The sequence below is a fragment of the Humulus lupulus genome, chromosome 5 (assembly GCF_963169125.1).
Source record: "Humulus lupulus chromosome 5, drHumLupu1.1, whole genome shotgun sequence".
NCBI lineage: Eukaryota > Viridiplantae > Streptophyta > Magnoliopsida > Rosales > Cannabaceae > Humulus > Humulus lupulus.
The window spans coordinates 228,510,894-228,582,982 of NC_084797.1; the positions used below are offsets into that span (position 1 = coordinate 228,510,894).

At 40.8% G+C, this 72,089-nt stretch overlaps 1 protein-coding gene and 1 non-coding gene across 2 annotated transcripts; one reads left to right on the forward strand and one right to left on the reverse strand.

Moving 5' to 3' along the window:
* Window positions 1–12,524: 12,524 nt before the first annotated feature.
* LOC133780031 (uncharacterized) lies at window positions 12,525–16,589 on the reverse strand. The gene is made up of 5 exons (XM_062219915.1): window positions 16,250–16,589; window positions 15,797–16,114; window positions 13,435–15,454; window positions 13,127–13,341; window positions 12,525–13,033 (listed from the first exon to the last, which is right to left on the reverse strand). The coding sequence occupies exons 1-5, from the start codon at window positions 16,587–16,589 to the stop codon at window positions 12,525–12,527; spliced, it is 3,402 nt and encodes a 1,133-aa protein (XP_062075899.1).
* Window positions 16,590–16,913: 324 nt separating this feature from the next.
* Window positions 16,914–17,020, forward strand: LOC133780708 (small nucleolar RNA R71). The gene has a single exon (XR_009869528.1). It is a non-coding gene; the product is annotated as a small nucleolar RNA R71 (small nucleolar RNA).
* Window positions 17,021–72,089: the final 55,069 nt, after the last annotated feature.

Here is a 72,089-nt window from a genome sequence, read left to right on the forward strand (position 1 = left end):
CATGGCTGCGCGGTCATGCGGGCCGCGGCACACCCCTCCTAGGGCCGCGGCGCTCCCCGCTGAACCCAGAATTCTTCATCAATTTCCTCCCTCTTCTTCAAGCCAATCCTCACCAAAACTCACCTATCTAACCCAGGTATTAAACACATATATTCCACCTCAATAATAACTCAGTAACAGCATCAAAATCCATCAAAGTCTACTACAAAAATCCAACTAGAATACCCAAGAACATATCAAACTTAACTAGCTTGCAACTCTTACAAACCAGTAGCAAACTAAAGCATAATCCTATGATTAAAACTTACCCTCTTGCTGAACTCAATTCTTGAAGTTGATCTTCAATTCCCCAAGCTTCAAGCTCCCAAGTTTCCTCAGCCCAAATCCTTGCTTAAACTAACTTGCACCAAATTCCTTTGAGTTGTTTCTTAGAGAGTGAAAGAGAGAGAGATGAGAATGGTAAGTGATGCTATCCTTAACTGAAAAACAGAGACATAAGTCGGTTCCCAAAGCTTCTACATATTTCCCGTTTTTGTTTTATTTGACTTAAGTCTAAAGGGTTACCTCAAAGCTCGGGGTACCAAAACGTCCCCGAGGGCAAAATGGTAAATTTCCCCAATATTCCTGCCTAGACATTCTATCCTCAAATATATCTCCAAATATTTATTTTCATGCTCCAATAATCCCATAACACACCTAATACCCAAATTACCCCTCGACTCGCCCCGAGTCGGAATCTCAACCCCGTTGTGACCCTCTGGCTAACCGCTCCCCAGGACTGTCTCGGATCGTGTTGCACAGACATTTCACATATATATATAACATATATCACATTCATGCCCCTAATATCCAGACGGGGCCCACATGCGCATTTAACTCACTAAACATGCATCACTATCTTATATTCACATTAAAGCGTAATAAATCACTTATCGCCCTCCAGGCACACTAATCAAGGCCTTAAGCCCGATTAGCAAATTCGGGTCGTTACAACTATCCCCTCCTTACAGGAATTTCGTCCCTGAAATTTTCTGAACAACTTGGGATACCGCTCCCTCATTTCTGTCTCAAGTTCCCATGTTGCCTCCTCCAACTTGCTGTCCCTCCACAGCACTCTTGCTCCGCAAGACTTTGTACTATCCCCTTCTTAATATAATTCCATCCTTGAAATTTACTTAAACACATCAGGCTGTATACCTCATACCTCTGATGACAATTCCCAAGGTCCAATGCCTTTACCCTTAATCATAAATAATACCCATGCGCGAGTACAATCTTGTTCCACAAGGTCTTGTCTGATAACCATACTTTTTTTAACTTTTACTTATACATTAAATCTACAGAACTCCAGTGTCTGCTTGATTCTCATCAGTCCCTTCGTTGACTATTCTCAATGTCAAAATACTTATGAATCATCATCCTTACCAGGATAAGATCAACTTATAGGCCCACGGCCAAAATCCTTAGTACAACTTTAGGACTCTTATCGAAACGTCAATCATAACTTCCCTTTTCTTTCCTCATTATCATATTCTTCCTCGCTGCTTGTAACGCCCCAAACTCCAGGGACCGTTACGGTGTGCCTTGTAAACAGTGTTAAACTCGCTAATCAAGTCATTTGGCCAAAATCGTGAACTAAGTATGATTAGCGGCTTGAGGATTAAAAACTTTGGTTAAGATGTAACGTTTCACTATAACGTTTACTATATACACTGGGATCCCGAAAATAAAGTTTCAGAGTTTATTACAGAAAATATTTACAGCAGGCCGTTCTAAGCGGCAAAACAGGGTTCAACCCTAGTTCCACTTTAAACCTCGGCCGTGGCGGACGAGTAGCTGCATATGTACACATCATCACCTAAGCTCTCCAACTCAAGGATGGTCCAGCTTCCTCTTGCCTTTACCTGCACCACGTAGCACCCGTGAGCCGAAGCCCAGCAAGAAAACCCAATAAAGTATGCTATAATGTCAACAACGATCATAATAACCATTCAGGACTATCAGTCCAAGCAAATAGGTGACAATAGCCAAAAGTCACAATAATGAGCATCGCTCCTTCCAGCCATGTGACGATAGGGTCACCAGGGCTTAACTGGTAAGTGATCCTTTCATAAGGTTGGTTAGGACAGGTGCATGGTGAATGGTCACCAACATAACCTTCCTCCCGACTCTAGATTCGTGCAATGGACAGCGTCCCTTGGCCATGTGACAAGAGTCACCGGGGTCATATACCTTGGCCACAAACATCTGGTCATAGACCAGGCAAGCGCTTATAGTTCTCATTGACCTTCCGGTCGGTCCAGCATTAATACCCCATATGAGTCATTCAATGCCAACCTCGATTAGATCTAATCTTTATTTGGCCCGGCGTTCACAACGCACTGCCACCTCTGACCCTTGGGTCGGTAAAGCACGACCAGTGCTCAGCCCGTGGTGAACTTAACTAATAAGTCACAGCTTCACAGACGGATCTGACACTATTGTTGATTCTGACTAATAAGCCAGCGCCATACACAAGTAAGCCATGCCACCAAACACATATCACATGTCCAATATCCATAAACAAGGTATTTAGCATGCTTACTAATAGATACCAGTACAAATAAGACCATGCGCAACCACAGAGGCTCAAGCTCTGAACAATATCATACCCAGTATATAAAGCATGTCCTAATCACATGTTTCTTATGCATCATGTGCAACATACTTAACAATCCAACATGCATCAATAGCAGCCGTGCATGTCACGTTTATCAGTCAACCAACATGCATCAAGAATAGCCATGCATGTCATACTCAATAATCAACCATCATGCATCAATGATAGCCATGCATGTCACATATACACAGGGTGCAGTTTTCTTACCTCCGGTTCGAGTGAGAGTTAGAGTAAGAACGACCCCTGAGAACGATCGATCCTCAATCCTTTGACGGTCACCTAGTCATAACCAAAACAATCTCCAATTAATGAAAATCACCAAAGATAGGGTCTTAACCTAAACCCCACTCTCGGGACCTCGAAACATGCCCACATAGTGAGTAGATTTGATCCCGGGCCTTAAAGATTGAAACCCCAAGTCAAAAACCCTTAAAAACACCCAAAACAGGGTTCTTAAGGAACAGGGTAGCGCTACAGCGCTGCCCTTCTAGCGCCCCAGCGCTCAAGACAGAAACACAACCGCCCTACTGAAACCCTGTGTAGCGCTATAGCGCCCTCTGATGGGCGCTGTAGCGCTACCCCCAGACAGCACCACCCCAGAAACTTCCTTCTTCGACTTCCTCAATTCTAACTCGATTCCAATGCTTCCAAATCCCATTTTTGGTGCCAAATGAACCGAAAAACCATCCCCACATGTCCTAAGGACCACAACCCCAAGAACCCTAGCCAAAAATCCAACCAATTCCCAAGTTTCCAACTCAAAAACCAGCAGAAACTTAACATAGAAAACAGAGCAAAACCAAGAGTTCTAGTGGCTAGAAACTCACCTCAATCTTGGCAACACACCCTCTTCAATGGTGGAGCACAACCCTAGCTTGGCTAAGCTTGGTTCCTTGGCTTAATTCCTCAAACTGAGCTTGAAAATCCAAAGAGAAAAGAGGAAGAGAATCCATCGGGAGAGAAGGAAGAGAAGCTCTGTTTTTTTTTCCCCTGAATTTCCACAGCTTTCTAACACTTAAAAGCTGATATATATCTCTTAGGGTAAAAAGACCTAAATACCCTTAGGTCTAAAATAAAACCTTAGCAACCACCAAGGGCAAAACCGTCCTTTCGCACCTATTTCATTAATCACAATTAACATCCTCCAATTCTCGCTATTCCCAATATTCTCAAACACCAATAAGCCATATCCCATTACCCTTTAATTCCCGGTAATGCTCTAATCATTAAATTCACCCCGAGACTCACCCCGAGCCCCGAACTTATACCTGTTATGACCAGACCGAACTCTCGCATCTCATGATCGTCTCACGTCGACTAGCTCGACCCAATCCACCTTATAATGTGGCTATATTAATTAATCACAATCATGCACCCAAGATATACAGTTACGCCCACAGCGGCCAAATTACCAGAATACCCTCACAATAATAAGTTCTCCCATATGCATGCATTCACCATCATATAATAATATAAGTCACGTAAACATGCATATAATCATTAAATACTATAATAAATCAATTATGGCCCTCCCGGCCTCCTAATCAAGGTCCTAAACCTTATTAGGAAATTTGGGACATTACACTGCTTAACTTGGAGGAATATACAACTCCCATTCTGGAACCCCGTACTCCAAAGTTAACAGTTACATGTTCCTATAAGCTTTCGGATAGGCAGACATCCTCTGCCCTAAGAATTCCAACATCCTCTTTGCTTTTCCTCTGAATTATTACTGAACCACAGTGTCCACTAACGCTTAATTCCTTGCTTTTACCTTACCAAGTCTTATGCCTTGTCACCTTAGCTGCACTCCAACATCCAATACCATGACTATCTCATCAAAGAGTACACTTCCCTTGATACTCTGGAAGTTGCACGTTCAACGCTTAAACCCTTAACATAGTTGTTAAGCCTTCAGACTGCTATTCTTTTTTGCAACCAGTCAGTAACTCCAGATTACTACTCTGTTTTTCTTCGATCTCAGGTTCCTCTCCATAAACTAGAAACTATAGGGTCTCAATTCAACATTACCAATGCCCTATTTCATTACTAGTTTATACAAACCAAAGTATGCTATCTTGTTCAGCTGAGTTATAATTTTTCCCCTGATCCATCACCTTATCTACAGGCTAATATGATCCATTCTTATGATCCATCATCGCATTATTTTGCTGTTCAATATTCGAGTATCTCAGGTTCTGCCGTCAGCTAAAGCCTCCCAGTACCACAAACCCTAGGAGGTGAAACAACACCCACTTATAATTCCCATCTCCACATCTAATTCTCTTTGGCTCATTTATCTGGTGCTTGTACCTTATCTTGTATAACACTCGTAGGGTTCTTCCCTGTTTCCACAAAACCCAAGCTTTGGATTCCATTATCCAAAGGAAACATATGTGTTCATCACCACACGCTAACACTATACCAGTTTCAATCGTTAACCTGTCCATTCTATTGTAACATGTGGCGCTCTCTTAACTGACGCACACACCTCCAAGTAAGAGATCCACTTCGCATTAAATCTCCTCGTCACACAGTCGAAGACTTACAACATCAACCTTCCATCTGTTGCGTTCCACTACATTCCAGTCTTAAGATTATCTTTCTTACTAACAACTCAACACTCGAATACCTTATACTATGTGTTGCGATAATTTTGCTATGCAAGTGCACACAGTCCCAGACTCGTAATAAAATGGTAAAACCAAGTATCGTCCTCAAGGACTGAGTTATCAATTACCAGTCAATTAATTTCTTGTTCTATTTGATGAATTGAAATTTCTTGATTTTTGTATAATACGGCAAAAGAACCAATAAAGTGCAAAAATAATAATCGACAATTAAATAGAATAATAACTAATAGTAAAACTTTTAATTTAATCACTGAGAAACAATTAGGATATTCAATCTCATCAACTATCCTTCCTATTATTCCCTAATGCAAAGTATGAGTTCTTCTTATTTTTTTACCTAATTCAATTGACAAGTTGAAACAACAGCCTATAATTATACTATGAATTATAAACTCAACCTAGGTGACAATTTCCTATATTTCTATGGTAAATTGAACCACAAAGGTAGCATTAGATTCCACAACTTAATAACAGTTACACAATTAATTCAGATACTTTCGTTCTAAATCAAAATTATGTCCAATATAACCAAAGCATAATTAAATCTCACTTCTCAGATTTTGACTTAAAAACATATGAATGTGACTAAAGATGGCCAATCAATAATCACTCTATAAGAACAGATTATATGGAATTGAAGAAGATTGAAGAAGAGGAAATTAAAATTGCATTAGGTCATAACAGAAATTCAAGAGATTCAATTGAACATCCTAAACAGAAAATTAGCTTATAGTCATAGTGCTAATCACAACAGAAATTAAAGATAACATCAGGAAGAAAAACATGTAAAAATACTCTAAGCTTGAGCCTTCAAAACCAGAACTCCTCCTTCGTCCGTACCCCCCTATTCCTCTCCTTTTCGAAATCTTAAAACCTAAGATTTCAAAAATTAAAGAAGCGGGCCGCGGCTCTACATGCACTATGCCGCGGCCCGTATCACAGATTCTGGGCAGGAGGTCCTTTTCATGCCGCGGCTCTCTGAAGCCATGCCGCGGCCCGCATCGACGAATTCTGGGCAGAGTACCCATCTATGTCGCGGCTCTATCTAGCCATGCCGCGGCCCGAAGACTTCCTGAAAAACAATGCTTCTGTTTCCCACCTAGCCGCAGCTCCCTTTTGCTCATGCCGTGGCTCTTAAGGGAAAACTCATTTCTTCAAGTTTTCATCCCAAAATTTCACCAACACTTCCAAATTGTGTTGAGAACCATTCTTGATCAAAATATGATGGAAAACTCGGTTATTTCTTCCCTTTCTTTGACATTTTCTTCCACATGCTCAATTCTTCTTGATATTCACAAAAACAACCAAACAAAGCATAAATCCGCGCTAAAACAAGGAAAAACAAAATAAAAGACTACTAAAAACATCACCAAAACATAATAAAAACTAGACTCATCACTATGCATAACTGTCAACTTAACATTCCAAGTATATCAACCATGTTCCATTCTTTCATCTCCCGCGAGGTTCGACCCATCATCGCGCCAATCTAAGCCTGGGTGTGCCCAACCTGTGGCGCATCCCCGAGGTTTCATACTCTCACCATAGATCAGATCCTTTATGCCATCACTCTATTCTTAACCACATCACACACATGCGTTTGGCATCACCAGATACCAATCCACTCTTGCCTTGTCTTCTGGATTATGATTTGACACCATTCATTCTATCTAACCCCAAGTTTTACTGTTCTTCCCATCTCTGATGTAGTTGTCTGCGGAGATACCTAAGCAATAAATAACGCGCTTGCCAGCCTTGTTATGCTTTCTGTTCTTCAGACGCTCTTCATTAACTTCTTCGTGACTTCAGATCAAACCTCCTCATACTTGTCCTTTCTTCTTGTAGCTCTCCTCTGAGTACTCCCAATGACCCAAACTGACACTTCGTAGAATCTTGCCTATGAGGTAGTCCATATATACCGCTCGTGAACTTGAAGGAGACTTGCTCATACCATTCCGATATTCTCTACTTAAGAACTTACCTGTGCCGCTGTAGCTTGAACCATTTTAGACCCTTTGTTACCAACCCCTCACACCTTACTTAGTACAAAATAAGAACTCCTGAAATGTCTCTTTCTTTGATTTTCTGCTGGTAATAACCAGGTCGTAGATCAACTCCTGGAGACATTGTCCCACCTTGTACCCAACATCCAACCTTTCATTCCTAACCGTTGACACCAACAATCCTCGCAATATAATACTCTGACTAACCCAAAATCACATTTCTTTAATTGCTTTAGGTAGTTCTTTCTGTCTGCCAGTGCCATCTTCCACAACATTTATGATACCAAATCTACCTGTAGCCCGACTCTATAATAACCCCAATCTTTCCTTATACCTATACAAGTTTCCCACTGATTAGCTCAGCTTCCATTCAGTCCAATTAAAGTACTCGAAATGATACCCCTTAAAATCCATGGTTTTCTCTTAGCAGACCCACTTCCACTCCGCCTCATGCTGCGGCTTTCTTAAGATGAACTTTACTACTCCCACTATGAACTTCTTAATTACTTGCATCCTAATTCATCTGCTAGAAATTCCTTATTCCTCCTCAATAAATGCTCTTACCCTCAGCTTCTCACATAGCACCCTTGAGGCAAACTCTCTAGGTACAACTCTCTCTCTCAGAACATTCTCAACACTGAGTTCCTCTAGCTCGTAACATTATTAAAACATAAAATATCCAATTAAGTACTCATCTTCGAGGAATCAGCCTCAAACTTCAAGTGCAGCGAGGCATTCTAATTTTTCGTTTCCTTACCACGAAAAATCCATCTTGACATACCGAATCATTTCCCTTAGAGATCGTGCCCTCACCCGACATCCTCTCAGGTGGCATCCTCTCCCTCAGGTGCAAACTAATAACCTCCCTGGTTCCTGTCACTATCTTACACCTATCTTTTCAATCATAAATCAGGTGCCTAGCACTGTCTGGGGTTCCTCTTACCTCAAAAACTGAGAATTTGCCCTTACTGAATTCTACCAATAGAGACACTGTCTTTCACATCCCTTGCCCAATAGCACTTATGCTCTTCACCTCATTCCACAGATCTCAAATAACATGGCTCTCTTTGCCACTCAAGTACCATCGAAGATCTAATACACTGAAGCGGCCCTAACACCCTGGACCATTCCATAATTTAATCCTTACATGGGTCATTATTTCCAACCACCACCACTTGCATAAATCTCCAAAGTGAGGTTTCCAACTCTTAACACTCACTAGCACAGGTTGTCATTGCCTTATCATTCCAAGTCGAGCTCATAGATTTATTAATCTCCTCGTCCTTATCGCTTATTTTCTCAAATCCTCATTTGAGTTCTTTCCAACTCATCATGCCAATATCTCAACCTGAACACCACTTCCTAGTGTCCTCCCGTCACAAATACTTAGCACAATCCTTTAGTTATGACCTTTCACCTCCATATAACCAAGAATGAAGTTAGCTTTGTCCGTTCACTAAACAATTCCCCGGCAACCCAAACTTTCCTCTCCAACCAGAGGTTAGCACTTCTTAAGCCTTCCAGTTACTATTCTTTATCTGTCTGTATCCTTATACTGTACTATTACCATTTACTCAAATTCTAGCGGACATCTACGGACTTTCAGGGTAGATGGAGTTTCCAACCCCAATTATCATCTGCAACTTTCCCATATTACGATACCAGGTCTACTTAACCGTCCCGAATGCAAACAATCTGAGCTCATCCACCACTGCTAACTAAACTTCTCTACCTTGAGGTTCACACTTCTGAATCAAACCACATCTAGGTCCAAAAATCACAATATTCATACACACATAAAGCATATTAAGCCAAATCCACAATAGCAAACATTTAATTACCCAATTATACCACAACTAAGTATACTCATACTTCACTATGCCCCTTACAGGCCAATAAACAAATATTACATATGGATTCTCAATTTAGGTAGTTAACCAAACACACTCAGTATGCAAACCATTATTCCAACATTCATCCACATGCATTAGCAACACTATCCAGCATACCCTAATCTCATCATGCAACAAGAAATAGTCAAGGGCCAGGCCCTATTAGTACCTCATGCATATGTTAATTCATTCATCATGCTCTATACAAGATAAACAGGCAAACAGGGCATTCAAATACATATTCAGACATATTAACCAATCTTACCAACCAACCCTGAGTTAAGCCTGTCACTGACTGCGTGTGTACATGTTCGGTTAATCTCCAGAACCAATAACCTTGGCTCGCTCTGATACCAAGTTGTAACGCCCTACTTCCTTAGAGCCGTTACTAAGTGAGTTTAAAAACGTGCTTTCATCTCGCTAATCGAGGTCTTAGATCAAACAGTGTAATTAAGCTATAAATAGAGGAAAAACCTTAGAAATATTAATTTCCATAGAAGATCATAGAAGGGTTTACACTTGGGATCCCAAAATACAGTTTAGGAATGTTTTCAACATATTAATTAAACCAAGTCGACTAGACGAAAAAACCAGAGTTTATCTACAAGCATCTCCCAAAATCCTCTGGCCGTGGTGGCTAGGCTGGCCGAACATGTACACGCGGCCTCACGCCTGCTGTACTCATGGTTGGTGGATCACTTCTGTACCCTTTTACCTGCACCATAGAGCATCTATGAGTCGAAGCCCAGCAAGAGAACCCACAAGCAGATAACATATGCAACACATATATCAAACATATAGACGTGCCACCAATGGCTAAACATGTACGGCCTAGCCGTCCCAAGCATTTACCAAGCCCTGGATTCGCGGACCATGCCATGAGGATATCACAGGTATCCTTCTGGGGACTCGCCCTGGCAAATCGCACTCCACGTGCTCAGCGCTGCTCCCGGCCCCTTTGTCGTTCTCGGCCTTGCACTCAATGTGCCCAACGCCGTTCCCGGACCTTCGCCGTTCTCGGTCTACACCGTTCCCGGCCCAAGCTGACCATTCACATCATAATTCACAAAGTATAACAAGCATACATAGAATTCTAGCATAATCAGATAAAGGGCTACGCCCCGCAGTTCTAACATATTGGGCTCAGCCCTGCATATTAATCCATTCAATCACACTGGGCTCAGCCCTGCATACTAGCTCATTCAAACACATTGGGCTCAGCCCTGCACACAAGCTCTATGGGAACAAGGGTTCTCTTACCTGAGTTTCGAGCTTTCCGAGCACCGATGTCCTGAGCACAGTCCACTAACGTGAGCCTCGTCGAAATCCTAGTCACAACACATAACAATATTCGACCATCAAATTCCAACCCAAAAAATAACTCCAAACCGTAACTCTAACCTCTGGGATCTTGAATTCTATCAATCCGAATGATAAAATCCATCCTGAGCCTTACCCTTTAAGTTCCCAAGTCAAAAATATCATTAAAATCCTCACTGACACTAAGGGCCGCAGCCCCTCCCACTAGAGCTGCGGCTAGCCTCAAAACAGAGGCTAGCTCTCCACTGACCACCACGCGGGCCACGGCGCGCTCAAATTCCCTCAGCCTCCCATGGTTGCGCGTGCATGTGGGCCGTGGCACACCCCTCCTAGGGCCGCGATGCTCCCCGCTGAACCCATAATTATTCTTCAATTTACTCCCTCTTCTTCAAGCCAATCCTCACCAAAACTCACCTATCTAACCCAGGTATTAAACACATATATTCCAACTCAATAATAACTCAGTAACAACATCAAAATCCATCAAAGTCTACTACAAAAATCCAACTAGAATACCCAAGAACTTATCAAACTTAACTAGCTTGCAACTCTTACAAACCAGTAGCAAACTAAAGCATAATCCTATGATTAAAACTTACCCTCTTGCTGAAATCAATCCTTGAAGTTGATCTTCAATTCCCCAAGCTTCAAGCTCCCAAGTTTCCTTAGCCCAAATCCTTGCTTAAACTAACTTGCACCAAATTCCTTTGAGTTGTTTCTTAGAGAGTGAAAGAGAGAGAGAGATGAGAATGGTAAGTGATGCTATCCTTAACTAAAAAACAGAGACTTAAGTCGGTTCCCAAAGCTTCTACATATTTGCCCTTTTTGTTTTATTTGACTTAAGTCTAAAGGGTTACCTCAAAGCTCGGGGTACCAAAACGTCCCCGAGGGCAAAATGGTAAATTTCCCCAATATTCCCGCCTAGACATTCTATCCTCAAATATATCTCCAAATATTTATTTTCATGCTACAATAATCCCATAACACCCCTAATACCCAAATTACCCCTCGACTCGCCCCGAGTCGGAGTCTCAACCCCATTGTGACCCTCTGGCCAACCGCTCCCCAGGACTGTCTCGGATCGTGCTGCACAGACATTTCACATATATATAACATATATCACATTCATGCCCCTAATATCCAGACGGGGCCCACATGCGCATTTAACTCACTAAACATGCATCACTATCTTATATTCACATTAAAGCGTAATAAATCACTTATTTCCCTCCAGGCACACTAATCAAGGCCTTAAGCCCGATTAGCAAATTCGGGTCGTTACAGCGCGCTCCTTCAAGCGCTGCGGCGCATCCCAAATTTTTTTCTGGGTACATTTTCAGGTGCCGCGGCACTTCCCATCTGCGCCGCGACACTTGCTGCATCCCGAGCCGCCTTCTCTATTTTTCTTCAAGGGTCGCGGCTCTTGTTCCATGCGCCACAACCCTCTCTTCAGACTTCAAGATTTTCATCATTTTTATTTTTTAATAGTTTTCACGATTTCCACGGTTATATTACATTCAAAAATACTAAAAGAAATAAAAACTAAAAAAAAAATATGTCCAACCATAACTAAAAAAAATAAAAACTAAAAATTGTTCATACTTTTTACAAATTAACTGAAATGAAAATTAAAAATAAACATAGGAATGCCTCCTAAGAGCGCTGTCGTTAACGTCATTTAGCCGGACGCTGCTTTAGTTTCAGATCAAATCAGTTCCAACTCGACCACGGACTTGCATGTCTCCACCGGACCCTCCAAGTAATGCTTCAATCTCTGACCGTTCACCTTAAAATCTCCCGTCTTCTCACTATGAACTTGCACTGCTCCATAAGGAAGTGAGACAACTACCGTGTACGGTCCTGACCATCGCGACTTCAATTTACAAAGAAAAAGTTTAACCCTGGAATTAAAGAGAAATACTTTATCCCCTGGTTGAAAATCCTTCCTTAATATTCTCTTATCATGAAAAGCCTTCGACTTCTCCTTATATATCTTCGCATTCTCATAAGCTTTATTTCAAAATTCCTCAAGCTCATTTAACTCCATAAGCCTATTCTGCCTCGCCATGAAGAGATCAACATTTAACTTTTTCACAGCCCAATAAGCTCTATGCTCCAGTTCCACCGGTAGATGACAAGCCTTACCAAACACCAATCGATATGGTGACATACCAATCAGAGTTTTAAATGCCGTGCGATAAGCCCAAAGTGAATCATCGAGCTTTTTCAACCAATCCTTCCTTGAAGTATTTACTGTCTTTTCCAAAATACCTTTTATTTCCCTATTTGATACTTTAGCTTGGCCATTTGCAATTGGGTGATAGAATAACGCCTTTCGATGACGAACACCATAGCGAGTACAAAGAGCAGCGAACCACTTATTGCAAAAATGACTTCCCCGATCACTAATAATAGCTCTTGGAGTACCAAATCGAGTAAAGATATTTTTATGAAGGAATTTAATAACTTCCTTCCCATCACAAGTAGGAGTGGCTGCGACTTCTACCCATTTAGAAACATAATCCGCTGTAAGCAAAATATATTTGTTATTATACGATGATGGGAAAGGTCCCATAAAATCTATCCCCCATACGTCAAATAGCTCAACTTCCAAAATACTAGTCATCGACATTTGATCTCTTCTTGATATATTCCTAGTTCGTTGACAACGATCACAACTTTTGACAAAATCATTAGCATCCTTAAATAATGTAGGCCAGTAAAACCCACTTTGTAAAACCTTCGCTGCTGTTCTTGTTCCGCAAAAATGATTGCCACAATGCAAACTATGACAGTGAGTTAAGATTGACAACATCTCCTCTTCGGGCACACATCTTCAAATAACTTGATCTGGGAAATGCTTATACAAAATAGGCTCCTCCCAAAAATAATGATTCACCTCCAAATAAAATTTCTTTAATTGTTGCCTTGTCATCTCAGGAGGTATAACCTTAGCAGCCAAATAATTAACGTAATCTGCAAACCATGGAACCTCGCAAACATTCACTTCAAACAACTGCTCATCCGGAAAAGCATCATTAATCTGAACATCTTTATTAAGAGAATTTTCCTCAACCTCTAAACGAGACAAATGATCAGCCACCAAATTCTCAGTACCTTTCTTATCCTTAATTTCCACATCAAATTCTTGTAATAACAAAATCCACCGAATAAGACGAGGCTTGGAGTCTTTCTTAGTCATAAGATACTTTATTGCTGAATGATCCGTATAGACAACCACCTTATTTCTAATCAAATATGGACGGAACTTTTCGAAAGCATAAACTATGGCTAGAATTTCTTTTTCTATTGTTGCATAATTTAGTTGAGCATCATTCAAAGTTCGACTAGCATAGTATACAGTTCGAAATACCTTATCCACTCGCTGCCCAAGAACTGCTCCAACCACATAATCACTAGTGTCGCACATAAGCTCAAACGGAAGGTCCCAATTAGGTGTACACACTATCGGCGCTGAAATGAGCTTCTCCTTGAGAGTCTTGAAAGCAATCAAACACTCGTCATTAAAATCAAAAGGAACCCCGTTCATTAACAAGGTAGACAGCGACTTTGAGATCTTAGAGAAGTCTTTAATAAATCTCCGATAAAACCCTGCATGGCCCAAGAAACTCCTCACTCCCTTAACTGCAATTGGAGGTGGCAAATTCTCTATAGTAGAAATCTTGGCCCAATCCACTTCAATTCCTTTCTTAGAAATTTTGTGCCCCAATACAATTCCTTCATTAACCATAAAGTGGCACTTTTCCCAATTAAGCACCAAATGCGACTCCTCACACCTTCTCAACACCATCTCCAAATTAGTCAAACACGTGTCAAAAGAGGACCCATACACCGAAAAATCATCCATAAAGATTTCAATCCACTTTTCAACCATGTCAGAGAATATTGCCATCATACACCATTGACACATGGCTGGTGCATTACATAACCCGAATGGAATCCTTCGAAAAGTAAAAGTCCCATAAGGACATGTAAACGTTGTCTTTTCTTGATCCTCCGGTGCAATTACGATCTGGTGATAGCTTGAGTACCCGTCTAAAAAACAATAGTAGTTATGCCCCGCCAACCTATCCAACATATGATCAATAAAAGGCAAAGGAAAATGATCTTTCCTCGTTGCCTTATTCAACTTATGATAATCAATACATATTCTCCAACCCGTCACAGTCCTAGTTGGAATCAGTTCATTGCTTTCATTCTTCACCACCGTCATACCCCCCTTTTTCGGTACTACTTGCATTGGACTTACCCAAGCACTATCAGAAATAGGGTAAATCACTCCAACATCCAACCACTTCAAAATCTCTTTCCTCACCACTTCCTTCATTGTTGGATTAAGTCTTCTTTGAGCATCAATAGTCGGTTTCGCCTTATCTTCCATAAGAATTCTTTGCATAACTGTTGATGGGCTAATTCCTCTTATATCAGCCAGAGTCCATCCTATAGTAGTTTTATGAGCTCGTAACACCCTCAAAAACTTCTCCTCCTCTACTTCCGAAAGAAATGATGAAACTATAACTGGAAGAGTCTCTTTTTCCCCAAGATAAGCATAACGGAGATGGTCTGGTAAAACTTTCAATTCTAACACAGGTGGCTTCAAAATCGATGGTAATGGTCTGTCTAGTCCTGTACCCAATTCTTCAAATTTCTTATGCTTCCATGGCTCAGCTGATTTTATCCACTTTAAATAACCCATCACTACTTCATTTTCCTCACCATCTACATCATCAACTGTAAGACTCAACTCAAGAGGATCCTCACTTAATTTTTTTCTTTCTACTACTTCTTCGACCACATCAACTGAGAAACAACTATCACTTGCTTTAGGATAAGTCATAGCCTTAAACACGTTAAATACTACTTCCTCCCCTTGAACTCTCAGCTTCAACTCTCCCTTTTGCACATCTATCAATGCTTGCCCAGTTGCTAAAAATGGTCTCCCCAAAATAAGAGGAACATTCTCATCCTCCTCCATATCAAGAACTATAAAATCTGCTGGAAATATGAATTTATCCACCTTTACGAATACATCTTCTATAATACCACGTGGATGCTTTACAGATCTATCAGCCAGTTGTAATGTTACTGTGGTTGGCCTAGCTTCACCCAAACCAAGCCTACGGAATATCGACAAAGGCATTAAATTAATACTCGCCCCCAAATCACAAAGTGCATGCTTACATTCAAACTCCCCAATAGTGCATGGAATGGTAAAACTCCCAGGATCTCATAACTTTTGAGGAAGCTTTCTTTGCAAAATCGCACTACATTCTTCTGTTAACGCCACTGTTTCATAATCGCCCATCTTTCTCTTATTAGAGATAATCTCCTTCATAAACTTTACATAGCTAGGAATATGTTCTAATGCTTCTGCGAATGGTATATTTATATGTAGCTTCTTGAACACCTCTAAAAACTTTGCAAACTGCTTATCCAAATTATGCTTGCGAAGTCTTTGTGGATATGGAACTCTAACATGATGCTCAATATTTACAGGTGGGGTCTCCTCTTCTTCCTTAAGGTCTTCAGTAACCTTTTTATCATCCAACTTCTTCTCTTCTTCTTCTGACTGACTCTTCTTTAGCCCTTCATATCTTGTTCCACTCCTCAAAGTAATAGCTTGGCACTGTTCTTTAGGATTAACTTCTGTAGTGCTAGGCAAATTTCCTTGAGCTCTATTAGTCATTAATGTAGCCAATTGCCCTATTTGAGTCTCCAAACTTCTTATGGATGCCCTAGTTTCAGTCATGAATTGGTTAAGTACATCAGGTTGGGTTTCAGCTGGTTTCATTGACATTTGAGGAGGTGGTCTATTTTGTGGTTGATAATAGCCAGGTGGAGGATTTTGGTGTGCATATTGCTGTGGATAAGGTGGCCTATTTATGGTAGGTTGATTTGGTGGCTGAGGTGGAGGATAAGGTTGGAGAGTGTTTTGATTGTTAGACCAGGAAAAATTTGGATGGTTCTTCCAAGCTGGGGTGTAGGTCATGGAATGGGGATTATTAGGTTGCCTTTGGTAATTTCCTATTGCTTGGACTTCTTCCATGGGCATGTTATTCATGTCTATAGCAGGGCATTGGTTTGGTTGATGGGTTGTACCACACACTTCACAAAGGTTTTGAACTTGCAGAGCTTGAGATGGGGGTGTAGTCTTTTGTAATTGCTTCGTCAAGATATAGCATCCAATTCCATCATTCCAGCCACTTTCTTTGATTGCCCCCTTTCAGTTGGCCATTGATAATTATTCATAGCCATCTCCTCTAATAGCTCATATGCCTCATTAGAACTTTTACTCATAAAGGCACCTCCCGCTGTGGCATCTATAATTGTTCTAGTCGTCCCATTCAACCCATTATAAAAATTTTGTACCAACATCCACTTTTCTATTCCATGGTGTGGACACTTCCTTAACAACTCCTTAAAGCACTCCCAAGAATCATACAGTGACTCTCCATCCAACTGATAAAAATTATTAATCTCACCCCTTAACTTTGCAGCCTTTGCTGGAGGAAAGAACTTGGCAAGGAATTTCTGAGCTAACTCCTCCCATGTAGTGATAGAATTCGCTTGTAAGGATATCAACAAACTTTTCGCCCTATCCCTCAGTGAAAATGGGAATAGCCTCAGTCTTATAGCATCATCACTCACCCCATTCATCTTGAACGTTGCACATAACTCCAGAAAATTAGCTATGTGTAAATTAGGGTCCTCCATCGGCATACCTCCAAACTGAAAAGTTGTTTGAACCATCTGAAGGATGGCTGGCTTAATCTCAAAGTTGTTGGAAGCAATGGTTGGAGGTCTAATGCATGAATGCACTCTTGTAACAGTAGGAAGTACATAATCTCTTAATGTTTGCGCCCCTTGCTCCCTTGGAATTTATGCAGCCCCTTGACCATTATTAGCACCATTTCCCAAATTGTCAGCCATGGTGAATTCCAATTTCCTTTTTATTTTCCGGTTCTGTCTGTACATTCTTTCAATTTCCCAATCTATTGGTATAATCTGTTTTTGTCTATTGCTTTGCATATACCAACAAGTCCTGAAACACAAAAGAACCTTGATCCGAATAAATGTAAAAAAAATAAAAATAAAAAAACAAATCAAAATTAGAACAAAAATTAACTTATTGATATTAATAAAAACAGTCCCCGACAACGGTGCCAAAAACTTGATCTCCAAAAATTAACACGCAAGTATACGCGGTCCAATCAAGTAATATATGATAAGTAAAGTGTCGATCCCATGAAGACTGCTATTAATTACCAATAATTAACCTCTAATTCTAATTGATTTAAATAATAATTTCAGATTTATAAATAAAATAATTATTACTAAAAATTAAGAAAACTATTAAGCACTTAAAGAAATGCAGAGATGCAATTTGATTTAATTCAATGGATGTAAAAGCTAGGGCTTTAGTTTCATCAACCATCCATTTATGATTTCTAACCAATTCTCAATATTTCTTAATTCTATTGTGGTAGCAGATTACAATTATATATTATAGTCTTGTTAGGATCTATAATTATCTACAATATATTATTTCCTACGTCTCTGTGGTAAATCAATATATTGCAGGCTTTAAACACATAATCCCTAAACTACACAATTCATAGAAGTACTTTCGTCTAATATAAAATTATGATTATTTACCTATAGAATAATTATCCTTCTCTTTTCAGAGTATAGGTTAAAATCATATAAACATGTAAATGATGATCAAGCATTCACAAACATTAAGCATAAGATAAATAATCCACAGCAGAAGAAAGAAATTCAGGAAAATTTCAGTAAGAAATCAAAAGTTTCAAGAAGAATCCACTAATACCCTAATAACAAGATTACTTCAATGCAAACATAATAGAATCAATCAAATTAAATATAAACATAAACTCCAGAAAAAAGAATACAGAAGAAATTAAGAAATCAAACTCTAGGTCTTCAATGTTCTCCTCAGTCTCTAATAACTTCTCCACACCTCTAATAATGAATGAATCTCCTAATTAACTCTTAAAAACGTATTTAAAACGAAACCCTAAAATATCTAACAATTTTTCCCTTCTGCAGGCCACGTATAGACACACGCTCCGCGGCCCTAGCATTCAAGCGCCGCACCGCGCCGCGCCTCTTTGGGTTTGCGCAGCCTGCTCTCTGCTTTCAGCGAGCACTGCGGCCCTTCAAAACTCTAGAAAATGGCCCTCTCTGCTTATTCCTTGCGCCGCAGCTCTTCATTCAAGCGCCGCAGCCCCTCGAATTTTCCCAAAAACTTGTTCCCAAACTTCGAAACAAACAATTATCTTCACAAATGAATCTTCAACTTTCTTCTTGTCAACTTTTAGCATAAATTTCCCAATTTAACCTGATTTTCCAGCCATTTCCCAAACTTCACGTTTGCTTCTCCTATTTCCTGCAAACATACCAAAACAAGCATAATACCGCATAACACTCTACCAAAATGACTCAAACTTACCCTAAATACATGTTAAAAACTATGCTAAAAACAGACTCATCAATATCTGGATGTTTGAATGTGCATGATTATAATTATGTTGGTGACTGTTGATGAGGCATGTTGAGTGCTCTCTATACGGACATTGATTGCATTATAAATGTCTGACAACATGGCTTACTTGTGAATGACACTAACTTATTTGTGAGAATCGACAATGGTGTTTAGTATTGGTCGTGAAGCCTTGACTTATCAATCATGATCGGCAATAGTACTGAGCGCTGGTCATATGGAATTGACTTATGAGTCAAGAGCGGCATTAGCGTTCTGACCGCAGGCCGAAATATTAGATCTAATCAACATGAGCATGAAATGATTAACCAACCTATTGGTCGAAGAAAAACTAAAGCGCTTGGCTAACCTAAGGCTAGTTACTCAGAGCCTGGGCTAAAAGGCTCAGGTGATTGACATGTCACATGGCTTAGGGCGTAGGACCCCAGAGAGACTTATTAGTCATCTATTCAAGGCGCAGTTCCCCAGAGAGGCTTATTAGTCATCTATTCAGGGCGTCGTTCCCCAGAGAGAATTATTAGTCATCTATTCAGGGCACAGTTCCCCAGAGTGACTTATTAGTCATCTATTCAGGGTGCAGTTCCCCAAAGAGACTTATTAGTAATCTATTATGGGCGCAGTACCCCAGAGAGACTTATTTGTCATCTATTCAGGGCGTAGTTCCCCAGAGAGACTTATTAGTCATTTATTCAGGGAGCAGTTCCCCAGAGAGACTTATTAGTCTTCTATTCAGGGTGCAGTACCCCAGAGAGACTTATTAGTCATCTATGCAGAGCGCAGTTCCCCAGAGAGACTTTTTAGTCATCTATGCAGGGTGCAGGACTCCATAAACATTTATTTGTACTTTCCTACATGCTTGAATAGTGTTATTACTTCTATGCATTCTTATTATGATTTGATGACATAATATTAACTGCTTATGAACATGTGTTTAAGTTTTCTTGCTGATCTTCGGCTCACAGGTGCTATGTGGTGCAAGTAGAGATAAATGAAAGCTAGACTATAACGCCCTACTACCCAGGGACCGTTACATTTTTCATTTTAAACGATGATAAACTTGCTAACCGAGCCATTTGACCATAATCGTATAACTAAATGTGATTAATAGTTTAGGGTTAAAATTTTTGGTCAAAGATACAACGTTTCATTAAAACGTTTACTATATACATTGAGATCTCGAAAATATATTTTAAAGGTTAATTACAATAAGATATTTACAACCAGTCGACCTAAGTGGTAAATTAGGGTTTAACCCTAGTTCCTCTTCAAACCCTCGGCCGTGGTGGTCGAGCAGCCGCATATGTACACATCGTCACCTAAGCTCTCCAACTCAAGGATGATCCAGCTTTCTTTTGCCTTTACTTGCACCACATAGCACCTGTGAGCCGAAGCTCAGCAAAATAAACTCAATATGCTCATGAACATGTAATAACATGTTACTAAATCATAATAGGCATGCCTAGCAGTAATAACCCTACTCATGCATGCAAGCAAGTCCAAATAAATGATTACGGGGTCCTGCGTCTGAATAGATGACTAATGAGTTAATCTCTGGGGATCTGCTTATTGAATAGATGACTAATGAGTCAATCTTCGTGTGGGTGACTAATGAGTCACACCCTGTATAGGTGACTAATGAGTCACACTATGTATAGATGACTAATGAGTCTATCTCTGTATAGATGACTGATAAGTCTATCTTTGAGGTAGATGACTAATAAGTCTTTCTGTATAGATGAATAATAAGTCTACCTTTATGTAGATGACTGTGTATAGATGACTAATAAGTCTACCTTTATGTAGATGACTGATAAGTCTATATCTGTATAGATGACTAATAAGTCTATCTCTGTGTAGATGACTGATAAGTCTATCTCTGAATAATTGTCTAATAAGTCACTCTCTGAGAAAGGTGACTAATGAGTCACACTCTGAATAGGTGACTAATGAGTCACACTATGGATAAGTGAATAATGAGTCACTTTCTAAATAGATGACTGATAAGTCTACCTTTGTATAGATGACTGATAAGTCTATCTCTTAATAGTTGACTAATAAGTCTCTCTCTAAATAGATGACTGATAAGTCTATCTCTGTATAGATGAATAATAAGTCTATCTCTGGGATCCCACGCCCTCCTAGCCATGAGATGGTATAGTCACTTGAGCTTATAGCCCTGACTCTATGTAACTAGCCTTTAGACTAGACAAGTGCTTTTAGTTTTCATCGATCTTAAGGTCGGTCAAGCATTTCATGCTTATGATGATAATGCTTATAATCAATTAGATCTAATCTTTTCGGCTTGCGTTAAACATGCTAATACCGTTCTTGACTCATAAGCCAATACCATATGACCAGTGCTCAGTACTATTGTCGAACTTGACTAAAAAGTCACAACTTCACAGTCAATACTGACACCATTGCCGATTCTGACTAATAAGTCAGTACCACTCACAAGTAAGCTAGATTGCTAAGCATATAATATGTAATCAAGGTCCACATATAGAGCACTCAACATGCCTCATTAACAACCATGCATGTCACATACTGGGTGCAATTTTCTTACATCTGGTTCGAGCGTGAAAAATAAAAGAATGACCATTTGAGAACAATCAATCCTTTGGTCCCTTAGCGGTCACCTAGTCATAAAAAATATGAAATCCCATTAATAAAATAAATCAGTAAAATGTTTATAATCTAAACCTCGCTCTCGGAACCACTCCCGTGCTCTCGGGACTTTCTATTCACCCAAATGGGGTAGTGGAACCATCCTCTGAGCCCCCAAAGTCCTCCCAAACCCTAAAAATGGGACTTGCTGAAAGTGACATGGCGTTGGGGCACTCCTGGGTAGCGTTGGGGCATTGCCCCAAGTCAGAGAGCACCCTTGATCTCCTTTACCTAGCACTGGGGCTCCAGAAGTGGCGCTAGGGCGCCACTAACAGACCAGAAAAATTATGGTCTTTCTCCCTTGCGTTTTCCCTTGAATACTAAGCTTCAAAACCAACCTAAACACCATCTAAACTTATAGTTTAATCCCAAAACTTCATCTATACCTCAACCTCATCAAAACCCAACCAAACTTTCTCAAAACCTCATTGATTTCCCACAGCTAGCATCAAACTATAAACTCGGTAAAAGCTGAACAAAAACAGAGGAAACTAAGGATCAAAGCTTGGAGAATCATTACCTTAAGAACTCAAGAGCTTCCTAGCAATGCCCAAAGAAATTCCCTAGCTTAAACTTCTCAAATCCTAGCTTTTCCACCAAAGAAATTCAAAGAAAAGATAGGGAGAGAGATGATCGAGTGAGTGAGTGAAGAGGCCCTATTTTTGCCTTAATATTCTACAGCTTTTTGGTTTTTTTTTTAAAACATATCCTAAGGTCAAATGACATAAATTCCCCCAACCTATTTATTTCCTTTTTAAGCCACCAAGGGCAAAATTGTCCTTTCCTGTCTATCTCGTTAATTATAATTAACGTCCTCCAATTCCCACTATTCCCAATATTCTCAAATACTAATAAATCATATCCCATTACCCTAGAATTCTCGGTAATATACTAATCATTAAATTACCCCGAGACTCACCTCGAGCCTGGAAATAACCCCGTTATGACCAAACCGCTAACTTGCATTCAAAGATCGTTTCATGCCGAATAGCTCAAACAAATCCACATTATAATGTGACCTCATTCATAATTCACCAACACGCATGAAAATATACAAATATGCCCTCAACGGGCCAAATTACCAAAATGCCCTTATAATGAAAAGTGGACCCATATGCATGCATTTATCATCATATAATAATATAACTCACATAATCATGCATATAATCATTTAATGGCATAATTAATCAATTATGGCCCTCCTGGCCTCCTAATCAAGGTCCTAAGCCTTATTAGGAAATTTGGGCTATTACATAGACCATCCTTGAGTTGGAGAGCTTAGGTGATGATGTGTACATATGTGGCTGCTCGACCACCACGGTCGAGGGTTTAAAGAGGAACTAGGGTTAAAACCTATCTTGCCGCTTAAGCCAGCTGGTTGTAACTCTTTTATTGTAATTAACCTTTAAAATGTATTTTGGGATCCCAATGTATATAGTAAACGTTTTAGTGAAACGTTGTATCTTTGACTAAAAATTTTAACCCTAAATCGTTAATCACATTTAGGTACACGATTATGGTCAAATGACTCGGTTAGCGAGTTTAGCTCTGTTTAAAATACACATCGTAGCAGTCCCTAGGTAGTAGGGCATTACAGTTATCCCAAGGAGAACAACTTAGTAGGGGTAGCAATAGTAATGGATCTTCAGGAAAGACTCGAATTGGGCCATATGGGTGTGTCAGTTGTGGCCAACAGGGTCATAAGAACAAAGATTGCCCACAATGACAATAGAGGTTCCAACCATCACATGGAGGACCCATAGGGAGTTATGCTAGGTCCACTCCTTTCACAAGACAACCTAGGAGTAACCGGTCTTAGCCTTCATCCTATAGTTTCACACTCGCACTAGGGCAACAATCCCAATATCAACATCAGTTCATGCCCCAAGGTTCAGGATTCAACCAGGGGTACTCACAGAGTTTCCAAACTCTTATTTCTGCTAGGAGTCAGAGAGGATTCAATCAAGGAGGATGTTCTGGTGCAAGCACAAGCCATCATGGTCAAGGAAAAAGGAAAGCAAATGGAAAATCCTCTGGTCAAGCCTATGCTCTTGGTGGTCATGATGTGTAAGGAGGAACATGGCAAGGAGTTGTGGATGGTAGGGTTCTTATCTCACACTATTGAGCTCATGTATTATTTGATACTAGTGCATCACATTCTTTTATATCACTAATGTTTGCTAGCATGTTGGCTTTGAGTTGGGAAACTTTTAGTCTTACATTGTAGTTGATTGTACCTATGGGAGGGCATGTTGAAGTATCAACCATATGTAAATCAATTTGTATTGTGTTTGAAGGGCATAAGTTGTTAGGAAACCTGATAGTGTTACTTATGAGACAATTTGATGTGATTATTGGCATGGATTGAGTGTCTAAGTACCAAGCCATTGTAGATTGCTCACACAAAAGGGTGACTCTTTTAACTCCAAGTGGAGATTTCATTGTATATCGAGCCAACATGAATGCAGTAAGGCAGAATCCTATCCTTAAGGTATGTTTAGGTGGGAAAAGAAACTTAGAGTGTTATGGGAGTCTATTTACAATTGAGGATGAGTCTAGAACTCTAGATAAGTTTCATTGGATGTCAGTGGTTAGTGGCTTTCCATATGCATTTCCTGAGGATTTGCAAGGACTACCACCTGATAGAGTGATGAGTTTTACATTGATTTGATTCCGGGACTCAACCGATTTCTACTACACCTTATCGCATGGCACCTGCAGAGTTGACTAAATTGAAAAAGCAATTGGGTGAGCTAATGGATAAAGGTTACATTAGGAACAGTACTTCCCCATGGGGAGCTCTAGTTTTGTTTGCCAAGAAAGCTGATGGGACCTTGCGACTGTGCGTCAATTATAGGAAATTGTATCAGATGACAATTAAGAACAAGTATTCTTTGCCAAGGATAGATGAGTTGCTTGATAAGCTCGGAGGTTCAAAGTGTTTTTCCAAGATTTATTTGAGGTTAGACTATCATCAATTGATGATTAAGGAATAGGATATTCCTAACTGCTTTCAGAACGCGTTATGGACACTTTGAGTTTTTGGTGATGCTATTTGGATTGACGAATGCACCTGCAACATTTATGGACCTTATGAATAGAATCTTTAGACCATATTTGGATAAGTTTGTGGTTGTTTTTATTGATGAAATTTTTGTGTATTCCAAGACACATGAGGACCATGCAGAACATTTAACAATTGTGTTACAAAATTTGAGAGACCATGAATTATATGCTAAGTAAGAGAAATATGGCTTTTGGATGACCGAGGTAAAATTCTTAGGGCATGTAATATATCAAGGAGGCATTATTGTGGATCCTACAAAGATAAATTCTATCTTGCAGTGGGAAAGACCAAAGAGCGTTACTGAGGTTCGAAGTTTTCTTGGGTTAGCAGGTTATTATTGTTGCTTTGTGGAGAATTTTTTTCGAATTGCTATGCCTTTAACAAAGCTAACAAGAAATGATTTAAAGTTCATGTGGGATGATATTTATGAGTAAGCTTCCAGAGAACTTAAGTAAAGATTGAGTATGGGGCCTGTTCTCACTGTGCCTAACAATGATGAACTATATGTTGTATTTGATAACTCTACAAAATAGAGTTATTTTTACCATATTTTATATGTTAATTGTTGCTTAGTTCTTGAGTTTTTAAATAATTTATTTAGTTTTTATGTAATTTTTAATTTATTAGTCTTACTGTAGTTTTCTAGATTTTTATATGTTTTTATAGATATTTTATTATAATATGTTGTAATTTAATTATATGAAATTTGTATTGTTAAGATAGAAGTTAAAAATGTAATTCTTTTGAACTTAAATGCTATATTAAATTAAGTTATGATCAATATTTTCAAATAATTCATATGATTTATTTATAATTGAAAATATGTGATTGTTATTTAATTGATTTTTATCTTGTAGGAATTATATTGTATTTTTGGAGAAAAAAGTAAAATCAAAAGTGGTATTTGTGAGGAAAGAAAAAATGGCATTGGCATTTTCCCAATTGGGCCTGCCACCTCTGGCCCACGTGCACCTCCAAGCAATCTCTCCCAGCCGTACAGATCCAAGCAGCTCCCCACCAGCACTTCTCAGCCGTGACCTCAGGAGGCCCCAAATGCCACCCATTCCTTCTCCACCAACGCCAACTGTCACCCATTTAACATCACACCTGATGCCTCAAACCTCCCAGCTGAAGCTTTTCTCCAAACCGAGCAGCAAAGCAGCATCACCAAAGCCTCCCTCTAGCCTTCCGTACGGGCCCAAGTAGCCATCACGCCATTCTTCAGCTGCCATTTTCCAGCAGCCCAATTGGGCCTCCAAACCATACTGCCCGCCTGGCCATTCCTCCTGCCCAGCCCACCAGGCCCAACAGCCTCTTCACGCATGCCAGCCGCCTGCTACCAGCAGCCTAATAGCTGCATTTTGTCATTTTTGAGTCTAAAATTGCCTAAGTGTACCATTTGTCCCCTATGCTCAAAATGCCACTTTGTACCCATTTTTCTACACATTTTTCACCACAACATCATCATTACACCCTATAATTTACCTCTACATACCATATTTATTTTATTTAATTAATCTAATCAATTTAAATTTATTATTTTAATAATCTCACTTTGGCTATAAATATGGATTTTCAAGACCATTTTAGGGGGCTTAATGTTTTGGTTACCATCTTTTTCTCTCACTTTCTCTATACCATTCTCTCTTCCATTTGGGTTTTTCAAGAGCATTTTGCAAGTATGTATGTCATTTATTTTGTAATTTCTACTCTAGTTATGTGCTTCTAATCTTTTTCATAAGATTATTACGATCATGATGAAGCAACTTGTAACTAGGTAATATTTATGTTGTATGTTGATTTCCCTTGTAATACAACAAAGTTTAGGGATTTTTCTTCCACATATATTTCTTTCATCTTAAATATCTTGTATTTTAGATTGTTAGAACATATTTACACTTTTTTTTTTCATTAGTGCATAAACATAATATTCTTTGTGTAAGATGTGTCATTAAATTGTACACATCCATGCTTAGAACAAAAATATTATGTTTTGCCTTATAAATAATGTTCATTGATTTATTTGTTATTTCATTAGATTGATTTACACTAAATGCTTTGAAATTATACTTTTGAAAAGTGAAGAAAAATCCTATCTTTTTATAAGAAATTTGTGCTTAAAATTATAAATCTTTTTGGAAAATGATAGTTTAAATTATTTTAACTATCACTAAAACTTGGGAATCAATATACTAATAAATATTATTAAACTTACATTTTGTGGATTCTAGTATCTTAATAATCTTTTCTTTTAACACTTATTTTCAACTCATTATTGCTTTATTTTTATTCTCTTAAATAGCTTTATTTTTCAATCTTTTATTTTATGTTCATAATATTAAAACTCATCAATCTTTGGAGCTAGGTTAGAATTTATTATTTTTGATTTAAAATAGTTTCATTTTCGATTTTAGAAAACTCCTTTGGGTTCGACATCCTTGCTTACACGATCACTATTCTATATGGACGATTCGTGCGCTTGCGATTTATAAATTTTTAAACACACCCGTTTTGGGTCGATCAGTATTCACCACTTCATTGGGATGAGGTTGGTGAAAGACAATATTTAGGACCTGAGTCTGTAAGAGAAGCAACTGAAGAAGTAGAAAAGATAAGACAATGAATGGTTGCCGCTCAAAGTCGTCAGAAGAGCTATGCCGAAGCTAAGAGGCGAACTGTTGGATTTTCAGTAGGCGATCAAGTCTTTCTCAAAGTTTCTCCAATGAAGGGGATTATGCATTTCAAAAAGAAAGGAAAGTTAAGCTCGAGGTTTATAGGTCCTTTTGAGATATTGGACAAAGTAGGGCAAGTAGCATATCAGTTGGCTTTACCACCATCATTAGCTGAAACACATAACGTTTTTCATGTATCGATGTTGAGAAAATACATATCAGATCCATCCCATGTTCTCGATTACAAAGCTCTGGAGTTAAAACAAGATTTCAGTTATGAAGAACGACCATTACGCGTTCCAGAGCGAGGAACTAAGGAGTTAAGGTCCAAAAATGTCCCTATGGTTAAAACCTTGTGAAGCTATAGCACAGAAAGAGAGGCAACATGGGAATTGGAGGAATATATGAGAGAGCGGTACCCCGAGATGTTTGGTAAGTAAATTTTGAGGATGAAATTATTTTAAGTAGGGGAGAATTGTAGCGTCCCAGAATTTTACTTGGCTAGATAGTAGTAGTAGTAGTAGCTTAGTATTTTAGTTTTCATGGTTATTGGTTCAAGTCAGGATTTAGTTGGAAACTCGTAGAAATAGTTATGGATTTTGTAAGTTTAGACTATAGTTTAGAAATATTAATTTTATCATAAGGTTTGATTAAAATAGCTGGTCCTAGAAATATTATTTATTATAACCTAAGGTTTAGATAGAATAATTAAGAACATGACACTTGTCACATGTATGATTATTAAGGATTTAAGCATTTTGGATGAATAAATTAATAAAGGATAGATCTAGAAGGTCTAGAACCTTCCCTCATTTGTTAGGATCACGTTTTTCTCAGTTAAAGTGGTTTAAACAAACTTCAAGTATGTTGAAGGTGTGAAAAAACGTGTTTAAAATATTAGCTTATGTCGATATATCGCAGCTATAGGGGTCGATATATCACCTATGATTGATACATAAAACATGTCGACTTCGCACGAACGAAACCACGAACCCTTGGGATTATGGTGTAGGCGATATATCACCTCTACGAAGCAATATATCGGCTCCAGTGGCCATTTTTTAATTTTCCTAGAATCCTGAACTAGAAACAACCCTAAAAAACTTTGACTCGTTCCTGAACGTTTTTGATTGAGTACTGGGCATCTGTTAAGCGAAAAATGTTATTTTTAATAATTTATTTATTCATTGAAATGGGAGTTAGTTTCACTTCTTGAACTCTATAAATAGGACCATTCACTCAGCCATTTTATTCACCATTCAAGCACAGTTCAGAACCTCCAAGCTGCTAAGTTTGTTCTAGAGAGAAAAAACTAGGGTTTTGGGATTAAAAGCTTTCCAATCTAAGATTTTCTAAACACTTGGGAAGTAAGTTTTTGTGTGATTTTGGTGTTTAAGGTATAGATCAAAGCTATAAGCTATCTAAGGTGCCGTTAATCTTCAGGTTTAGTCCATTTACATTCTTCTTATTCTTTCCTTTTATTTCAAAACCTAACTTGTTGTAATGATTTTTGGTTAGGTGTTCAAACTTAAGGTTTTTGGTAAGCCTTTATTCATATGGTTTAGATCTTCTTTTCATCTCCTTTTCTCTAGAGGACTTATGTTTTCTTATGTTTGGTTTTAGGAGTTTCCAATCCCGCTCTTGTCTCCAATATTCTGGTTTTTGGTAAGGAAAATTAGGTAGTTTAGTTTATGATCTAGTTTATGTTTTGTATGACCTAACATTTCAGGTACAATAAAGGGGTAAGTGTGTCTGGACCTAAGGTGTCCAATGATGTATGACAGACTTATGTCCGGTAGGCTCGATTGCCAAAATTTTATGACAGACCTAAGTTGATTTCCGGTGTATGACAGACTTTTGTCTGAGGCTTAATTGCCACCCCCTGTATAAGCACTTGTCTTTTTATTATATCTGACTTGTTATTATGATCTATGACCTATAGTTATGATTATGACTTATGACCTATGATTTATGACTATGATTATGATTTAAATTATGATTTATGATTATGACTTAGGCTATGATATGACCTATGGTTTTGTGATGTGATATGATTAGTATAAATAAGTTTTTGTTATGACTCTTGTGTAATTTAGGATATGTTGATTAAATGATTATATGACTAAATCTTGTTTGTATTTTCCTTACTGGGCTTAGAAGCCCACTCCTTATGATGTTGTTGTGCAGAAAATTGATGATAGAAAGGCCGGTGGCGAGTGGGACCTAGGAGCTTTGTGATGTACTCATGGGGACCATATAGTCATGGAAGATCAAGCGGGCCTGTTTTTTTTTTTTTATTAAAGCATGTTTATTTTAGATTTTTATTTAAATGTTGCACATTTTTCTGTTAAAGACAATTATTTTAATTTTGTAAAACCATGGATCCATGTATTTATTTTCAAATTTTTATTCAATAAAAGAGCAATATTTATGATTATGATCCAACGTTGTGTTCTTGGTAATTTATGAGAAAGTAGGACATTAAAGGTGGTATCAAAGCTCACGACTATATTGGTCCTGAACGTTCCCACGAAATACACACGATAGCTACAAAGGACCTACTCGTTACCAAGTAAGTATACACATTGTTTTCGAAATATGTTTGTAATGTCTTTCTTGTGTTATTATCAGAAATTAGCCCAATGGACTCAAGTGTGGTTAGAAAGGTTAAATCTATAAGAAGAATACCAGACCCTGAGTAGGACAATGGATACGATGTGGAGGATTTGACGTATATGAGAACACATCGTTAAAATTTTATTTATGCTGTTTTAGAAAATTTTCACTTGTTTGTAATTTATTTTTGTTTCATTGTTTAGTAAGTGTTAAAGAGTTTTGGATTCAATTGAAAGTGTAAAGTTTAAATTCCTCTCTTATGGGTCAGCCCATTTGTGAATGCATTATTAGATTGGATCTAATTAAAATGAATAACAATTAATAAAGCAAGGGTTTAAATTCTTGTCTTTTGGTTCCAAGTGGAAGTTAGGGGGCTTTAGTTGTGGGTACGATATAGTGAACCAGCCATCCTCCATAAAAGATTCAATTGTTAAGGCCCATTTACCCAAGTTGGACTTACTTGTAATATGGTAGTTTTAATAGATAGATGGACCTAATAGACAGTAGTACAATAGGCTAAGTTATAACCTCTACTAGTTTTGTTTGTCTTAGTTTTTCAACTTTTCTCTATTGGGGAAACAGAAAAGACACATGGAGTAGTAACCAAGAAGATCTGAAAGACTTATTGGCCAAGGAAGAGGCAGAGACCGAGGAAGGGGAAGGGGACGAGGAAGAGGAAGAGGAGTACCCGCCACCCCCATATATGAAGAATTTCCAGCAGCCCCGGGAGTGCCAGAAGCACCCAATGTAGTGGAAGAACCGTTAGCTACTGCTACTCGAGAAAATTTGGAAAGAGAAAATGCCTGCCTTAGGGTAGAGCTAAGGAGAAGGGAAGAAGAGTTCCAAATAAACTCAGGGCAACATCAACAAGTGGCGCAACAAGTCTTTTCTCTAGCACAATTACTACAGTTGGCAGAACCTCGCTATAAGGCAGTGTATGAACACTTTAGAAAGCAGCAATCGCCAAACTTTGACGGCGGATCTGACCCAATAGAAGAAGAAGAATGGCTTCGATCAGTTCAGTCCATTTATGTGACTGGGAAACTAAGATCGAGTCTCATACGCTTCAAGCTTGTTAAAGAAAGACGCCCGCATCTGGTGGGATATAGTGAAGCAGACTAGAGATGTGAATGTTATGACATGGGATGAGTTTATCCAAGTGTTCAACAAAAAGTACTATAGTCCTGTGATTCTAGCCACAAAGGTGGAGGAATTCATTGCGATTACTCAAGGGAATTTGACTGTGACAGAGTATGCCAGGAAGTTTGATAGGGTGGCTAAGTTCGCGGCGGACATGGTACCCACCGAGATGCTAAGACTTCAAAGATTCGTGAAGGGACTAAAACCTATGATATCCCGTGACATAAAGTTGATTCAGGGAATAACCACTTATGCTGAAACAATAGAGGTAGCCTTGGAAGCTGAGCAGGCGGAAGAAAGGAATTGGAAGGATGGCGCGGCCAGAAGGGACGCCAAAAAGAATAACAATGAACAGAACAACCACAAACGAAAACATGACAGTGGTCAAAATCAAAAAGTTGATAAGAAGAACAAGATTGCATCAGAAAGTAATGGAATAAGAAGCCCTATGTGGAATATCCCCGGTGCCCTATCTGCAATAGGAAGCATTCAGGAGAATGCCAATATAAAATGAAAGGTTGTTGTAGAGTCCAAGAACTTTACTTAGCTAGTTAGATAGTAGTGTTATAGTAATTATAGTATTATCTTTATGACTGTGGATTTTTGGTGCAGACCGGGATTTATTTGGACACTCATAGTAGTACTTGTAGATTTTCTAAGTTTAACCTAAGGTTTGGACACTCATATTCCTACACTCATAGTGTAGGAATATTAACTTTAACCTAAGGTTTGATTAATATGACTGATATTGAGGATAATATTTATTATACAATAAGGTTTAGATAAGAACCAATAGGAAAATAGCACATGTTATGTATGTGTTTAATAATGATTAAGTATTTTGAGGATTTAATTTATTAAGGTTAAAATTTGAATACTCTAAGGTCAGTCAGCAGCTTTGAAAATGTTTAAGGGCTTAGTCAAGGTTGTTTACTCAAATTCAAATTAAGCTAAAAATGTGTAATTTCGTGTTTAAATAATCAGCGTATGCCGATATATCGTAGCACGAAGATACGAAAAACACGAAACGATGCACGACTGCCTCGGGCATTCTGGCCCAGGCGATATATCTCCTACAGGGGGCGATATATCGCCCCTCTCAGCATAATTTGAAAGTTTTTGAAATCGTTTTCCATTCAACCCTTCAACCTCTTGATAAGTCTAGCATCTTTTTGAACGAGTCTTCAGCCTCTGCTGAACGATAATTCAAATTATTTTCACTTAAAAAGCCATTATTTTTATTCAAGTTAAATGAAGATCTCTTCATTCCTAAACTCTATAAATAGGACCTAGTACCCAGCCATTATTCATCTTTTACTCTAAGTTCAGAGGCTGCAAGTTGCTAGGTGAGTGTGAGAGTGTAAACACTTGGGTTGGGAATCATAAGCTTATCAAAACACTTGGGAAGTAAGATTTTATAGCATTTTGGTTCAAGGTTTAGATCGGTCTTATAAGTCTTCAAGGTACCCCAAACTCTAGTTCGTTTCTGTACTTTTTCTTTAAAAGTTCTCATAGTCTTCTACTCATTCTAACCTTATTCTTATTTTGGTTAGGAAATCTAAGTTCTTGAGCAAAAGGTTTTGGTAAGTATATTTTTAAAAGTATAGTTCCTTCATCTCTTTCATCTCTTTTTCTTCAATAGACTCACCCTTTCATAAATGGTTTTTAGGAGTGTTCCAAACTCCTAACTCTGTCCTCATATCCAGGTAATTTTGGTAAGGAAAATAGGATAGAATTTATATGTTATATGCTTTCTATATGTTATCTTATGTTCTTATGTTATGAAATATGTTATGTTATGTTATGTATGTTTGTAGGCTTGGGTATATGACCCATATGACTAACAAGCCCCAAATAGATTATGGGCATATGACCTGCTTAGCTAGTAGGACCCCACTAATCTAATGGGCATATGACTTGTTTAGTCTACAGGACCCTAAGTAATAATGGCAATTATAGTATGTGTATGATATAAGTGTTATGTTATGTTTTTTTTATGTTTCTTATGAAATTTGTGTACATGAACTATGTGTTAGATTTTCCTTGTTGGGCATTAGGCTCATTCCTTTTTGTTTATATGTGCAGGAAAATAGTCTTAGTGGCGGGAAAGGTTCTTGGAAGCTTGGAGAATGTGTATTGAGGCGGAATGGATTCAAGAGCCGAGCGTTACGATTCGAGGATGTAGTTTTGTTTTTATGGTTTTTACATGTATTTTTTCCGCACTTGTTATGTAATCCCTTTTTATTTTAAATTATGTTTTGTTTTGTTTTTAAAACAATGGGATCCCATATCCTAACCTAAATTTTATGTAAGTTTAACTCTTATTTTTACAAGTTTCTTAATAAAGTTATGGTATTTTCACTTGTAAGTTTTATTAAGGATTAGTATGTATAGTTTTCGTTAATGGTCCAAAAGTCTAGAGTAGTTGGGGCATTATAGTTGGTATCAGAGCAACGGTTCCTTCGCATGAAGTTCTCCTCGATACACACACTCAAAAGCTCCAAATCTGACCGCCAAGTAAGTATTTAAGTTATCGTTATTTTGCTTATGTGTATAGCTAACGATTTTTAGTATTTATGTTTTCAGTTAAGTATGAACGGAGCTTTAACCTATCAGGATATTCGAGCCATTAAGGCTTTAAAAAGAATAAGGGAGCCAAGAAACACCGTAGGAGCACTAGAAAGAATCACACGAAGACTGCTTTTGTTCCACAAAGAGATAGGTCACCAAATAGATCAAGGATTACCTCTTTTAGCCTATCAAGTGTCCTTGAGTCTTTTTGTATAAAATCAACAAGCTTCCAATCCAGTAATCTGAAAGCCCACACCTTGATCTTCCATTCCAATCCTCAAACACACAAGGGCGTGTGTGGGCATGTAGGATTCAAAATGTTGATTTATGTGACTCTCTAGATGTACTCAACACATGAGATCTAGAGATGTTTGAGTGAGAGAAGATGTTTAGAATAGTTTTCAAGTTTAAAGAAAACTATCTCTTTAGAGAGAGAGAGAGAGAGAGTCTGAATTTTTTTAATCTCATAAAATACAAAATCTTATACTGAAAGTCACGTACTATCAGACTTATAAAAGATATTTAATCTAATTAAATAATCTTTGTTTTATTAAAAATAAAATTCAAATTAAAACTCATATGATATTCATATTTAATTATTTATCTAAATCATATTTAAAAAAGAAATAATTGAATAACAAATTAAACAAACTTATTTGAAATTCAAAATTCAAATCCCAAGGATAAAAACCATGAGTTAGGCGCTACACACTGTACTATACAGTGTGTGTCGCCCGTCCCTATTAAAGATTAATATTATTTTTAACCTATAGTTTTTCAAAATAAAAACTATACAGTCAAATAATTAATGAATTCACAATCAATCAATTACCCACAATTATCACATAATTATTTCCTTGCCCTGGAAAATCAATTCCTTTGCAATTTAGTCGTCCGGTCCCACCCCAGACGAGCGATGTCCGGGGATATAAATTAAAGTGGACTGAGCCTAAGGCCGGTCCCACCCCGGACGAGCGATGTCCGGGGATATAAATTAAAGTGAACCGAACCTAAGGCCTGTCCCACCCTGGACGAGCGATGTCCGGGGATATAAATTAAAGTGGACCGAGCCTAAGGCCGGTCCCACCCCGGACGAGCGATGTCTGGGGATATAAATTAAAGTGAACCGAGCCTAAGGACGGTCCCACCCCGGACGAGCGATGTCCGGGGGTATAAATTACAGAGGATCGAGCCTAAGGCCAGTCCCACCCCGGACGAGCAATGTCCGAGGGTATAAATTAAAGAGGATCGAGCCTAAGGCCAGTCCCACCCCGAACGAGCGATGTCCGGGGGTATAAATTATAGAGGATCGAGCCTAAGGACGGTCCCCCCCCCCCCCAGACGAGTGATGTCTTGGGGTATAAATTAAAGAGGATCGAGCCTAAGGCCAGTCCCACCCCGGACGAGCGATGTCCGGGGGTATAAATTGAAGAGGACCGAGCCTAAGGCCGGTCCCACCCCGGATGAGCGATGTCTGGGGGTATAAATTAAAGAGGACCGAGCCCAAGGCCGGTCCACCCCGGATAAGCGATGTCCGTGGGTATAAATTGAAGAGGATCGAGCCTAAGGCCTGTCCCACCCCGAACGAGCGATGTCTGGGGGTATAAATTAAAGAGGACCGAGCCCAAGGCCAGTCCACCCCGGATGAGCGATGTCCGGGGGTATAAATTGAAGAGGACCAAGCTTGAGGCCAGTCCTGCCCCAGACGAGCGATGTCCAGGGGTATAAAGTAAAGTGGACCGAGCCTAAGGCCGGTCCCACCCCGGACGAGCGATGTCCGGGAAAGGAAGCATCCGGTATGCCCCAGGGAAAAGCCGTGGCCTAAAACTGATAAAGGGAGAACAAGGTTCCAAAATAAACTCAGCCACGTTGGTCCTGGCCGTTGGAGTCGGGATTAGAAACTTGGCGGTTAGGTCTGAAAACTCGACAAGCTAGTCAGTTGGTCTAGTCGAGGCCATTGGAACCGGGACCAAACCCTCATAATCAATCAGGCATGGCAATAAAGTGAAATTTCTACTCAGGGAATAACAAAAAAAATATATACATATAAAAACCGGAGAGAGCAACATAGTGTTTTGGACGCGTACGTGTCCAAAAAAGTTTAACAAAATTTCAAAGAAAAAAGAGAGGAGACAAAGTGAGGATCTGGGCCTAGGCTTCATCCCCTAGGAGTTCAGCGTCTTCCTTCTCCTTGGCCTCGAATTCGGCCCGCTTCGATTCCGGATTGGGGAAGACCAGGAGGTTCATACTCTTGTCCTTGCACTAAGCCATGTAAATGGCCTTCTCGAAGGTGACCTCCAGCAGGCCCTCCGCCTCCTCCTTCTCGCGATGGGATGCTTTGTGCGCCGCCTTCTCCTCACGAAGGGAAACGTCCAGTTCATGGACCCGTGCCATCAAGGCCTGGATCTCCTCCTTGTCTCAGACCAATTGAGTCATGGCCGTCTCCAGGAGTGTCGCCCTCTCATCGGCCTCTTTTCCCTTCTGGGACAAGGCCTCTTCCAGTCCGGCCTTGACGCGGTCGAACTCCTCACGATCCGCTCGGGCCTGGGCCATCTCCCAGCCAAGGGCCCCTTTGGCGGCCTCCCTCTGATTCACGGCCGTCTCCAGCTCCAGCTTGGCCGTCTCCATCTTCATGGCCAGCTCGGCCACCAGATCGGCACTCCGATGGGACAACAGATTAACCTAGAGCAAAGAAAAGTTAGGAGAAATCCTAATTAACAAGTAAGAAAGGGAAGGAAAAAAGAGGACTAAAACTCACCGCAGTGGCCTGGTGGCGGAGCGCCTGGGAGATGAACAGTACGTCCGAGTTGGCTATAGTGGCGTACTGCTTAAGATGAAGGTTAGACAGGGTATTCCCCACTTGGTCCAACATGTCCGTCGCTAGGGGGGCCGTGTCCTGCCCGAGCCTGGGGCGGAAGCCCATTTCAGCGGCTGGCTGATCCACGATCGGCTGAGGGGTGCTGAACACCGCTGGACGCTTTGCAAATTCTACCTGACGGCGGATCGTCAGGGCCCTGTAGGTTTCGTCCCTCCAGCCTCGACCATTTTCCCAGGTCCAGTTGATCAGCCGAGACTGCTCTTCCCGCACAACGGACTCCCCCTCCTCGAGAAGATTCGGACGTATGGGGAGGACGGGCGGGGCGGGGACCTCCTTCGCGGCGAGCCGACTCTCGCCATGCAACTTGTCGGTCGAGCCAGCCCGCCTCATTCGGGGCCTCTTCTCGGTGTTGGCCTGCTCAGCGCCAGCATCCAGGCCCCTTTTTCCAGAGCTGTGGCTGGCCACTACACCCGCCTCCAAGTCTATCACCGGGTGTTGGCGGGGCCGAAGACTGCTGCCAGCTCCACGGCTTGAATGGGGATCGCGGCAAGGGCTCCCCCACCGGGACGAAGTTCTATCCCGGACCTTTCCTTGTTGAGGCTGGGCTCCGGGCCCGTCACCTCGTTTGCTTTCCTAGCAGCTTTCCTGGCTGCCCTATCCTTGAGGAGCTGCCTCATTTCGCTGGCGGGAGTAGACATGCCGGAGTCTCCTGCAAAAGCACAGAAAAGGGAATTAGTATGGCAAACCAAACAAAAAAGAAAAAGATAAATATCAACATCAAAACTAATAATGACCTGGGACGAAGCCTCATCTATGCCCCGGGCGCGACTCAAATCCTCTAAAGCGAAGGAATGGACTCGGTCCCCCATGTCGTCCGGGTTCAGGAAATTCCCAGATAAAAACATAAGTACCTCTGAGCCTACGGGGACGGGAGTCGAAGGTCTCGTCTCCTCGTCAGCCCCGAACGCGGGGCCTCGAAGTACTAGCCTATCCCTAGTTAAGTCCCCGACTTTGGGAGCATAAGTCAAGATTATAGGGGAGTTACCTTGCCTAGATACGCTAGCCCCGGGAGTCCCCATGTTCGGTAGGGCGTCCTTGAAGAGCTCCTCCAGCTCCTCCGAAGAGGCCGGCTCTGTCTGGGCCTGGTCCTTCTTTCGCATGGCCGCATTAGCTCGCGCCGCCTTCTCCACTTCTGCAATGTGGTCTAAGGCCAGTTGCTCCTGGATGTCGACGTTCTTCTCACAGGCGATGCCCCGAAGGTTCGGGATGACAATGGTTTGGGTGGCCGTGAGCATCCCGACCACTTGGAGGTTGTCTGTGTTGATGTAGCCGCCTACGTCTAAGTCCTCCGCGCTCAACCTGGAGAAGAACTTCCCCCGTTCCATGATGAACTTGGTGAGGGGAGTTTGAGCGAAAGGTCCTGCCACCCAGAGGAACATGATGAGAAATAGAGAAAAAGAGAATAAAAACAAAGAGAAAAAGGATCGGGGAAGCACTTACCCACTAGCTGGAAGTCCAGCAGCAGTGTAGGGTTCTTCTCCACGAGGAACCCAGACGTCATAAACCAATAATGACGGACGTCCAGGGGATGCTTCCAGGAGCTGGTGGGAGCGAGGTAGCTACTTCGTGGCTTCAGTCTGTAGAAGCCGTCCAAGGTCTTGTCCTTGACGTTGACATGCGGCTCTAGCTTGTAGAAATATAAGACTTCCGCAGGTGTCGGTTCTGCGATCTCCTACACGATGCAAAACACTCGCCATCCCGCAAGTAGCCGGTACGCTTGCGGCACGAGTTGGAACAGCGCGATCCCCACATATGTCAGGAATCGCACGAAATAATCGTGGAGTGGGAGTGTGGCTCCCGCGCTGATGTGGCCGGCGCTCTAGGCCCCGAATCCCTCTACGGACGTGTACGCCCGCTTCTCAATCCTGGCCATGCAGTTGTGGAAGAGTCCGGGGGTGGATTCTATGCCTAGACGCTTCTCCAGGAGGTACATCATCTGGTAATTCCAGAACATGTTGGGCACCGCGTCCATTTCCCCCCTATTACCCTTGGGTGTCCAGGACCCAGAGATGACGATCGGGGCCCTATTGACTTCTTCCTCGGAATGGAGAGTGACGCCCATTTCCATAGTTGATGATCTGGGAATAAAGAAAGAAATCCAAGAAGTCAGTACCTAAACCCAAGAAAGTCGGTTAAGGTACGGGGGGTCTCCTAAGGACTGCTTGGAGCCCCTTCGGATCGGGTCCGGGATCACCAAGGAACCACGAGACCCTGATCAGGAACGAAAAAATAGCTACTAAGGCTCCGCCATTTGTCCGGGAATCATCTGGATACGGAGTAACCCGAACCATGCGGCCTTCCTAACAACTCCTAAATGTAATCAGATTCTAGCAGCCTAAACATGTGAATTAAAAGAACAGCGTAAGTTCATATATTCATTAAGAAGGTCAGAAGGACTTACTGTGAGTTGTTGGCCGTAGAAGATGGTGGTTGTCTGACCATAAGAACAGCAGATGTTCGTTCTTGAAATGGTGATGCCGGTTCAGCAATTCGTCGATAGGGCAGACCCAGGACGTGTCTCAGGCGGATGGGCAGACGCTTGGGCCGTGGGGAATAGACGACGGCGTAGAGTTAGCAGACGATGGTGGATGTCGCCGACGATATCAGACATGCAAGGCATAGCCAAAGCTGATCAATTCATAAGATGGCTCGATAGTGTAAAAATGTCAAATGAGCATCTGTTGGGTATTTATAAAGGCCCAAATCCTAGCCTCTGATCCAACGGACAGGTGTCTCCCCATCAGATGGTCCAGAATCGTGTAGGGGCATTTATGAGCCCTCTCAGGCTGGATCCTCGCCATCTCAGGTCTAACGGCCCAGAAGGGGCGGATGCCAAAGGTCGCCCCATCCTACGGTCCACCTCAACCCAGAAGTATTAATGATGGACTCCCGTGCGGATGGGACGATTCGAGATCTGTGATGACACACTAACCTAGGCCTAGCGACCCTTGAGATGGCTAGGTGACCTTTCAAGGTCGAGACCCATCCATGCAGCTGTCACCTGGTGACACGTATACCCCTGCCACGAAGCCACGAAGCAAGACTTAGGTAAACGTACTCGGACACTGGTAAATGGTCCGGGCCCAGCATACGGCCAACGTCACTGCCCTCTGTCACGGACCCACGATTCCAAGCAGGAACTGGGAAGGCAACCGTGGATCGTCCGAGAGCAAGGCAAGCCTCCACCTGGCGGTCCCAGGCGAAGGCTTGGGGGGTAAATGTTATCCCCATTTCTTGACGTTGGCCCAGGACGGTGGTCTGGGCGTTTGAATGTGGGCCCGGCCCAAGTCCGCTTGGTACAGGAATATCCAAAGGGCACGACCCTAGTGCGATTCTAGGCCCGGACGGTGTCCGGGATGGTGATCTAAGACAATTCTCCGGGAGACGTATAGACAGCTCAGAATCCCGTTGAAGTATACGTAAAATGGTCCCGGAGTCTGGTAACGGTCCGGGCCCTTGGTAAACGCAGAGGGACAAAGGTAAACGAACCCGGATCAGGTCGTCCCCGGTTGGTAAGGAAAAGCATCCGTGACCCTGAAGCCGCCCCACGACGCGTGGGGGTTGTCCCTACTTTTCACCTGCAGAAAAGGCCACCTTGAGATTGCACACCACTGTTTCAGACCTGCACTGACACGTATTCTGACTGGTTTGGTCCCCTGAATCAGCCTCGTAACTCGAAGTGTCCAGACCAAAAGCACCGTTTTGTCGGGCGAAATATAATTCTTGGGCCGCCCTATTGGGCCTTAATTAGTCTAGAATCTATGTATGTTTTATCTTTTAGATTGGCCTTCCACCAGAGAAGCCAAGAGTATCCATATCTCTGATGGGCCCGGGTCATACCCGGCCCAGACCCAGTGTTCCTATGAGCTTATAAATACAGGCGATAGAACACTGGGAAAAGGACCTCTCTTCGACTTGTATACAGTTACTCTATCAAAGAATAGAGAGAAACTCCATTGTAAAAGACTTTCCAAGCTCTAATACATCTGACTCGTGGACTAAGGCTCATTAACGCTCCAACCACGTAAAAATCCTGTGTTAATCTTCTACTTTCCATATCATTATTCTTAGCTAATATCCATTAGTGTGGTTTCCAAAAATCTCGGTAAACAGTAATATACAAAGCTTGGTTTATAGCCTTATCCTGAACACTAAGTCTTTAAAGGATTATGTTAGAAACATGAGTTTGAGAGAGATGCCCCATTTGCTTTAGGGAAAGTTGGAGAATGTTAGGAATGTTGTCTTTTAAAGCATATGTATTGGACACTGCTTTTATGAAATAAATAAATCAAATGAATATTGGCATATATTGATTGTTTATTGTTATTATTTGAATATCATAAAACTCCCAAATTCATTATTGTGTCTACAATCTTGTATTGGTATGAGATGATTACGATTGTAGGGAATGAATTTAAATAGTTCACAGTAAAACTAAGTTATATGGAATCTTTGGATTAAATATTGTTAGTACGGTTCACTAGTATTATGAATACATGTAATCTAGATCGAATTACTGGTGTAGTAGGACATTTCAGTGGAGGTACTTTGTATAAAGTGATTATACAATAATGGGCCCAATATGTTATTAACACTTAGTTAAATACTGTTTTGTTAAATAAGTATTAATTAAACATATCAATAAGATGATCATATACAAATTTATCTTAACCCTAAAGTTGATAGGAACTCCTATTTATGTCATTTGAGTCCTTTGATTCACTTGTTATGGTTTGTTAAAATGGTCAGGTTGAAAACTTTTATTTTGGGGACTCATTGGTCTAAATGGTTGGGGACATAGTATACAAACATGAAACCCATACCTTTCTGATAGTAATTGAATAATGGTTCTTTTAAGGGTTAACTTTTGGAACTGGAAGATTATTGAGCTCAAATTCATAAATCAGTTTATGAATTAACATTCACTAGTAAAGTTAATGATACTTAAGGAAACAAGAAATAATTAAAGAGGTAAAACAATGATCTTATCCCTACTTTAATTATGAACCATTAATATGTGATTGAATTTTATGTAATGGTTAAATCAATTGACACTTTATTATTAAAAGTACAATGTAAATAAATGCTTATAATTTCAAGAGTGCAATCTCATATTTTTAGTGGAATATGTATATCCCAAAAACAGACGTGATGATGTGACATGAAGAATTGACACGCGGCAACAAGAAACATTAATCTCACTAGCACTGGTGGAATGGGCTCGACTAGGATATGAAGAAATGCCTCCTCAAGTTTATTTAAGAACGTTTAAGGTTGTTGATCGCAAAAGTACAAGTCAACTACATGCAACCTGCTCGAGGAAGGCAAAGTGGTCGAATGAAGATCCTACTAGCAGCTTCAACAAGAAAAACCATCCACATTTTACGAGATATTTATGTAACTATATTTTGAATGTATTTTATTTCATTTTTAGTTGTAAAAGACCCACATTATGTGTGTAAGGCCCATTTCATACTTGTAAGGCCCAAAGCCCACTAGAATCTCTATAAATAGGACCACTCACTTTCATTTGAGGGGATCTCAGATTCAAATCTCTGGACTCTAGACCCTCTGTATGTAAGTGATTTCTCTAGAGACACCAACCCTTGGTTACATATAGAGGGTCTCTAGAGAAAGCACTTACATACAAAGGGTCTAGAGAAACTCAATTGATTCCACTTGATCTGAACTTGAGTATTGAAATCTTTGTTAAATGAATAAAAGTGCAAGTGGATGTAAGTCATTAACAACCCTTGGGGTCAAACCACTATAAAAAATCTTTGTGTCGTTTACTTAAGTTTATCTCTTTATACTACTCAATCGTCATTTTACGTGACTCAGTGTCGGTTGACCAAAACGCTGGTCAACTCATGTGTCACTGTGATTGGCATGTAACTGGGTATTAGAGTCAATCTTGGCTGTTTTATTTATTTAATAATTATATTAATAATCATAATAGTTTTAAATTTGAATTTATTTCATTTATAAAAACTATCTAATAGAAAAAGTTTCTAGAGACTTCATTCCAACAGAAGAAAATTAAGTTTTCTTAGATTTTTCACAAAAAAATATATCGTATCTTTTCTCTAAACCTGAAAACCAATTCTTAGACCTAATTCCAAAATCTCATGTGTTGAGTAAATATTATGAATCACTAGATCAATCCCATCGTTTCTCTACGTGCCCACATGTGTCTTGAGGTGTAGAGAACATCTTCGAAGATCATGGTCTGAGTACCTGAAGACTACTAGGATTGGATGTTCATAATTTAATACTAAAAGATTGCAAGGACATATGATAGACTTCAACTATTATGTTCTTCATCTTTTATGTGTAATTAAATTAATGTATGTATATTCATGGATCCGTTATTTAAAGTTTTTTTAAATAATTTTTTAAAAATCTCTTGGGCCCACCACCCTGTGCATTCCGCTGCGCACATTGTAATCATGTTAGCAACAATGTCCCTAACAAAGTGTCCATATGAGCATGCACTTTATATCAAAGTTAAATATGCAGATATTTTAATTGTATGCTTGTATGTAGATGACTTGATCTTTATAGGTAGCAACTTGAGTATGTTTGAGGATTTCGAGAAAGACATGGAGAAATAGTTTGAGATGACAAACAATGGGCTCATGTCTTATTACCTCGACATTGAAGTAAAAACAAGAAGACAAAGGCCTTTTCATTACTCAAGAAAGCTATGCTAGAGAAGTGCTTAAGAAGTTCAAGATGGATGACTCTAATCCAGTTGGCACACCGATGGAATGTGGAATCAAGTTGTCAAAGCCTGATGAAGGGGAAAAGGTGGATCAAACTCTCTACAAAAGTCTTGTTGGAAGTTTACGCTACCTAACTTGTACGAGGCCTTATATTCTCTATGATGTTGGAATCATAGTCTCTATATGGAAGCTCCAACACAACTCATTTCAAGACTGCAAGGAGAATACTTTAGTACGTCAAATGTACAGCCAACTATGGCTTGTTTTTTTGACCTTCTAGCAATTATGAGATAGTTGGATATAGTGATAGCGATTGGAGTGGAGACTTGGATTGTAACGCCCTAGATAGCCAAGACCGTTACACTGTGTGTTTATAAAAGTGCTAGACTTGCAAATCAAGTTGTTAAGTTGAAAACCTGTTATTGAAACAATTGTGGAACTAGGGTTAAAAGATTTTGGTCTTAAAAGCAGAATTTCTTATAAATAAATATTCTTTGTTTACACGAGATCCCAAAATCGATAGAATTAAAACCATTCACAAAAGATTGAAGATTTAATTACAATATTAGCCATACTAAGGCAAAATAGACAGTTAAGCAATCCCTGTCCTGATCCACTCCTCGGTCATGGCGACCGAACAGCTGACTATGTACATTCAACCCCGTAGCTCTCCATCTCAGGATTGGTCCAACTTTCCTTTGCCTTTACCTGCACCACGTAGCACCCGTGAGCCAAGGCCCAGCAAGAAAACACAATAAGAGAGCATAAGCAATCAACAGACAATCCAATATCTCGTAACACATAAACATGCTCTCTACAGTTTCAGCATCCATGATAACCAAGTATTCAACACACCAAACATATCGTTTCATAACAATAATCAATTCACAAATGATAACTAGGGTTACCGCCCTTAGGCCACGCCCTCTGTTTATCCCACTGATTCTGGCCCACTTAAATAGAGTTCAGTGAATATTAAGCTGTCCTCGGCTACCAGTGGCCAAGCCGCGCCCTGTGCGCAAATATTGTATACGGCATTCTTAGGCTGCTCATCACATGTCCCATGGCGTAATACCATCCTTGACATTATACATATATCGGGAGCACTTAGTCCCATCACAAATATATAACCGGGTGCAGTTTTCTTACCTTTGGATTTGCTATCTTTGTTCACTGTGTTTCTTGAGCACGATCCCCCTTGAGCCCCAGCGCACACCTAATCACAACCATAGATAAAAATCATCACCAAACCTTAAGTCCGAACCCTAGCCTCGGGACCAATACCGAGCCCTCGGAAAGCTCCAATTCCACCAAACGGGGTGGTGGAATCGAACCCTAATCCCCGGGCAAACACCCTTGAAAATAACTCAAAACCCCTTTCTAGAAACAGGGTAGCACTACAGCGCTCTAAGCAGGGCGCTACAGCGCTACAAGCAGAACCAGAACACCCTCATAATGCTTGGCCTAGCGCTACAGCGCCCAAAGGCTAGCGCTGTAGCGCTAGTCACAAACAGCCAAAACTGCATTTTCCCTTCCTGCGATTTCCCCGAGCCAACCCTTACCAAAACTCTTCCAATCCTCCACCAAACTTAAAAACAAGCTTATTAACATATTCCACTCATCCCAAGCATCACAATCATACAAAATCTAACCACATGCACCCCTAATCCCAAAATTCACCAGAGTTGCTCCTAGACTTCAGAAACTTAGCAAAAACAATCAAAAATTCAAGTTTAAAGCTTAGAATTTTAAACCTTTGATGGAAAGTTTAAAGCTTCATCTTGAGGCTCAGGCGCACTAGGCTGTTCGCACTGCTCGCTGTCTGGGAGTTCGGTGAAATCTGCAACAAGATCAGCCAAGACTTGTCCCTTTATTGCTGCGCGGTGAATATTTGATATCGAATTGCCCTAGTTCGACTGCCCATTTTAATAGGCGCCCAGCCGTTTCTGGTTTTTGGAGGACTTGCCGAAGGGGCTGGTCAGTTAAAACCGAGATGGAGTGGGCTTGAAAGTAAGGATGTAGCTTCCTTGAGGCCAAGATTAAACAGTATACTAACCTCTCGATGGGAGGATACCTCAATTCTGCCCCGATCAGCCTCTTGCTTACATAGTAAACCGCTTTTTGTACGCCCTCTTCCTCTCGTACTAGTACCGCACTAGCAACAACTTCAGTGATTGCCAGGTAAATGAACAAAGTTTCTCCTTCAATCGGCTTTGATAAAATGGGAGGATGTGCCATATGGGCCTTCAAACCCTGAAATGCTTGCTCACAGTCTCCTGTCCACTCAAATTTCTTATTGCCCCTAAGTAGATTGAAAAAAGGGACGCATTTGTCCGTTGATTTTGAAATAAATCTATTTAGGGCTGCAATCCTCCCGGTTAAACTTTGTACATCTTTGATCTTTTCTGGAGATTTCATGTCGATCAGGGCTTTTATCTTGTCGGGGTTGGACTCGATTCCTCTTGAATTTACAATGAACCCCAAAAACTTCCCTGATCCAACTCTGAAGGAACATTTGAGAGGATTTAGTTTCATTTGGTACTTGTTCAATACATCAAAACATTCTTGTAAATCCCTTACATGTCCTTCTGCCTTCTTAGACTTTATCAGCACATCGTCCATGTATACCTCCATGTTTATCCCGATCAATTCTTTAAACATGTGGTTAACTAACCGCTGGTAAGTCGCGCCTGCGTTTTTCAGTCCGAAGGGCATTACTTTATAACAGTACAAGCCCGTATCAGTCCGAAAGCTGGTGTGATCTTCATCAGGGGGATGCATGCTAATATGATTGTAGCCTGAATATGCATCCATGAAGGAGAGGATCTTGTGTCCTGCAGTAGCATCGACCAACTGGTCGATTTTTGGGAGTGGGAAGCAGTCCTTTGAGCAGGCTTTATTGAGGTCTATAAAATCCACACAGGTTTGCCATTTGCCGTTAGGCTTGGGAACTAGCACTGGATTGGAGACCCACGATGGATAAAATGCCACCCTGATGAACCCATTCTCCTTTAACCTCTCAACTTCTTCTTTTAAGGCTCTCGATCGATCTTTATCGAGCAGCCTTCTTTTTTGTTGCACGGGCGGATAAGTCTTGTCTATGTTCAGGACATGGCTGATAACTGCAGGGTCTATCCCAGTCATGTCTTTGTGCGACCAGGCAAAGACTTCCTGGTTCTTCTTCAGAAATTCCACCAGTGCATGCTTCGTGGTTTGTTCCAGGTTTTTCCCGACCTTCACGACTCTGGTCAGGTATTTTTGTCAAGTTGAACCTCTTCCAGGTCCTCGACGGGTCCTACGTTTTCTTCAAAATCCCCAAAGCGAGGATCTAAATCTCTATCCTCACTTTGGGCAACACCTTATTTGGTGACTTCATCACCGGATTGGGCTTGTGTATCAATTTCCATCTGCAACCTATCTGGGGGAGTGCTCTTTGACGTTCCCTTTTTCGCCTTCGTGAGTGAGGCGTTGTAACACGCTCTGGCTTCCCTCTGGTTTCCCAACACGCACCCTACCCCTGCGTTTGTCAGGAATTTCATGGCTAAGTGCCACATAGAGGTGACGGCCTGTAGATCAACCAGTATAGGCCTTCCAATGACGACATTGTACGCCGAAGGACAATCGACTACTATAAAAGTAGCGAGTAATGTCCTGGTAGCAGGCGATGTACCTGCTATCACCGGTAGTCTGATTGACCCTGCAAGGGCGAGTCCCTCACCAGAGAAGCCGTATATTGTTTGGTTGCAGGGATCCAGGTCCTTAACGGACAACTTCATGCGTTCCAGCGAAGACTTAGACAGAATATTCACCAAACTTCCTGTATCGATCAGCACTCTCTTCACCATCATGTTGGCCATTTGGATATCCACGACCAGCGGATCGGAATGTGGGAACCGGACATGCTTGGCATCGCTATCAGAGAAGGTTATCTCGCCCTCTTCTGATCAAGCCTTTTTTGGCGCGCGGTCCTCCACAGTCATCATCTCGATGTCCTGGTTGTGGCGCAGAGTCTGAGCGTATCGTTCCCTGGCCTTTCCGCTGTTTCCCGCAAGGTGCGGGCCTCCATAGATGGTTAACAATGTGCCAGTCACGAGGGCAGGCTGCAAAGGTGGCGAGTGTTGGCGTGTGGGCGCTTGCTCGTTGCCACCTGGAGCTTCTCGTTGGGAATTCCTCGAGGCCCGTACATATCTTCTCAAGTGTCCTTGTCTGATTATGAACTCGATCTCATCCTTCAACTGGTTGCATTCATTTGTCTCATGTCCGTAGTCATTATGATAACGACAGAACTTGGTAGTGTCTCTTTTCGAAATATCTTTCCGAATGGGGGCAGGCTTCTTATAAGGCACACTGGAACTCGTGGCCTGATAAACCTTTCCCCGAGACTCAACTAGGGCAGTATAGTTAGTGAATTGAGGTTCATAACGGTTACCCTTGGCTTGTTTATTATCAGAGGTGGAAGGCTCATTGTGTGGCCGTTTCCCCCCGTTCTTGCCATTGCTGCAGTCATTCCCGTTGCCCTTCCCGTTACCGTTAGGCTTAGACCCCTTGGCGGCTTTGGCGGGCTCAGCAGTCTTCTTATCCTTGCCTGGTGGCTTTCCATTGTCGGCAATGGCATCTTCGAGCTTGATGTAACGATCAGCCCGGTCCAAGAATTCCTAGGTAGTTCTAACCCCATCTTTTCGGAGGTTTTTCCAGAGAGGGGTATGACGCCTAACCCCTGCGGTTATGGCCATCATTTTTCCTTCGTCCCCCACCGTTTTCACTCCAGCTGTTGCTCGCATAAAGCGCTGGATGTAGTCCTTCAGTGGTTCTCCATCCTGCTGGCGTATTTCAACCAGCTGGTTTGCCTCGGTCGGATGCACTCGACCTGCGTAGAACTGTCCGTAAAACTCCTTTACGAACATCTCCCAGAAATCTATGCTTCCAGAAGGGAACTTGAAAAACCACTCCTGCGCGGCATCAGAAAGTGTTGCAGGGAAGATTCTGCACCGAGCATCTTCGGACACTTTCTGAATGTCCATTTGTATCTCAAACTTATTGACGTGAGATACCGGGTCACCATACCCATCAAAGTTCGGAAGCGTAGGCATTTTAAACTTGCTAGGAGTCTCTGCCATAGCTATCCTCTGGATGAAAGGAGTGCCTTTCCTCCTGTCGTGGTCGATGTAAGATGTTCTTCCCCCGACTAGCTGTTGCACCGCCTGGTTGAGGGCATCTTTCTGGGCCTGCACAGCGATAGGAATCGTTGTGGCCTCTGTTGCTAGGGGGATGTTCTCACCATGTCGTTCACGGCGATCATTGAGCACATCTCTCAAATCCTCGTCTCTTCTCCGCTGCTCGCTAGCTCCGAGCCGGTTGAAGACGTTATTTTGCCTGGGTTGGTCATCTTGAGGTGGCTGGCTCCTGTTTCCACCTCTTTCGTCATTCCTCCGACCGACATTTCCTCTGCCGGAATGGGCCTCACCATATAACCATTGCCATCTCTGAATCGTGATTGGCTCTGATGGGATCGACTGTTCCCTCGATTTCCTTGCCGGGTTGAAACGTCCCAAGTGTTAGAGGGTGGCCTGCATTGGTCGTTAGGTCCCCGGCATTATCATGTTGTGGGGGACCTCGGACCGCAGAGCCTAACTCTGAGTTCCTCTTGTTACTAGGAGGATGCTGTCCTCTGTTCGGAAGGTTCAACTCGTCGCCCCTATGGCGTCTAGGACTGCAAGGCTGATGCCTGGTCCTATTCTGCCTCTGATGCGGGGGATTGCCGCGACCAGTTTGGGATGGAGGTTGTGCCTCAGGGTCCAGTGGGACATCGTCTCGGGGCACCTGAGGCTACTCGGGCCTTTGCGGACTCGAGGGTTGAATAGGTGGGCTAGGATTAGGACCCCTTTGTGTTGGTCCATTCGTAGGTTGATCAGGCTGCGAGGCAGGTGCAACCTGATTCCTAGCCAATTGCAAGGCTACCTCGAGGGCTGCCATGGCTTCGCTCTTGCGACGGTCCATCTCCACCTGCCTCTCTCTTAGCTCCACGCGCTGCCATTCAATTTTTTGTTGCTGCCACGCCATGATTTCGGCAGCACTTTCCTGGCTGTCCCTCAGATTGGCTAGCTCTTCGTGCAACGCCCCCAGAGTACTTTTTAGCGTCGCGTCATCCATTTCTTCCTCCTCAAATTCCAAATGTGGCTCCTCCTCAGCCACGTTGGGAGGGGGAGGAGGAGGAGGCGGGTTAGATGGTGCAGTGCCGGCTGCCTGTCCAGTTTTTCTGGTAGTTTTCGCCATTGGTTTTCTCAACGGTGATATATCAAGCTCTCAATGAAAGCACCAGAATGTTGACCCAGAATTTGGCCAACTGACACGGAGTCAAAATACGCTTGACGTGGAAGGATACGTTGAAATAAATGTAATGACGAAAATAATAAGAAAACAAGATTTTAGAGTGGCTCGGCCCCAGGATCTGGTAATAACCTACGTCCACTTAGATTGTTATTAATATAATATCAAAAGGAGTGATCAAAGAACTAGGGTTCAATGAGTTTCACCAACCTCTGAAGAACAAGACAATATCTCAAATAGAATCCCTCTAGTCTCAAATAATTCGAAAGCAAAAAAAGTCCATTCCTTAAGCTATCTTTCTCTATTTATAGGCTCAAGGGGGATTACATGAATTTGTTATAGATATCCTTTCCTAAACAATCAGATACTCAGGAGATTGTGGGAGTCAATATCGGGATTTACAAAGATCTTTATAGAAACATCATGAAGCATACGGAACCCGCGACCATACTGGTCGCAGGTAAGTTTCAGCTGCCTACTGCTTATCATTTGTCTTCTGGTCGATATCCTAGCAGAGTTCCTCCAAGTGTCAGCCACGTGTCCGGGAATCACTTGCCACGTCATCCATGCCAGTTTTTTGGATAACACCCTCCCCTTTAATCCTAAGTCTTTTAATCCACCTAGGGCATTTTGGTCATTTCGCCTAATTTCCGCTAATTCCTCGAGTGTCTCTAATATTTTCCGCTTACTTCCCGATACCTAATTAATCACCAATTATATTCCTCGATGTCAAAATGGACCCCAATATATTTTCTAAATTCCCATTTATACCCCCAGGCTCGCCCCGAGTCGGGTATAAATCCCCGCCGTGACTTTTTCGCTAATCTGCTCACTAGGATCGTCTCGAATCACAGATCACAGACATATCCACATAATAATGTGGTCTCAACAATTATTGCATATATATACAGTTATGCCCTCAACGGGCCAAAATTACAATTATGCCCTTTCTAACCTAATCAGGGCCCACATGCATACTAATACACATAGTCATGCATCTCAAATATTCAAATAGTCATATATCATACTTTTAATCATTAAATCACATATATTCAAATTATGCCCTCCCGGCGCACTAATCTAGGCCCTTAAACCTCATTAGTAAATTTGGGTCGTTACATGAATGATAGAAAGAGCACTACTAGATTTGTCTTCTTCATGGGAAGCACTTCTTTTACTTGGATGTCAAAGAAGCAACAGATCGTCACACTATCAACTTGTGAAGTTGAATATGTTGTTGTAACTTCATGTGTTTGTCATGCTATTTGGCTAAGAAACTTGTTGAAAGACTTGAATGTGCCACAAGAGGAGCCTATCGAGAGTTTCTAGAGTCTTCATGTATTTACCAGATTTTCTAGAGTTTTCATGTATTTACTAGAATTTATTGAGTACTTAAATATTCCAGAACTCTCATTTCTTAGTTAGTAAATGTGAATTATCTAGAATAATCTACTAGCTAGTAATTTAACTGTGTTTCTAGAAAGGTCCATAGATTTCTATAAATAGAGATGTAGTCCCACCATTTTGGATCAAGACAAAAAAACACAAGTTGAGTTCTATAATTAAAAGTTTTATCCATCATAATATTATCTCCCATATTAACCTAACCTTTCAACAATCTTCATCATAATTATCCTTTAAATATAAAATGAGTGCTAATTTTAGTCAATAACAAACCTTTGTTGTAGCCTAAACCAACTTTTGCTACTCCAAAGCTTGAAACCTCATTCTCTTTCTTTGCCAAAAATTTCTATAATCTATTTATCATATTTGAACATCCAAAATCAAATAAATCAAACCAAGCAATATTCCAAAAATTTCATAACTAAAAATAATATTCCAATATTTCAAAACTCAAAATCTAAAAAAGGACTGAAAAATTAATGCTACAAACAAAAAACGACCAGAGAAATAGAGGTTGATGACTGACCTTTCATCCCATGTGATAAGGTTGAAGAGGGTGATCAATACTATTGATGTCAATTTTTCTTACAAGGACTTGCCCATCCCAAATGATTCCTTTTCTAAATGAGAAACGAGGTAGAGATAGAGACTATTTACTTGTAACAAAATGTTAAACGGGGCATGGACAAAAGGCACATTCCCTACTTCAACGAGCCTCATTTATATATTTATTTTTATCTTTTATTATGTTTTCTTTTTGTAGCATATTATAGTGACATTTTACAAATTTTAAATTTTATTAAAGACAATGTTTGGTATTAGAATTATAAACACAGTGTAATATGATAATTTTTGTACAAGTCACATTTTTTATAATTAAAATATAATTTTTTTTATATATAAATGGGTCTCGTGGGAATTCTTTGACCTGCCCTCAATGGAAAATATGCAGGGGTGGGAATAATAACTAGGATTAAAGTGGGCGGTGAGTATAGTGCTGGAATCATTCCTCGCTCGCCCTTTTGATATTCCTAATATGGATTCATGGTCTTTGCTTAATTGAGGTCTCTAGATTTTAGAGGTGACGAGAAATGGTGAAAGGAGAAAAAAGATAAAGGAAGAAAATATAGGAAGAGAATCCAAATATCAAATTGTGTGGTGCTGATTATAACAGGAAAAGAGATGTTGTCCTAATTATAAATAATAAATAATGCTGCCTAAAAACCGACTTCAACATCATTAGAAGTTGGTTTTAAGTGATATTAGAATGACTAGAATTGTAATGTTGATTATCCGATATATATTATAAGTTAAAAACAAAAAAAAATTATGCTTTTTATAGACGACGTAAAAATTTCTGTATCTTTTTCACGTCGGTTGTTATGCATAATTAACGTAGTAAAATGATATATATGTATATTTATTTAAAAAGAGTAAAACATTAGTGAAACTATAGGTGCTAGTACTATACATAGAGATATATAGGTAAATTTCTCTTATTCTTTTTTTTTTTTTAAATAATAAATAATTAAAAAGCAAATAGTTATACAGAATAAAATACTAAAATTTGAAACTAGAAAGAGAGATTTAACAAAAAAAAAAAGGTAAGATAAATCGTAGTGTTTTATGCATATATGCCATATTATTTTTTAAATAATAGTATACATTTTTCTTAATTAAAGTTTATCATATATCATGATGTATGTATATATACGTATATACCTCTCGTAATCACTTTCTATATTAGGAAAAGTTTTTAGTTATAAAACCAATTAGTGATTGATTTTTACACTCAATAATATTGACTCTTCTTTTCAATTATAACAGATGAGACTTAATTTTAAACTCAACTACTCCTAATTAAGAATATCAACTCAAGATACTTATATCGTATACAACATTACTCAAAAACAATAAAGAGCTAGTCTTTGGACTAAGGTAGACTATATATATGTGTAACTTAGTAAAAATTTTGAAAAATTATATATTATGAGTTCGTAAATTTAATTCTCAAACTATAATTATAGTGTAATGCCCTACTACCCAGGGATCGTTACATTGTTTATTTTAAATAGTGCTAAACTCGTTAAACGAGTCATTTGGTCATAATCGTGTAACTAAATATGATTAATGATTTAGGGTTAAATTTTTTGGTCAATTATACAAACGTCTCACTAAAACGTTTACTGTATACATGAGATTCCAAAATACATTTGAAATGTTAATTACAATAAAAGAGTTACAGCATGCCGACCTAAGCAGCAAAATAGGGTTTTACCCTAGTTCCTCTTTAAACCATCGGTCGTGGTGGTCGAGCAGCCGCATATGTATACATCGTCACCTAAGCTCTTCAACTCAAGGATGATCCATCTTTCTTTTACGTTTACCTGCACCACATAGCACTCATGAGTCGAGGTTCAGCAATAAAACTTAAACATGCTCATAAGCAGTTAATAACATATCACCAAATCATAATAAGCATGCCTAGCAGTAATAACCATATTCATGCATGCAGACACGTAAAAATAAATGATTATGGGGTCCTGCACCCTGAGTAGATGACTGTTAAGTCAATCTGGGGTCCTGCGCCCTGAATATATGACTATTAAGTCACTCTGGGGTCCTGCGCCCTAAGCCATGTGACGTTCTAGTCACCTGAGCCTTTTAGCCCTGGATCTGAGGAACTAGCCTTAGACTAGCCAAGTGCTTTAGTTTTGTTCGACCAATAGGGGTCGAGAACATAATGCTCATGTTGATTAGATCTAATCATATCGACCAGCAGTCAATCTACTATTGCCGCTCTGGACTCATAATTCAATTCCATACGACCAACGGTCAGTACTATTGCCGATCATGACTGATAAAGTCAGAGCTTCACAACCAGCATTAAACATCATTGTCGTTTCTCACTAATAAGTCAGTGCGTAGCTCAGCTAAACAATGTATTCCAGCATTCACAATGCAACAAATGTCCATATATAGAGCACTTAACATGCCTCATCAATAATCATGTAGGTCACATACTGGGTACAGTTTTCTTACCGTTAGCCCAAGCACAATTTACCAATGAACGACCCTCTAGCACAATCCTATCCCAAGCCCCCATGGTAACCTAGTCACAACCATAAAATAATAATCTCATAAGATTCAATCCTTAAAAACAAACTCTGAGACCACTCTCGTGCTCTCGGGACTTCCAATCCATCCAATGAGGTAGTGGACCCATCCCCCGAGCCCCCAAAGTCTTCTCAAGCCCTAAAAATGGGCTTTGCTGAAACAGGTATAGCGCAGGGGCGCCATGGATAGCGTTGGGGCGCTACCCCAAGTCAGAGAGCACCATTTGCCCTCCCCTGATTAGCGTTGAGGCGCCAAAAGGTGGCTCTGGGGTGCCAACTCTACATCCCAGAACCTTCTGGTTCTTCCCCTGCGTTTTTCCTTGAGTTCCAATCACTAAAACCTCATCTAAACACCATCCAAACTTATAATTTAACCCCAATACTTCATCAATACATCAACCTCATTAAAACCTAGTTCAAACACAAACAAAACACCACTAAAAACTAAAATCCAAAACCTTGAATCTCAAAGTTCAAGAACATAAAATCTAAAACAGAATTCAATCAAAAACAGAGTTTAAAGCCTACCTCAATGGTGATCTTCAGGCCTTAAGTTGTCCTTGACTAAAACCCAGCTTCAAGCCTCCAAATCCCAGCCAACTCTTCTCACATATCCATATAATAATGAAGTATCACACGTACTACATATATGCCAAATATACCCATATAAATGTCAAATTACAAAAATTACCCAATTAATCATAAATAAGCCTACATGCATATTATACAAATGTCTCACTAAAACGTTTACTGTATACATGAGATTTCAAATTACATTTGAAATGTTAATTACAATAAAAGAGTTACAACCTGCCGACCTAAGCGGAAAAATAGGGTTTTACTCTAGTTCTTCTTTAAACCATCGGTCGTGGTGGTCAAGCAGCCGCATATGTACACATCGTCACCTAAGCTCTTCAACTCAAGGATGGTCTATCTTTCTTTTACCTTTACCTGCACCACTTTTACCTTTACCTGCACCACATAGCACCCGTGAGTCGAGGTTCAACAATAAAACTTAAACGTGCTCATAAGTAGTTAATAACATGTCACCAAATCATAATAAGCATGCCTAGCAGTAATAACCATATTCATCCATGCAGACAAGTACAAATAAATGATTATGGGGTCCTACATCCTGAGTAGATGACTGTTAAGTCAACTGGGGTCCTGCGCCCTGAATAGATGACTATTAAGTCACTCTGGGGTCCTGCGCCCTAAGCCATGTGATGTTCCGGTCACCTGAGCCTTTTAGCCCTGGATCTGAGGAACTAGCCTTAGACTAGCCAAGTGCTTTAGTTTTCTTCGACCAATAGGTCGGTCGAGCACATAATGCTCAATGCACTATTGCCGCTCTTGACTCATAAGTCAATTCCATACGACCAACGCTCAGTACTATTGCTAATCATGACTGATAAAGCCAGAGCTTCATAACCAGCACTAAACATCATTGTCGTTTATGACTAATAAGTCAGTGCGTAGCTCAACTAAACAATGTATTCCAACAATCACAATGCAACAAATGTCCATATATAGAGCACTTAACATGCCTCATCAGTAATCATGCATGTCACATAGTGGGTGCAGTTTTCTTACCTTTAGCCTAAGCACAGGTTACCAATGAACGACCCTCGAGCACAATCTTGTCCCGAGCCCTAACGGTAACCTAGTCACAACCATAAAATAATAATCTCATAAGATTCAATCCTTAAAAACAAACTCTGAGACCACTCTCGTGCTCTCGGGACTTCCAATCCATTCAACGAGGTAGTGGACCCATCCCCCGAGCCCCCAAAGTCCTCTCAAGCACTAAAAATGGGCTTTGCTGAAACAGGTATAATGCTGGGGCGCCATAGATAGCGTTGGGGTGCTACCCCAAGTCAGAGAGCACCATTTGCTCTCCCCTGACTAGCGTTGGGGCGCCAAAAGGTGGCTCTGGGGTGCCAACTCTACTTCCCATAACCTTTTGGTTCTTCCCCTGCATTTTTCCTTGAGTTCCAATCACTAAAACCTCATCTAAACACCATCCAAACTTATAATTTATCCCCATTACTTCATCAATACATCAAACTCATTAAAACCCAGTTCAAACCAATCAAAACACCACTAAAAACTAAAATCCAAAACCTTGAATCTCAAAGTTCAAGAACATAAAAACTAAAACAGAATTCAATCAAAAACAGAGTTTGAAGCCTACCTCAATGGTGATATTCAGGCCTTAAGTTTTCCTTGACTAAAACCCAGCTTCAAGCCTCCAAATCCCAGCCAACTCTTCTCAAAATTCCAAGTACTTCAAGGCACACCAAAGGGTGAGAAGAGTAACGAGAGAGAGAAAGGGAGAGACTAAATGATGCTCTGTTTTTTTTTGTTTTGGGGTTTCCTTCTACTGAGGGTAAGGGTGACTAACTCACTGATTTGGCACAAAATGACCATATTGCCCCTTAGACTAAGCTTTGTCCTGTTAAGCCCTTAAGGGTAAATTTGTCATTTGCTACTTATCTCGTTAATCATAATTAACGTCTCACAATTCCCGTTACTTCCCCTATCCTAAAATAATTACCAAATAATTTTCCCATTACCCGATCCCAGTAATGTACTAAATTACCAAATTACCCCTTGACTCACTCCGACTCAAGTATGGGTCCCGTTGTGACTTTCCCACTAGCTTGCTATAATGCCCCAAATTTCCTAATAAGGTTTAGGACCTTGATTAGGAGGTCAGGAGGGCCATAATTTATTTATTATGTTATTAAATGATTATATGCATGTTTATGTGAATTATACTATAATATGATGATAAACGCATGCATATGGGTTTATGTTTAATTATAAGGGCATTTTGGTAATTTGGCTCATTGAGGGCGTAATTGTGTATTTTCGTGCATGTGGGTTATATGTGGATTTTTTCGAGCCTTTTGGCATGAGGCGATCATGAAACGCAAGTGTTCGGTCTGGTCATAGCGGGTTTAAGTTCGGGGCTCGGGGTGAATCTCGGGGTGATTTTAATGATTAGAACATTACCGAAAATTATAGGGTAATGGGATATGATTTATTGGTATTTGAGAATATTGAGAATAACGGGAATTGGAGGGAGTTAATTATGATTAACAAAATAGATGTGAAAGGACGATTTTGCCCTTGGTGGATGTTAAGGTTTTATTTTAGACTTGAGGGAATTTAGGTATTTTCACCCTTAAGGATTTATATCAGCCATTAAGCCTGTAGAAGCTTACTAAAAATAGAGTCTCACTTCCTTTCCCTCCCGATGGTCATTTCTCCCCCATTTTTCTTTGAATTTTCAAGCTCTTTTTTATGAATCAAGCCAAGGAACCAAGTTGTGATAAGCTAGGGTTATGCCCTACCATTGAAGAGGGTGTGTTGCTAAAATTGAGGTGAGTTTTTAGCCATTATAAGTCTTGTTTCTGCTATGTTTTCCTAGTTGAGTTTCAGCTGGTTTTTGAGTTGGAAAGTTGGGAATTGATTGGAGTTTTTGGCTAAGGTTCTTGGGGTTGTGGTGCCTAGGACATGTGGGGATGGTTTTTGGGTTCATTTGGGACTTAATTTGATGTTTGGAAGCTTTTGGTTTGGGTTAGAAATGGTGGAATCGAAGGAAGAAGTTGTTGGGCATTTTTAGGCTGGAGGTGGCGCTACAGCGCCCAGTAGGGGGTGCTACAGCGCTACCTAAAGAGGTTCTGGGGCAGTTTGGTTCTGTGAAGAGCGATGGGGCACTACGGGGGTAGCGCTGAGAACCCCGTTTTGAGTTTTTTTAAGGGTTACTGGCTCGGGGTTTCAATCCTTAAGGCCCGGGATCGAGTCTACTCACCGTGTGGGTACATTTCGGGGTCCCGAGAGTGGGGTTTAGATCAAGACCCTATCTTTGTTGATTTTCATTAATCGGAGATTGTATTTGGTTATAACTAGGTGACCGCTAAGGGAGTAAATGATTGATCGTTCTCAAGGGTCGTTCTTGTTCTAATTCTCGCTCGAATCAGATGTAAGAAAATTGCACCCTGTGTATATGTGACATGCATGGTTATTCTTGATGCATGTTGGATGTCTAAATGCGATGCATGTAATGCACGAGAAACATGTGATTAGGGCATGCCGTGAATACTGAATATGAGATTATTCAAAGTTTGAGCCTCTATGTTTATGCATGATCCTAATTGTGCTAGCAATTGTTAAGTAAGCATGTTGAATGCCCTGTATTCAGATATTTAACATATGATATAAGTTTGGTAGCACTGCATACTTGTATATGGCACTGACTAGTCAGGGTCGGCACTGGTCACGTATTACAGACCTAAGAGTCGATAACGACATAAGCGTCATGAACGCACGACCGATAAAAGATTAGATCTAAAAGATTAGGCCTAGGTGACGGTTTGTCACATGGCTAGGGAGCGGAATCCTATGGTTGTGACTCTATGGTCATGTGATAGGTTATATTGGTGACTAGTTCATCGAACACCTTGCTGGATTAGCTTATACAGGATCTTTATTTATTTTCATGTATATCTAATATTAAACAAATTAATACGAGATAGCCTAAAACATGTTTCTAAAATTGAATTCAAAGAGAAATAAAGAATAGAATACTTATAGTATACACAGCGGAATTAAAGAGTCCTTCCTTCAGTTTCTCTAACTCTTGTATCCTCTCTGTCGCAGAGTATTATCAAGAAACTGAACCGATCTTCTATTTTCTTCACGATCTTCCAATGTATCCTTAGAACCACCTAGACTAGTGTGGGCAATTATCAACACATGAGATAGATATAGAGAGAAGAAGAGAAAATAACAAAGAGGTATAGAAAAGGACTTGTGTTTAGAGAGAATCTAAAACTATCAGAAAATTTGACTTATGACTTATCAAACTTATTGTTTTGACTTCTCTCTAAGTACTCCTTTTATAGACTCAATTAGGCCATTTAATTTAATTTAAAAATCAATAAAATAATAAGCATTTTTAAGCCCTAGGTCGAAATTATCATGGGCTATAGGCCCGTGAAATTTCCCATTTGATTATAAGCCCATTGGACTTAAAATCAAGGCATGTCTTATTTTCTATTGATTTAATTAATTAAATAATTATTTAATTCCTTTATCAAATTAATTATTTATAATTTGAACCTTGATTTAAACTTATTTATTAATTTATATACCAATTTATCTTAATTAATAAATCTGCCATAATTTCCCTTTTCTTCTCAAAATTACACAACTCTGTGAAACTATCCAAAATTGACCTGGTCAACTTTGATAATTCTAATTGATGATTAAATCAATTAATTGAGACTATCTAGATGATTTTATCCAAGGTAAAATGGGGACCATGGGCCTATGAAATCAAGCTCCAATAAGTTATCATAAATCTAACAAATAAATTTACTAACTTATTAATTCCTCGTGACTCCACTATAGACTTGGAATTGCACTCTTGAATTCATAGAACACTCTATAACAAATATGGCTACACTATTAATTATCCATTGTTACAACCATAATTGTCACTCAATCCTCTATAGACGGTCTACAATGAGATGGGACTAAAATACCGTTTTACCCCTCATTGTATTTTATCATTGAAACACTTAGTTCCTTGTAAATGATATTTCAGTAAACTAATTTAATTACTGAAATGAGATCTCTATCATTTAACACCATGAACCTAACTAAAAGGAAACCGTCGTTTCACTTCTTCATCAGAAGCTATAGATGTTCATATCTATGATTAACACTCCCACTCAATTATACTACCGAGTTCCCAAGATGTAAGTATGGGCTAGTCCGTAGGGTAAGCTGGTAACGAACAAGTCAAAGAACTCAAATGATACAATCAGTTAGAATACTAACCACTTAGAATTGAGATTGAATTGACCTATGGTCAACTATATGATATGACTAGAATAGATAATAACGGTACGTTTACTTATCTTATCAACTGTCAATATTGGTCCAGTCTGATGTAACAAATACATCCGATCTTATCTACTTTGCTAATGTTCTGGAAAGAACATAACACTGTATTGTGTAAGTAGATCATATCGTAGAATGGAAAGTTAGTGTAAATCTGGTGCACTGACTAATCTTAGGACTAACTTATTTTGAACATATAATCATATTTATATTCCACTGTGATTACATCACTATAAATAAGATTAGCTATATGCTCGGGATTTAATAGAAGTTTATATTAAACAAATAATCATGAAAATAAAACATGTGAGAAACGTGATTAACCAAGTCAAAAAATGATTTCTATTCTTTTATTGATAATAAAATGAGATTACAAAAAATTTGGGTTTTAATTAGGGCATAAAACCCCAACAAACTCCCACTTGCACTAATTGAAACTAATGCCTTAATTCTACTAATCCCATCTCCTTGATATGCTTATCAAATGTAGATTTTGGTAGTGTCTTTGTAAACGGATCCGCAAGATTGTCTTCAGTTGCAATTTTCATAACCTTCATATCTCCCCTGGCCACATATTCTCGAATAATGTGATACTTCCTTTCTATATGCTTACTCCTCTTGTGACTTCGAGGTTCTTTTGAGTTAACAATCGCTCCTGTATTGTCACAAAAAAACACAAGCAGTTTATCCATTTCTGGAATAACACCAAGATCCGAATAGATTTTCTTTTTCCAGACTATTTCCTTAGCTGCTTTTGACGTGGCTATGTACTCAGCCTCCATGGTGGAATTTGAGATTGCAGACTGCTTTACGCTTCTCCAAATCACAGCTCCACCCCCAAGAGTAACCACCATTCCAGAAGTAGACTTTCTATCATCGACATCAGTCTGAAAATCTGAATCGGTGTAGCCTACAGGGTTCAAAACACCACCCTTGTAAACTAACATATAATCCCTTGTCCGTCTCAAATACTTTAGGAAATGCTTAACTGCTATCCCATGTTCCGGTCCTAGGTTTAACTGATACCTACTCACTACTCCCACTGCATAGCAGATATCTGGTCTAGTACACAACATGGCATATATCAGACTTCCAACTGCAAATGCGTAAGGAACTTTTCTCATTGCATCTTCCTCTTCAGGAGTCTGGGGAGACTGCTTCTTTGAAAGATGAATTCCATGGCGGGACGGTAGACGCCCTTTCTTGGAATTTGTCATTGAGAAACGTTCAAGCACTTTATCTATGTAAGCTGCTTGAGAAAGAGCTAAGAGTCTGTTCTTTCTATCCCCGATGATCTAGATACCTAGAACATAACTTGCTTCACCCAAATCCTTCATTTGGAATTGAGTGCTCAGCCAATTCTTCACATCTGATAATTTCTTAACATTGTTTCCAATGAGTAAGATATCATCTACATAAAGAACCAGGAATACCACTATTTGATTTGCCTTCAGTTGGTAAACACAGGGCTCATCAATATTTTGTTCAAAGCCATAGGTTTTGATTATTTCATCAAACCTAAGATTCCAGGAACGAGAAGCTTTCTTAAGTCCATAGATGGACCTATTCAATTTGCAAACTTTTCCTTCTTGTCCAGATACTTTTAAATCCTTCTGGCTGATCCATATAATTGACTTCGTCAAGCTTTCCATTAAGAAAAACTGTCTTGACGTCCATTTGCCAGATCTCATAGTCGAGAGCGGCTGCTATGGATAGGAGGATGCGAATTGATTTGAGCATGGCTACCGGACTAAAAGTTTCCTCATAGTCCACGCCTTCTCTTTGGGTATAACCCTTTGCCACTAATCGAGCTTTATAAGTCTCGATATTTCCATCAACACCTCGTTTCTTCTTGTAGATCCACTTGCACCCAATGGCCCTAAAGTTACTAGGTGCTTTCACAAGATCCCAGACGAAATTTGAGTACATGGACTCCATTTCCTGTTTCATGGCTTCGAGCCATAGTTCCTTTTCAGGGCTAGCCATTGCCTGTTTGAAAGACAATGGATCGTCATCACTAGTGTCACCAACAACCATATTGGTTTCCCGATCCAAACCATAACGAACTGGGTTTCTAGAAACCCTCCCACAACGACGAGGCTCCGTGACTGTTTTCTCAAGAACAATGGTACTTTCTTCATTTAAATCGACTTGCGTCGGTTGTACATGAAGAGTGGGAATTTCATCATCAACTCGCGTTGATGACGATGGAACATTGGTTGGAGTCAATTCTTTAACCATCTCCTCTAAAACTACTTTGCTGCGAGGTTTAAAGTTCTGGACATAGTCATTTTCTAGAAAAGTAGCATTTGTAGAAGTAAACACTTTATTTTCTGAATGACTATAGAAAAGTCCACCCCGAGTACCTTTAGGATAGCCAACAAACATGCAAAATTCAGTTCGAGGTTCTAGCTTTCCCTCCTTTTTCCTCAGGACGTGAGCGGGACACCCCCAGATTCTATAATGGCGTAAACTAGGTTCACGACCATTCTAGCGTTCTAAAGGTGTTTTGGGGATTGATTTTGACGGCACAACATTGAGAATGTCATTCGCGGTTTCAATTGCATATCCCCAGAATGAAGTTGGTAGAGTTGAGTAACTAAGCATGCATCTAACCATTTCCAATAAAGTTCTGTTTCGGCGTTCCGCTACACCATTTTGTTACGGAGTACCTGGGGCAGTAAGTTGTGATAAAATCCCAAGTTCAGTTAAATGATCTTGGAACTGCATATCCAAATATTCTCCACCCCTATCAGATCGCAAGATCTTTAACCTTTTACCTAATTGGTTCTGAGCCATTGCTAGGAATTCCTGAAACTTTGAAAATGTTTCTAATTTCCTGTGCATTAGGTAAAGACATGAGTATCAAGATTAATTGTCAATGAAAGTGACGAAATACTCAAAACCACCCCTGGCTTGTACATTCAAAGGTCCACAAACATCTGGATTCACAAGACCAAGTGGTTCTTTGGCCCTATCACCCTTTGCAGAGAATGGACGCTTGGTCAATTTGCCTTCTAGACAAGATTCACAGACAGGTAATTCACCTAAGGTGAGTTCCCTTAAAGGTCCGTCCTTTGTAAGTTTAATCCTATCATAGCCAATGTGACCTAGTCTCAAGTTCCATAAATACGTCATATTATTGTTATCGGTCTTTTGAAGGTTATTGGTCCTAGGTTTAGCAACTTTGAATAAATCATTGTTAAGAGCGAGGGGTTCGTTAGGTCGCAGAATATAAAGCCCGTTTTCCAAAAATGCAATACACAATTGTGATCCATTGAAAGAAATAGATATATTAAAACTTGTGAAAGTCATAACAAATCGTTCTAATTGCAACATGGAAACTGAAATTAAATTTCTACTAAAATCTAGAATAAAAAATACATCTTTTAAAATTAAAAATTAATTTCCAAACTTTAGAGGAGCTCTTCCTTTATCTTGGACCGCAACGAACGCTCCATTCCCAACTCTATGCTTTAAGCCACCTTCGTTCACTTCCTCCCACGATTCAAGAAGCTTTGTTTTTTCACTGCTAGAAACTTACGGCAATCTCGTTTCCAATGCCCCTTCTCTTTGCAGTGAAAGCATTTATCTTTACCTTTCTTGTTTTTCATGTTCTTCCCTTTAGGCATCTGTGCACGTGGTTGTGCACTCGTATTTACAGCCTTTGCAGGCTTAGGGTTGTTTATTTGCCGACCTTTCCTCTTTTTTCTAGCTTTCGAAGACGAAGCTTGGTTAGCTTCATCCTTAGCTAGATGAGTAGCAACATCAGTAGTCTTATTTTCACCTCCTTTACTAGGTCCACCCATGACAGGTTCAAAAATCTAAAGCTCATTCATGAGTTGCGTCAGACCATAATTGAGTTGATCACGAACGTGCAGACACGGTGCCATCCGAGAATTCACGGTTCCATCACGTACGTGTGGAGATGGTGTTATCCGAGCATTTACGACGCTATCAAGAACGTGCGGAGACGATGCTCGTTCTGGGGATTCCTCAATCATGACGAACTCGGAGTTGTCACCAATCAACTTTATGTTGATATTCTGCTTCCAATTATGGAAGTTTTCTCCGGTGAGTTTCTCCATCGAAAGTTGAGAAAGGATGGGAGTAGACACTACTTAACTTAAAACTACAAATTACCAATAAAATAGAAATCAATCACATTTGCTCAATAAAACTTGTATTCACACAAATTTCAAGAAATAGCACAACATATACCAAAAATATGTAAGATATGAGAAAAAATACCAAAAACAATCATATCTCTATTTCTTTAGGTTTTTAACTAATCTATGATATCCTTGTCCCGGTTGGCGAGAGTCAAAAATACCACTAGTTAAATAGAGTTGTAAACTCATTTAATAATGGACACCATTATTAACAACCTACTATTCGATCAAAATAAGAAAACAAAATCTCTTATTTTATGAGCTAGACCCACGGTTTCAATAATCATAGATTTAGTCCTAGTAGTCACCGTAGGGGTGAGTCTAGTAGAATTTGACCTATAATTATCTATCTTTCGAAATCTAACCTTGTCAAAATAACTAATGAACACCTTCCGTAGGGGGACAAATCAAAGCGCCTCGAGGCCCCATTAAGCTATTGACTATGTTAAACCAACGGTGGAGATCGAATAAAATTCTTAAAATAAGCTCATTATAAAATTGAAATTAGTATTTTTATTATTTATTTTTAGAAAATTAATGACCATGGTTTTCCAAAAAAAATTAAACAGATTAAAATTTTTAAAACCAAAGTCCTATAATTTCTTATTAATTCTAAAGTGTCACATTGAAACAAATTTAATTAATTTAGAATTAATTTTTTGCTAATCAATATTTAGGTTTAACTAATATAATGAACCTATACAATTAAGTCCAACTCAGGTAAATGGGCCTTAACAATTGGGCTTGTATGGAAGAGGGCTGGGTCCAGTATGTCGTTCCCACTACAAAGGCCCCTATCTTCCATGCAAGGTCCAAAAGACAGGAATTTAAACCTTCATTTTATTAATTGTTATTAATTGATTAGGCCTACTATAGTCATGCAAAGCAAATGGGCCTTCACAAGTGGAATCACCCACAAGAGAGGAATTTAAACTTTACATTTTCTAATGGGCCCAAATGAAACCTATCATTTTATGAATATTTTATTTGGCAAAATACCATATATCTAACTGTTATCCAAAAAATTAGCATTGATGACGTGGCAAGTGATCCCTGGACACGTGGCTGACACCTGGAAGAGCTCTGCTAGGGTATCGACCAGAGGACGTACTAGAAGCAGTAAGCAGCCCAGTCTTACCTGCGACCAGTCTGGTCGATAGTTCCGCATGCAATGTCATATTACTGTAAAGATCTTTGTAGATCCCGAATTTAACTCATACAATCTCCTGAATATCCGATTATTTAGGAGAGAATATTGCAACTAAATCATGTAATCCCCCTTGAGCCTATAAATAAGAAAAGATAGCTTAAGGAAGGGACTTTTGGCTTTCGAATTATTTGAGATTAGAGTAATTCTCCTTGGAAGATTGTATTGTTCTTGCGAGGTTAGTGAAACTCATTGAACCCTTGTTCTTTGATCACTCCTTTGATTCCTATATCGATAACAGTCTAAGTGGACGTAGGTTATTACCAGATCCTGGGGCCGAACCACTATAAAAATATCGTGTTCTTATTACTTTTTGTCATTACGTTCTTCTCAACACATTCATTCATATCAAGCATATTCTGACTCCGTGTCAGTTGACCAAATTCTGGGTCAACATTCTGGTGCTTTTATTGAGAGCTTGATTTATCATTGCTGAGAAAACTAATGGCGAAAACTGGAAGGAAAGCTGGACAGGCGGCCGCTGCTGCGCCATCAAATCCACCTCCTCCTCCCCCTGCAAGCGTGGCGGAGGATGAGCCACATCTGGACTTTGAGGAGGAAGAAATGGATGATGCAACGCTGAAGAGTACGCTGGGGGCGTTGCAGGAGGAGCTGGCTAGTCTGAAAGCCAGTCAAGAGATTGCTGCCGAAGTTGTGGCGCGGCAGCAGCAGGAGATTGAACGGCAGCGCGCAAAATTAAGCGAAAGGCAGGTGGAGATGGACCGCTGCCAGAGCGAGGCCATGGCAGCCCTTGAGGCGGCCTTGCAACTGGCAAGGAATCAGGCCGCACCTGTTTCGCAGCCTGACCAACCTGTCAATGGGCCACCCCAGAGGGGTCCTAATCTCAGCCCACCAATCCAGCCTTCGAGTCCGCAAAGGCCCGAGCAGCCTCAGGTGCCCCATGACGATGTCCCACTGGACCCTGAGGCATGGCCACCATCCCAAGCTGGTTGCGGCAATCCCCCGCAACAGAGGCAGAATAGGGCTGAGCATCAGCCTCGTAGTCCTAGACGTCATAGGGGCAATGAGCCAAACCTACCGAACAGAGGTCAGTATCCCCCTGGTAACAGGAGGGACTCAGAGTTAGGCTCTGCGGTCTGGGGTCCCCCATGGCATGATAATGCGCGGGGACACCACGACCAGCGCAGGCCGCCCTCTAACGTTCGGAACGTTTCAGCCAGGGACGGAAATCGGGGGAATAGTCAGTCCCACCATAGCCAATCAAGGTTTAGGGATGGCCATGGGTATAATGAGGCCGACTCAGGCAAGGGAAACGCTGGCCGAAGGAACGAAGAGAGAGGTAAAGGCAGGAGCCAGATACCTCAAGATGACCAGCCCAATAGATGGGATGCTGGGGGGCAGCCCAAACAAAATAATGTCTTCAACCGGCTCGGGGGTAGCGAGCAGCGGAGAAAAGATGAAGATTTGCGTGACATACTCAACGATCGCTGCGAGCGGCATGGTGAGAATGTCCCCCCAGCAACAGATGCCACAGCGATTCCTGCCGCTGTACAGGCCCAGATAGACGCCCCCAACCAAGCAGTGCAACAACTGGTCGGGGGAAGGACATCTTATATCGACCACGATAGGAGGAAAGACACTCCTTTCGTACAAAGGATAGCTAATGCCGAAACTCCAAGCAAGTTCAAAATTCCTACACTTCCAAACTTTGACAGGTATGGAGACCCAGTGTCTCATGTCAATAAGTTTGAAATAAAAATGGACATTCAAAAAGTATCCGAAGACGCTCGGTGCAGGATCTTCCCTGCAACACTTTCTGAAGCTGCGCAGAAATGGTTTTTTAAGTTCCCTCCCGTAAGCATAGTTTCCTGGGAAATGTTCGTAAGGGATTTTTACGGACAGTTCTATGCAGGTCGTGTGCATCCGACCGAAGCAAACCAGCTGGTTGAAATTCGCTAGCAGGATGGAGAATCAGTAAGGGACTACATCCAGCGCTTTATGCGAGCAGCAGCTGGAGCGAAAACGGTGGGGGACGAAGGAAAAATGATGGCCATCACCGCAGGGGTTAAACATCATTCTCCCCTCTGGAAAAGTCTCCGAAAGGAAGGAGTGATAACTACCCAAGAATTTTTAGACCGGGCTGATCGCTACATCAAGCTTGAAGAAGCCATTGCTGACGATGGAAAGCCCTCAAGCAAGGATAAGAAGGCTTCCGAACCCGCCAAAGCCGCCAATGGTTCGAAACCTAATGGAAACGGCAAAAGCAACGGCAATGGCAAGAATGGTGGGAAACGACCGTACAATGAGCCTTCCACCTCCGACAATAAACGAGCCAAGGGTAATCGTTATGAACCTCGGTTCACTAACTACACTGCCCTCGTTGAGTCTCGGGGAGAGGTTTATCAGGCCACAAGTTCTAGTGTGCCTTATAAAAAACCTGGCCCCATCCGAAAGGATATTTCGAAAAGAGACACTACCAAGTTCTATCGTTACCATAACGACTACAGACATGACACTAATGAATGCAACTAGTTAAAAGACGAAATCGAGTTCCTCATTAGACAAGGACACTTGAGAAGATACGTACGGTCCTCGGGAAATTCCCAACGAGAAGCTTCGGGTAGCAACGAGCAGGCGCCCATGCGCCAATGCTCGCCACCCTTACAACCTGCCCCCGTGACTGGCACACTCTTAACCATCTGTGGAGGCCCGCACCTCACAGGAAATAGCGGAAAGGCTAGGGAACGATATGCTCATACTCTGCGCCACGACCAGGACATCGAGATGATGACTGTGGAGGACCATGCACCAAAAAAGGCTCGGTCGGAGGAAGGTGAGATAATCTTCTCTAATGGAGATGCCCAACACATACGGTTCCCACATTCCGATCCGCTGGTCGTGGACATCCAGATGGCTAACATGGTGGTGAAGAGAGTACTGGTCGATACAGGAAGTTCAGTGAATATTCTGTATAAATCAACACTGGAACGCATGAAATTGTCCGTTAAGGACTTAGAGCCCTGCAACCAAACGATATACGGCTTCTCTGGAGAAGGACTCGCCCTAGCCGGATTGATCAAACTGTGAGTAACGACGGGTACAACGCCTGCAACAAGGACATTACTCACCACTTTTGTAGTGGTCGATTGTCCGTCGGCGTACAATGCCGTTATTGGAAGGCCTATACTGGTTGATCTACGGGCTGTCATCTCTATGTGGCACTTGGCCATGAAGTTCCCAACAGATGCGGGGGTAGGACGCGTGTTGGGAAACCAGAGGGAAGCCAGGGAGTGCTACAACGCCTCAATCACAAAGGCGAAGAATGGAGCGTCGAGGAGCACTACCTCAGATAGGTTGCAAATGGCAGTTGATACGCAAGCCCAATCCGGTGATGAAGTCACCAAATAGGGTGTTGCCCAAAGTAAGGATAGAGACTTAGATCCTCGCTTTGGGGATTTTGAAGAAAACGTTGGACCTGTCGAGGACCTGGAGGAGGTTCAAATCGACAAAGACGACCCGACCAGAGTCGTAAAGGTTGGGAAAAACTTAGAGCCTACCACAAAGCACGCACTGGTTGAATTTTTGCGAAAAAACCAGGAGGTTTTCACCTGGTCGCATAAAGACATGGCTGGGATAGATCCTATAGTTATCAGCCATGTCCTGAATATAGACAAGACCTTTCCACCCGTGCAACAAAAAAGAAGGCTGCTCGATAAAGATAGATCGAGAGCCTTAAAAGAAGAAGTTGAAAGACTAAAGGAGAATGGGTTCATCAGGGTGGCATTTTATCCATCGTGGGTCTCAAATCTAGTGCTGGTTCCCAAGCCTAACGGCAAGTGGCGAACCTGCGTGGATTTTACAGAGCTCAATAAAGCCTACCCAAAAGACTGTTTCCAACTCCCAAGAATCGACCAACTGGTCGATGCAACTGCAGGGCACGAGATCCTCTCGTTCATGGATGCATATTCGGGCTACAACCAAATTAGCATGCATCCCCCCGACGAGGATCACACCAGCTTTCGGACCGATACGGGCTTATACTGTTACAGAGTAATGCCCTTCAGACTGAAAAACGCAGGTGCGACTTACCAACGGCTAGTCAACCACATGTTTAAGGAGCTGATCGGAGTAAACATGGAGGTATACGTGGACGACATGCTGGTAAAGTCTAAGAAGGCAGAAGGACATGTGAGGGATTTACAAAAGTGCTTTGATGTGTTGAACAAATACAAAATGAAGTTAAATCCCCTCAAATGTTCCTTCGGAGTTGGATCAGGGAAGTTTTTGGGGTTTATTGTAAATTCAAGAGGAATCGAGGCCAACCCCGACAAGATAAAAGCCCTGATCGACATGAAGTCGCCAGAAAGGATCAAAGATGTACAAAGCTTAACTGGGAGGATCGCAACCCTAAGTAGTTTTATTTCGAAATCAACCGACAAGTGTGTCCCTTTTTTTCAATCTACTTAGGGGAAATAAGAAGTTTGAATGGACAGAAGACTGCGAGCAAGCGTTCTAAGCCTTGAAAGCCCATATGGCACAACCTCCCATCTTATCAAAGCCAATCGAAGGAGAAACTTTGTTTATTTACCTGGCGATTACTGAAGTGGCTGCTAGCACGGTACTAGTGCGAGAGGAAGAAGGTGTACAAAAAGCAGTCTACTATGTTAGCAAGAGACTGATCGGGGCAGAATTGAGATATCCACCAATCGAGAGGTTAGCATATTGCTTAATCCTAGCCTCTAGGAAGCTACGCCCCTACTTTCAAACCCATCCTATTACAGTTCTAACTGACCAGCCCCTTCCGCAAGTCCTCCAAAAACCAGAGGCGGCTGGGCGATTATTAAAATGGGCAGTCGAATTAGAGCAGTTCGATATAACTTATTCACCGCGAGCCGCAGTCAAGGGACAAGTCTTGGCCGATCTTATTGCAGAATTCACCGAACTCCCAGACAGCGAACTCTGCGAACAGCCTAAAGCGCCTGAGCCTCAAGACAAAGCTCCTTCGTGGAAGTTATTCACGGATGGGTCATCCAACGAATCCCACGCTGGAGCGGGAGTGATATGGATAACGCCGGAAGGGCATCGATTTCACTGCGCCATCAGGTTCGACTTCACCGTGTCAAATAATGAAGCGGAATACGAAGCACTCCTCCCTGGGTTGAGAATGGTGAAAGATATGAGCATAAAGACGCTTGATATCTACAGTGATTCACAGCTGGTGGTGAATCAAATTCTAGGGGAATACCAAGCGCGAGGTTTAAAAATGGTGGCCTACTTGAACAAAACAAAAGACCTGCTAGCCCAGTTCACTAAATACACCCTCCAGCAAATTCCAGGAGATCAGAATTCAAATGCAGATGCCTTAGCCAAACTCGTGAATGCGAAGGATGCTGACACTTTGAACATTGTGCCAGTAGAAAGACTGAGTAAGCCAAGCATACAAGCGGTCGAATCCAGTATGGAGATTCAAATGGAAGATACATGGATGACAGCTTATTTGGAGTATTTGACGAACGGTACGCTACCAACAGATAGAAACAAAGCCAGAACCCTAGAAAGGCGAGCTGCTAGGTACATACTGGTCGATGGTGTTATGTACCGAAGAGGATATTCCTTGCCACTACTCAGGTGCGTTACACCAGAAAAAGCTAAGGAACTCATGAAAGAGGTGCATGAAGGATTCTGTGGGGATCACGCTGGGGGGCAGAGTTTGGCAAAAAAGATTCTAAGGCAAGACTACTTCTGGCCAACTATGAACGAGGATTCGATGGAGTTTGTACGAAGATGCGATAAATGTCAAAGATTCTCCAAGATTCCTTGAGCAACTCCAAACGAATTAAAACAGATGCAAAGTCCGTGGCCTTTTGTTGCATGGGGGATAGATTTGATTGGATCCCTACCTACAAGGAAAGGCGGAGTAAAGTACTCAGTCGTAGTAGTCAATTACTTCACCAAATGGGCCGAAGCTGAACCGCTCGCTACCATCACGACCAAGAAAATCCTTGACTTTGTTATCAAGAACATTGTCTGTCGATATGGTTTGCCTAGAAAGATAGTTTCAGACAACGGGACCCAATTTGACAGCGATTTATTCACCGATTTCTGCGAAAGACATGGAGTCATTAAAATCTTTTCTTCAGTTGCACACCCCCAGGCGAATGGGCAGGTCGAAGCCGTGAATAAAACCCTTAAAGACACCCTGAAGAAGAGGCTTGAAGAAGCTAAGGGAGCGTGGCCAGAGCAACTGCCTGAAGTCCTCTGGTCGTATAGAACGTCTCACCGAACAGCGACAGGACATACCCCATTTTACTTAGCCTATGGATATGAGGCAATGTTGCTTGTCGAACTATATCCCCCCTCACATCGACGCCTAACATACGACCAGGACTAGAATAGCCAGCTGACGATGGAATCCCTAGACTCGATTGACGAGATACAGGAGAAGGCCCAACTCTGAGTTGCTGCATACCAACAAAAAGTCGCCCAGTACTTTACCTCCAAAGTTAAAGAAAGAAAATTCAATGTCGGAGACTTGGTGCTACGACGAGTTTTCTTAAATACCCGCGACCCTACTGCTGGAGTACTCAGACCTAACTGG

Excerpts from the sequence above, each read along its gene's own strand:
- LOC133780031 (XM_062219915.1), bottom strand. The coding sequence starts at position 16,589 with ATGAATAACATGCCCATGGAAGAAGTCCAAGCAATAGGAAATTACCAA. Across the intron at positions 15,455-15,796 it reads AGTGGCGTTAACAGAAGAAT|CAACTGGGCAAGCATTGATA; the intron begins GTAGTGCGATTT and ends GACCATTTTTAG. Across the intron at positions 13,034-13,126 it reads AGATCAAATGTCGATGACTA|CGGATTATGTTTCTAAATGG; the intron begins GTATTTTGGAAG and ends TTTTGCTTACAG.